Source organism: Sapajus apella, unplaced genomic scaffold (assembly GCF_009761245.1).
Source record: "Sapajus apella isolate SASKATOON/1434 unplaced genomic scaffold, GSC_monkey_1.0 scaffold12, whole genome shotgun sequence".
Taxonomy (NCBI): Eukaryota; Metazoa; Chordata; class Mammalia; order Primates; family Cebidae; genus Sapajus; species Sapajus apella.
The window spans coordinates 24,788,589-24,858,635 of record NW_022436952.1 but is presented as its reverse complement, the minus strand read 5'-3'; the positions used below and the strand labels follow the sequence as shown (position 1 = coordinate 24,858,635).

General features: G+C 46.1%; 4 protein-coding genes across 10 annotated transcripts; 1 reads left to right on the top strand and 3 right to left on the bottom strand.

The window, feature by feature from the left end:
• The first annotated feature begins 6,449 nt into the window (after window positions 1-6,449).
• On the top strand, window positions 6,450-11,979 carry ODF4 (outer dense fiber of sperm tails 4). The gene is made up of 3 exons (XM_032280339.1): window positions 6,450-7,111; window positions 11,267-11,401; window positions 11,590-11,979. The coding sequence occupies exons 1-3, from the start codon at window positions 6,649-6,651 to the stop codon at window positions 11,772-11,774; spliced, it is 783 nt and encodes a 260-aa protein (XP_032136230.1). The 5' UTR covers window positions 6,450-6,648; the 3' UTR covers window positions 11,775-11,979.
• A 17,893-nt stretch (window positions 11,980-29,872) lies between these two features.
• Window positions 29,873-37,702, bottom strand: KRBA2 (KRAB-A domain containing 2). Its single transcript, XM_032279378.1, has 2 exons — window positions 37,585-37,702; window positions 29,873-31,621 (listed from the first exon to the last, which is right to left on the bottom strand). Exons 1-2 carry the CDS (start codon window positions 37,700-37,702, stop codon window positions 30,369-30,371), a joined length of 1,371 nt encoding a protein of 456 aa, XP_032135269.1. The 3' UTR covers window positions 29,873-30,368.
• A 685-nt stretch (window positions 37,703-38,387) lies between these two features.
• On the bottom strand, window positions 38,388-45,780 carry RPL26 (ribosomal protein L26). Of its 7 annotated transcripts, none has more exons than XM_032280332.1 (4): window positions 45,762-45,780; window positions 44,585-44,757; window positions 42,588-42,728; window positions 38,388-38,559 (listed from the first exon to the last, which is right to left on the bottom strand). In XM_032280332.1, exons 2-4 carry the CDS (start codon window positions 44,750-44,752, stop codon window positions 38,431-38,433), a joined length of 438 nt encoding a protein of 145 aa, XP_032136223.1. In that variant the 5' UTR covers window positions 44,753-44,757; window positions 45,762-45,780; the 3' UTR covers window positions 38,388-38,430. The 7 variants fall into 7 exon arrangements, with proteins under 7 accessions (XP_032136223.1, XP_032136226.1, XP_032136227.1 ...); XM_032280335.1 differs by lacking the exon at window positions 45,762-45,780 and adding an exon at window positions 45,592-45,680; XM_032280336.1 differs by lacking the exon at window positions 45,762-45,780 and adding an exon at window positions 45,635-45,653.
• Window positions 45,781-51,277: 5,497 nt separating this feature from the next.
• On the bottom strand, window positions 51,278-54,403 carry RNF222 (ring finger protein 222). The gene has a single exon (XM_032280331.1). It carries the CDS (start codon window positions 54,019-54,021, stop codon window positions 53,359-53,361), a length of 663 nt encoding a protein of 220 aa, XP_032136222.1. The 5' UTR covers window positions 54,022-54,403; the 3' UTR covers window positions 51,278-53,358.
• Window positions 54,404-70,047: the final 15,644 nt, after the last annotated feature.

The following is a 70,047-nucleotide window of genomic DNA, read 5'->3' as shown; positions in this document are numbered from 1 at the left end:
ACAATAGTCCTACCTTAGACCCCTAAAGTGCTGGAATTACAGGCGTGAGTCACCACACCCAGCTCCGAAAACATTTATTTATTATCTGGATTTTTTTTTTTTTTCTGAGACACAGTCTTGCTCTGTTGCCCAGGTTGGAGTACAGTGGCACGATCTCGGCTCACTGCAACCTCCACTTCCCAGGTTCAAGCGTTTCTCCTGCCTCAGTCTCCTGAGTAGTTAGGATTACAGGCGTGAGCCACCACACCTGGCTTTTAAATTTTTTTTTTGTATTTTTTGTAGAGACAGTGTTTCACCATGTTGGCTAGGCTGGTTTCAAACTCCTGACCCCATGATCTGCCTGCCTCAGCCTCTAAAGTGCTGGGATTACAGGCGTGAGCCACTGTGTCTGGCTTATTATCTGGATTTTTTTTTTTTTTTTGAGATGGAATCTCACTGTGTCACTCAGCCTGGAGTGCAGTGGCACGATGTCTGCTCTCTACAACCTCTGCCTCCCAGGTCCAAGTGATGCTCCTGCCTCAGCCTCCAGAGTAGCTGGGACTACAGGCGCTTGCCATCAGGCCCAGCCAAATTTTGTATTTTTAGTAGAGACAGGGTTTCACTATATTGGCCAGGCTGGTCTCAAACTCCTGACCTTGTGATCTGCCCGCTTTGGCCTTCCAAAGTGCTAGGATTACAGGCGTGAGCCAGCGCACCTGGCCTATATGGATTTTTTACAGAAAAAGTTTGTCAGCTCCTGATGTAGGACATGTGTCAGAGATATCCCAACCTAGAAGCAAGGAATCTAGGGAATTTCTCTGTCAACTCTCCCTGTGTTATTAGTGGACAGCTGCCACCCTTCCCTTCAGCTGTCTTCTCCTTCCACCTTCCAGTTTACGTCTTCTAGGCTTTTGCTTGGGCAACATCAAGGCTGATGACAGTTATGTTTATTTTGTGGCTATAATTAAGTCTTCCTTGCTTTGTTCATCTGTTGATTCCAAGAGTTGAAACTCAGCTGTTTACCTTATACATTGTAACTATATAAATATCTTTTTTTGCCGAGTTAGTAATCACTAAGATTACATTTCCTTTCTTGAATTCTTTGTAATTACCTTCTGAAAAAGGTTTGATACATTCACAAGATGATATGAAATCTAAGTTAGTTGTAAATGATTATAATTTAATGAATACCTGGCCAGGCACAGTAGCTTGTGCCTGTAATCCCAGCACTTTGGGAGGCCAAGGTGGGAAGATGGCTTGAGCCCAGGAGTTTGAGACCAGTCTGGGCAATACAGTGAGACCCCATCTCTACTAAAAATTTAAAACAAAAATTAGCCAGGTGTGGTGGTACACTAGCACACCTGTAATTCAGCTACTCCAGAGGCTGAAGTGGGAGGATTGCTTGAGCCCAAGAGTTCAGCTATGATGGTGTCACTGCACTCTAGCCTAGGTGGTGACAGAGTGAGATTTGTTCCCCCCCACCAGAAAAAAGGGCCAGGTGAGGTGGTTCACACCTGTTATCTAGCACATTGGGAGGCTGAGGCAGGTGGGTCCCCTGAGGTCAGGAGTTACAGACCAGCCTGGCCATCAGGGTGAAACCCTGTCTCTACTAAAAATACAAAAAAAAAAAAAAAAAAAAAAAAATTAGCTGAGTGTGGTGGCAAATGCCTGTAATCTCAGCTATTCAGGAGGCTGACACAGGAGAATTGCTTGAACCCAGGAGACAGAGGTTGCAGTGAGCCGAGATTTCGCCACTGCACTCCAGCATGGGCAACAAAGTGAGACTCTTTCTCTCTCTCTCTCTCTCTCTCAAAAAAAAAATAGACTATCCTCCTCGCTTGTAAAAAAAAATAAATAAATAAAAATAATAATAAAAAGAATTTCCATGCACCAATCACCCAACCCAGGAACTAGGCTATTACTAATAATGTGTGCTGGGCACAGTGGCTCACTCCTGTAATCCCAGCACTTTAGGAGGCTGAGGCAGGCGGATCACAAAGTCAGGAGTTCAAGACCAGCCTGACCAACATGTTGAAACCCCATCTTCACTGAAAATACAAAATTAGTCTGGTGTGGTGGTGTGCGCCTTTAATCCCAAATACTCGGGAGGCTGAGGCAGGAGAATCGCTTGAACCCGGGAGGCGGAGGTTGCAGTGAGCCGAGATCGCTCCACTGCACTCCAGCCTGGATGACAGAAAGAACGAGACTCCTCTCAAAAATAAATAAATAATAATAATGCGTATGTGCCTGTGTAACACTCCTCATCCCATTCCTCTGCCTTCCTGAGAAGTAACCATCATATAATATTTTGTGTTTACTGTGCCTCTGCTTTTTAAAAACTACCATACAATCATAAGCTTACGGAAGCTTAAACAATGCTTTGTTTGTTGAGCTTGGTTATGAGCTCTATAAAAATGGCATCTTATGTACAGTGTAGTCTTCTGGAGGTCACATTTTTCAGGAAACATTCTGTTTCCGAGATTCTTCCATGTTGTATGTTGCTGTGAGAACTGCTTATTATTAAAAACCCTTAGAAACTCCAGGAAAAACTGAAAAACTAAAGAGGATTCGAGGGAGGAAGCTCATTCCTGATGACGCTGGCTCTGTGTAAATGACATTCCCAGCAGGCCCGCCTCCTCCTCTCCCAGCATGCTTTCCCCTCTTTCTCCCATCTTCAAGATTCTGTCTTCTGACCCAGTGCCCCAAGTGTGGCTGCTTATTCTAAGGATGACTCTCAGGCCAGGCGCGGTGACTCACGCCTGTAATCCCAGCACTTTGGGAGGCCTAGGTAGGCAGATTACCTGAGGTCAGGAGTTCAAGACCAGTCTGACAAACGTGGAGAAACTCTGTCTACTAAAAATACAAAATTAGCCAGGTGTAGTGGTGCATGCCTGTAATCCTAGCTACTCAGGAGGCTGAGGCAGGAGAATCTCTTGAACCAGAGAGGCAGAGGTTGCGGTGAGCAGAGACTGTGCCATTGCACTCCAGCAGCCTGGGCAACAAGAGCAAAACTCTGTCTCTGTCTCAAAAAAAAAAAAAAAAAAAAGGATGACACTCCTCCTTGGTAGGGCCAGAGAATGTTTGGACTTGGGATGGAGAGGTCTCCCCTCCAGCAGCTGCAGCTGTCGATGCACAGCTTGGAGTGTGAAGGCCACATTTCCCACCATGTGGACCACAGCAGAGGAAGGTGCTGGTCTGCAGAGACAGAGCAAGATGCCCAGGGAGGAACAGAGACCAAAGCCAGAGGAAGCACCCTTACAGGGTTTGAATTTCCACTTCCAGCCGTTCCCGAGGTCCCACTGCACATGTGACATCGGGATTCATGGTTAACTCTCCTTTTGCTTACAAGGAGAGTTAATTTGGATTCTGTTCCATGATTTGCAGATGCCACTGACTGGCAAGAATCGTGCCAGAAATTATCTTCTGCATTTTTGCTCCTTCCCTGTTTGCTAGTGTAAGACTGTAAAAACAATTAAAATGATAATTTAACAATATAACTACCAGTTGCTGGGAATTTACTATGAACAGTGAGTGCTTTTTGTTCATCATCTCATTCAGCACTCTTACCAAGTCCATGAGAAAAATATTGTTCCTGTGTTACAGATGAGTAAACTGAGGCATAAGGCTATGACATCCAGGTTCACAGGGCTATTAAAAGGAAGACCTGGCTGGGCATGGTGGACACACCTGTAATCCCAGCACTTTGGGAGGCCAAGGCATATGGATCATCTGAGGACAGGAGTTTGAGACCCGCCTGACATGGTGAAATATCGTCTGTACTAAATACAAATAATTAGCTGGGCATGGTGGAACATGCCTGTAATCCCAGCTACTTGGGAGAATCGCTTGAACCCCGGAGGCGGAGGTTGTAATGAGCCAACTGAGATCATGCCATTGCACTCCAGCCTGGGCAACAAGAGCAAAACCCCATCTCAAAAAAAAGAGAAAAAAGAGGAAGACCTGCTTTTCATACCTTTGTCTGTTGGACCCCAAAGCCTGTGTTTTGTTTGTTTGTTTCTGAGACAGAGACTCCCTCTGACCTGGGTGATGGAGCATGACTCTGTCTCAAAATAATAATAATAATAATAATCTTCTCAGATGGCATGACACCCCCGGGCCGCATTTTCATCCTACAATCTCCTCTTTCTGGTGCTGAGAGAAAAAAAGAAAGGAAAATGAAAAGTCAAAAGACAAGGGAAGGAACGGTGGTGATTGATTAGCAGTGAGTAGAGAGATGGGAGGGAGGTGAAGGGTTGGGGAAAGCAGTGGGAAGCTTGATGACATCTTTGCAAGACATTTCCAAAGAACACCGGAGGGAGGATATTTTCCTGGGGACAAGCTCCTGCTCCCTCCCCCTGATCCATCAGTGAGCATTTGGGGTTGGGGTTAGGGCAGAGGAAATAGGAAGAGGAGACTGTCCTAGTCCATTTTGTGTTGCTATAACAGAATACCTGAGGCTGAATAATTTATAAAGAGAAAAAGGATTATTTGGCTCACAATTCTGATGGCTGGAAAGTTCAAGATTGGGCACCTGGTGAGAATGTCAGGCTGCTTCCACTTAGGATGGAGGGCGAAGGGGAGCTGGCTTGTACAGAGACCACAAGGTAAGGGAGGAGCTGAAACTGTGCCCCAAAGAGTTAAATCAACCAGCGATTAACAGACATTTTTGAGTTTACAGGATGGCAGCTGAGAAACCGCTTGCTGAAATGCTGAAACTCCCTTTGCTTGTAACAGAACTGGATGAAATCAGTTGGAACCAATGTGGCTGACTGCCATCTGCACAGATCGAGCTTGCTGATGTCACAGCCTGAATTTCCACCTGAGGTTTCATACTAACGCCACAAAGTTGCCCATGCAACCCATGAAGAAGTATGAAGAGATAAGTGCACATGGTCGAGGACTTTCTAGACTTCTCCTTTCTTTCCACCAATCACCTGCTAATCCCAGAATCCACCCCCTGAAACTTTTCTAATAAAAGTTCTGTCTGAAGGCCAGTGAAGGGAGACAGATCCGAGCTGGATTCCTGTATCCTTGTGGGTCAACTCACAATAAAGCTTTTCTTTTCTTAAAACCTAGTGCCCTAGTATTGGAGTATTGGCTGCTATGCGCATCAGGCAGTGAGCCCTCTGGCTTGCTAACAGTATCAGGTTCTTTTAAACAACAAGCTATTGTGGGGAACTAATAGAGTGAGATCTCAGGGAAGGTGTTAATCTGTTTACCAGGCATCTGCCCCCCTGACCCAAACACCACCCACTAGGCCTCTCACCTCCCAACACTACCACACTGGGGAGCAAATGTCAGCATGAGGTTTGGTGAGGACAAATTAACCATCTCAGACCACAGGAGGGCCTCTCACAGACCATTGCTCATACGTAAAGGGAGGCAGAAGCTGGAGGGAGGTAACAGATCCACAGTTCTGAGCTGTGGCCTGAGGAGAAGGATTTCCAGAGTTAGAGCTGATCGGGTGTGGTGGCTCACACCTGTAATCCCAGCACTTTGGGAGGCTGAGGCAGGAGAATCACGAGGTCAAGAGATTAAGATCATTCTGGCCAACATGGTGAAACCCTGTCTCTACTAAAAATACAGAAATTAGCCGGGCATGGTGGTGTGCGCCTGAAGTCCCAGCTACTCGAGAGGCTGAGGCAGGAGAATTGCTTGAACCTGGGTGGTAGAGGTTACAGTGAGCCAAGATTGCACCACTGCACTCCAGTCTGGCCATAGAACGAGACTCTGTCTCAAAAATAATAATAAAGAAAAAAAGAATTAGAGCTGAAGCCATGGGCCAGGCATGGTGGCTCACGCCTATAATCCCAATACTTTGGGAGGCCAAGTGGGGAGGATCTCATGAGGCCGGGAGTTTGAGACCTGCCTGGGCAAAATATCTAGACCCCATCTCTACGAACAATTGAAAAATTAGCCAGGCATGGTGGCACAATCTTATAGTCGCAGCTACTCAGGAGGCTGGAGTGGGAGAATCACTTGAACCTAGGAGTTCAAGGTTGCAGTGAGCCAAGGTTGTCCCACTGCACTCCAGCCTGGGCAACAGAGTAAGATCCTGTCTCTCTTTAAAAACAAAAAAACAAACAAACAAACAAACAAACAAACAAAAAACAAAAGCCAGGCACAGTGGCTCACACCTGTAATCCCAGCACTTTGGGGGGCCGAGGTGGATGGGTCACCTGAGATCAGGAGTTTGAGAGCAGCCTGGCCCACATAATGAAACCCTGTCTCTACTAAAAATACAAAAATTAGCTGGGCATGATGGTGTGTGCCTATAATCCCAAGTACTTGGGAGGCTGAGACATTAAAATTGCTTGAATCTGGGAGGCAGGCAGAGGTTGAGTGAGCCATTGTATTCCAGCCTGGGCAACAAAGCATGACTCAGTCTCAAAAAAAAAAAAAGAAAAAAAAAGCTGAAACCTTGGTTCCCCCCCACCCATCTCACTGTGCCCCAGGAAAATTCCGTGGCAGTTAGGAGAGGGACAACTGCACCGCTGAATGGGTTGGGGCCTTCTCTTGGATCAAGAGTCTCTTATTAGATCAAGGTCTCTTATTAGACTCCCTCATTCTTTCTCAGACCCCAGGCTCCATGGTGGCAGCTGATGAAAATATCTGAAAGATGAGAGACGACTTAGCCTGGAAGGGAACCGGGAGATAGTGGGAGAAGTGATGTTCAAGATGGATGCAGGGGACCCTAGGAATGAGTTCCCGAGGTCAGAAGGAGGAAAAGACCAACATCAGAGACCTGGAAAGGAAAGGAAGAGCAGGAAGGCCGGTTGGGGCAGAGGTGCGCTGGGACGAGATGGGAGACTGCCACCCTCCACCCACTCCCTCAGCAGTAGCACATCCTCAAACCAGCGCCGGAACTCTCTGCTGCCCTTTCAATGGAGAATCACACACAGCTTCCACTGGATGGCCCAGGTGTTGGCTTCCGAGCTCAGCCTGGCTGCCTTTATCCTACTGTTGGTCATGGCCTTCTCCAAGAAATGGCTGTACCTCTCTAGGAGCTCCTTCTACCAGCGCTGGCCTGAAGATGTCAGCAACAGAATCTACACATCAGCCCACATCATGTCCCTGGGACTCCTGTACTCCTGCAAATCCAGGAGCTGTTCCGATTTAGAGAATGGGAAAGGTGAGCCCCTTCCCCCCGCATCCCAGCCCAGGCCTCCAGCCTATCTTGGCCTCTATGTCTGCACCCTGGATGTGTTCTTGTTCCCTCTCTCTGGTCATCTTTATTTTTGGCCTGCAAGACGGTTCCACTGACACTGAGGCCTCCAATGATCATTTCTCGTCCCGTGGCCTGGCTAAATAGATTTGGTTGGTGCAATGGAAAATGTCACTGCTTTTGATAAGACCCAGAGCCAAATCTGTGTTTCTAAGAACGCTGTGAGAGAGCCGGGCATGGTGCTGCACACCCGTAGTCTCAGCTACCCAGGAGGCTGAGGCAAAAGCATTGCTTGAGGCTAGGAGTTTGAGTCCAGCAGCCTGTGCAACTTAGTGAGACATCTGTCTCTAAAAAAAAAAATAATAATAAAATAAAATAAAATAAAAATTGGGCCTGGCGAGGTGGCTCATGCCTGTAATCCCAGCACCCTGGGAGGCTGAGCGGGGCAGATCACCTGAGGTTGGAAGATGGAGACCATACTGGCTAGCACGGTGAAAACCCTTCTCTACTGAAATTACAAAAATTATCTGGGTGTGGTGGCAGCACATGCCTGTAATCCCAGCTACTCAGGAGGCTGAGGCAGGAGAATTGCTTGAACCCGGGAGGCAGAGGTTGCAGTGAGTGGAGATCGTGCCTTTGTACTCCAGCCTGGGCAGCAAGAGCGAAACTCCGTCTGAAAAGAAAAGGAAAAAAAAAAGTTGTGAGGGACATGGACTCTTAGCACAAGGGAATCACTCATTATGGGGGTTTCCTTAGGCTTGCCTTCCCAGAGCTTTGAGAGGACTTCTTGCAATATTCCCTCTCAGGCTCTGATCCCACACGCTTACCTTTCCTTCTGCCTCCAGCCTTGCATTTCTGGACCATTTTCCTTTTGCTACGTTTGGCTTCTGTCTTCCTTCCCTTCCTGAATTCTTGCAGCTGCTTCATTCCTTATTCTTGTTTGTTTGTTTGTTTTGTTGATGTTTTTAGAAACAGGGTCTCACTCTGTCACCCGGGCTGGAGTGCAGTGGTGCAATCATAGCTTACTGCGGCCTCAAACTTCTGGGCTCAAGGGATCCTCCTGCCTTTACTTCCTGAGAAGCTCAGACTATAGGCCCTGGCCACCACACCTGGCTCTTAGCTTCCTGAGTAACTGGGACTACAGGCACATGCCACCATACCTGGCTAATTTTTGTATTTTTAGTAGAGATGGAGTTTCACCATGTTGGCCAGGCTGGTCTTGAACTCCTGACCTCGTGATGCTCCCACCTCAGCCTTCCAAAGTACTGGGATTATAGGCGTGAGCCAACCGCCTAGCCTGTCTGTTATTCTTGTTAGTCTCTGGTTATACTCTTCCCTCACCCCTCAGGAATTGGGCATTCTTTCTCAGCTCCTGGGGAAAACCAGAGTTTTTGACCCTTATTTCCAATTTTTCACTCTCCTTAGCACGAAAAAATCACACAGCTCTTATTTTCTTCCATTATGAAAGTATTGTGTCCTTATAATAAATTTGGGGAAACAAAAGCTATCATTTATTGTACACTTACTCCATTTGTTCAATTCAGTCCTCAGTCCGCCCTAAGAGATAGGGATAATTGTCCCTATTTTACAGATGAGAACACTGGGCCTTAGAGAGATTAAGTACCTTGCTCAGAGTCATAAAGCTATTAGATTGAACCAAATGACATGCTAATATTTGACTGCTTTTCACCTACAAAAGGAACAATTTCATATGGATCAACCTAATATGGCAGATTTGGAATTGCAACGCAGGTGTGTCTGGCTCCAAAACTTATGTAAGTGCCTTGCTCTATGGAGCTACTCAAAGACGGCCAGGTTTTAAATTTTTATTCATTTATTTACTTATTTATCTGAGACAGAGTCTTGCTCTATCACCCAGGCTGGAGTGCAGTGGTGCAGTCTTGACTCATTGCAACCTTTGCCTCCCGGGTTCAAGCGATTCTCCTGCTTCAGCCTCCCAAGTAGCTGGGATTACGGGTGCCTGCCACCACGCCCAGCTAATTTTTTGTATTTTTAGTAGAGACAGGGTTTCGCCATGTTGGCCAGGCTAGTCTTAAACACCTGACCTTGTGATCTGCCCACCTCAGCCTCCCAAAGTGCTGGGATTACAGGTGTGAGCCACCATGCCTTGCCAGGGCTTTTTATTTTTAGTTGAACAAGTTTTGAATGATTTTGACATAGTTGTACTCATCCTTTAAAAACAATTTTACATTATTTAAAGTATGTTCATGTTTTGACTAATGCTAGGGATACATTCTGAGAAACTTATTGTTGGGTGATTTTGTTGCGTGAACATGACAGAGTATACTTACATAAACCTAGATGGTACGTATGTTTTTATTTATATGTATTATTTCATATGGAAAACTATATGTCTCAGCACTGTTACTGAATATCAATCATTTCCCCTACTTTATCTGCAATGCCAGTATCAAGTGCCAGATATCAGGTTTCTATATTTACTCCATTAATCTTACGGGATCACTGTTGTATATGTGGTCCATCATTGGCCAAAATATCATTGCGTGGCACATGTCTATATTTTTGTCATTTAATATATATTATTTAAACTTTTATGTTTATAATATGTAACAAACTTTCCTTATTATAAGATAATATTCAACTTAATAGATTTATCTTTTACTTGACTCTTTTATTTATTTTATTTATTTTCTTTTAGTCTAGTTACAGGTCTAGAAGCAATTTTTTTTTTTTTTTTCCGAGATGGAGTTTTGGTCTGTCACCCAGGCTGTAGTGCAATGGCACTATCTCAGCTCACTGCAACCTCTGTCTCCTGGGTTCAAGTGATTCCCCTGCCTCAGCCTCCTGAGTAGGTGAGATTACAGGCTCCCACCATCACACCCAGCTAATTTTTGTATTTTTAGTAGAGACAGGTTTCCCATATTGGCCAGGCTGGTCTTCAATTCCTGACCTCAGGTGATCCACCTGCCTTGGCCTCCCAGAGTGCTGGCATGAGCCACTGTGCCGGCCGAGCTTCATGTTTATCAGACATTTGTACTCCTCTGGAGAATTGCAGTTGAAATCCTCTGTCCATTTTTTCTGCTGAGATTCATTTGCATGCGGCTGAGTTTATCAAACAATCTCCATTATCAAGAATCTTGGCTTATTTAAGAAGTGAAAGCAGTATTTCATTGTTATTTCAAATGTGCATTTCTCTGGTTATTAATGGACCTGTACATTTTCTTGTATTTGCTCATGTTATTACGTTTCATCTTTTGTAAATCTTTTTTTCACTTAGGCACATAGACATCAAGTTATCTTGTAAATCTTTAGTTGATCTTGTTTGTTTGTCATTTTCCCCAGACAGTTTTAAGATGTGGACAAATCAGCCCATGTTTAAGCTGGCCAAGTTAAGCTTCAAACTGACTCTGGGGCTGGGCCTCGTCCTCACCATCTGGTTGCACCTGCCCTATCTGCCTGCTGTTCAGAAACTGCCCTCCTTCGGGTTGGTCGGGACCATCTTGAGCTTCTATGAAGGTGCCTCCTAGCTCTGGAAAAGTTCCTTTGTTCTCCTAGCCTGCATCTTCCTAGGCCCTTTTCCCTCTTCTTCCATTTTCTTTTGAGACAGTCTTGCTCTGTCGTCCAGGCTGGAGTTCAGTGGTGCGATCTCAGCTCACTGCAACCTCCGCCTTCTGGGTTCAAGCAATTCTCCTGCCTCAGCCTCCCAAGTAGCTGGGATTACAGGCACCTGCCACCATGCCCAGCTAATTTTTTTTTGTATTTTTAGTAGAGACGGGGTTTCACAATGTTGATCAGGCTGGTCTCAAACTCCTGAACTTGTGATTCACCCGACTCAGGCTCCCAAAGTGCTGGGATTACAGGTGTGAGCCACCATGCACAGCCCTCTCCCTTTTCTTTGGGGGTGGTGTGGGTGTTTTGTGGGTGGTGGGAGAACAGAACCAATAATTGAGTTACATCATTTCCTGGTCATAGGAGAGGTAGAAGTGGAGGGGTTGACTCCTGAAACCTCAGGGGCTAGCCACCCTGTGCGTGGTGATGTGGTTTGTGGCAGTAGCATAGCAGATGAGGAAGAACCCCCCTCATCCCCCTACCATGGGACTCTTGCATGACAATGAGACCTCTCTGCTTGCTGTCTCCTAGTCACTTTCATCTTCTCCACCCTCATGCTGTTCCCCATTAACATCTGGATCTTCGAGGTGGAGAGGAATGTATCCATCCCCATTGGCTGGAGCTATTTCATTGGTTGGCTGGTGTTTGTCCTATATGTCACCTGTGGTGAGTGGCCAGAGGGCCCTGGGGGAAGGAAGGGACATGGGTGGGTGAGGGCAGGGAGTGTGGAAGGAAGAGTGTGGCAATCTCCAGGGCTAGATTCTTAGGGTCTTATCTTCCCTTGGGCCTCACCCTGCTTGTCACTTTACCTCCCACTCACAAGTTTCCTCTCCCCCGTCCCTGTCCTTTCCCAGCGATCTTTTGCTACTTCAACCATAAACTTTTCTGGAGTCTGATTCTGAGCCACCCCAGTGGCGCCGTGTCCTGCAGCAGAAGTTTCGGCTCAGTAGAAGAATCTCCAAGTGTGCAGATGATCACAGACACCCCCATCATCCAGGAGGGAGTCTTGGATCCTGAGCAGAAGGATACACACCTGTGACCTTTTCTGAACTCCTGGCACCAAGTTCTGTCCATTCATCTGACCCAGTCTCCTCATCTTCCCCTCAGCCCTTGAATAGGTTGGTCCTCATTATTGCAAGGAGTGAGAAAGGGAGGACGTCGGGCCAGCTTTGCACTCCTCTGCTTTCTCCCTGCCTTGATTGAGCTTGAGTGATGTGGAATAAATTGTCCGTCTCTTCTTTCTCCTATTGGGCTGTTGTTGAGGCAAGCTGGAAGAGGAGGGAGAGGAAGGGAGAAAGAACAAGTTTGTCTTCCAGTTCTTCCTGCCCAGGAGTCTTTTGGCACCCGTTGGCGCCTAAACCTGCCCAACCTCTACTTATACATGAGCATACTTATACATGGGCAAACACCTCCGGAGAGCTAAGCCTCTTTTTACTTCTGTTACCCTTAACCCACCATTTGCTAGTTAGTGGGTGGAGGAGGTACGGCTGATTAGGAGAGAGATATCACTTACCACCTTGTTGGCTTAGGCATAGTGAAGGATTCAAAAGCCAAATGGCCCAAAGGTAAGAGGCAGATTAAACAATGAGCACACAATAGGAGTGTGGTCATCCCAGGTGTGTGTCCTGAGCCGCAGTCCCACCCTCTGTGTCCAGCTCCGATGACTGAGAACGCATAGAGCTTGTGCCCTGGAAACCACCACTACTGCCACCTGCCCTGGCTGCTATAGCTTCCCACCCAAGCCTCCCACACCGTCTGCCACGTAACAGCAGGAATGCAACACGGCAAGAGGCCGGGCTCAGTGGCTTACGCCTGTAATCCCAGAACTTTGGGAGGTTGAGGCGGGAGATCGCTTGAGCCCAGGAGTTTGAGACCAGCCTCGCCAACATGGCGAAACCCCAACTCTCTTAAAAATACAAAAATTAGCCAGGCGTGGTGGCATGAGCCTGTAGTCCTAGCTACTTGAGAGGCTGAGGCAGGAGAATCGCTTGAACTCGGGAGGCGGAGGTTGCAGTGAGCTGAGATTGTGCCACAGCACTCCAGCCTGGGCGATGAGCGAGATGTTATCTCACAAAACAACAACCACAAACAAACAAACAAACAAAAAAACACGGCAAGAAAAGAAAGCATTAGAGTTAGGTCCTAAGACCAAAAGATAAGTTGTACATTTGCGTTTTAAAGCCAACTTGGGCAAGCCGGCAATGCCCATCAGGGCTTGGACATGTTGCCCAGAGAGGCCAGCCTCCCAGGAGAGCATCCATAGCTGAACTTGGTCATGGCCATCCCTCCAGATGAAACCATGATACCAGCCAGCTACAGGAGTGCATGGACAAATTGTGAGTAGATCAGGTATGTTAAAAACATATGGATTAGGTGGGGCTGCATGAGGTGGCTCATGCCTGTAATCCCAGCACTTTGGGAAGCCAAGGTGGGTGGATCACGAGGTCAGGAGTTCAAGACCAGCCTGGCCAACATGGTGAAACTCTGTCTCTACTAAAAATACAAAAATTAGCTGGGTGTGGTGGCACATGCTTGTAGTCTCAGCTACTTGGGTGGCTGAGGCATGAGAGTCACTTGAACCTGGAAGATAGAGGTTGCAGTGAGCCATGATCATGCCACTGCACTCCAGCCTAGATGACAGAGTGAGACTCTGTCTCAAAAATACATGTATATACTGGCCGGGTGCGGTGTAATTACGCCTATAATCCTAGCACTTTGGGAGGCCGAGGTGGGTGGATCACCTGAGGTCAGGAGTTCAAGACCAGCCTGGCCATCATGTTGAAACCCCATCTTTAAGAAAAAAAAAGAAAATATATATATAATAACATATAATATAATTATATATATAATATTAGGTTATAATAACCTAATACATGTATCTATATATTAGGTTGAACTATATATGTTGTGTTAGCAGTTAAATGTTGGCAATTTTATATGGTTCAACCTAATGTATATGACTGACTTCTACATATTTATTTATTTTTTCAGACAGAGTTTTGCTCTTGTTGCCCAGGCTGGAGTGCAATGGTGCGATCTAGACTCACCGAAACCTCTGCCTCCCAGATTCAAGCAATTCTCCTGCCTCAGCCTCCCAGTTAGCTGGGATTACAGGCATGTACCACCAGGACCAGCTAAGTTTGTATTTTTAGTAGAGACAGGGTTTCTCTATGTTGGTCAGGCTGGTCTTGAACTCCCGACCTCAGGTGATCTGCCCGTCTCGACCTCCCAAAGTGCTGAGATTACAGGTGTCAGCCACGGCGCCTGGGCTCATCTTGGCTATTGTGAATAATGCTACAATAAACCTGGGAGTTCAGTTATCTCTTGAGCATACTGATTCTATTTCCTTTGGATATGTACCCCGCAGTGGGATTGCTGGATCTGAATGGTTCTTGCTCAGAGTCTCTCATGAGGTTACAGTCAGGATGTTACCTGGGGCTGCAGTCATCTAAATGTTTGACTGGGGCTGGATTCCCTTATGGCTGTTGGCAGGAAGCCTCTGTTCTTTGCCACCTGTAATTCTGAGAGCCAGTGGCTCTTGATGAGCTGTCTCTTAGCTCACTCTGGGAGAAGTTAGATCTAAATACTCAAGCAGTGTTTAGATCTAACTTCTCCCAGAGTGAGCTAAGAGACACCAACGAAGGGGAAGTCCAATGCCTTTCATGTCCTAGTCTAAGAAGAAATGCACGAATGCACTGTTACTTCCACCATATTCTATTTGTTGAAAGCAAATTATAAAGTCCATCCCACACATAGAGGAGGGGAATTAAGTTTCATTTCTAGCCAGGTGCAGTGGCTCATGCCTGTAATCCCAGCACTTTGGGAGGCCGAGGTGGGTGGGTCACATGATGTCAGGAGTTCGAGACCAGCTTGGCCAAACATGGAGAAACCCCATCTCTACTAAAAAATTACAAAAATTAGTTGGGCATGGTGGCAGGTGCCTGTAATCGCAGCTACTTGGGAGGTCGAGGCAGGAGAATCGCTTGAACCTGGGAGGCGGAGGTTGTAGTGAGCCGAGATAGTGCCTTTGCACTCCAGCCTGGGTGACAAGAGCAAAACTTTGTCTCAAAAAAAAAAAAAAAAAGAATTCCATTTAAAAAACTGCATATACTCATATATGTTGGCACACATCACTTGATGAGAGGAATATCAAGAATTTGTGGATATATTTTAAAACCACCTGGCCAGGTGCGGTGGCTCACACCTATAATCCCAGCATTTTGGGAGGCTGAGGTGGGTGGATCACCTGAGGTCAGGAGTCCGAGACCAGCCTGGCCAACATGGAGAAACCACCTCCAAAACAAACAAACAAACAAACAAACAAAAATCCACCCTTTGCCCTGTGGTGACAAATTATTTACAGTCCTTCCACATGTAAAATATACTCAACTCCCGGTTGGGCGCGGTGGCTCACACCTGTAATCCCAGCACTTTGGGAGGCCGAGGTGGGCAGATCACAAGGTCAAGAGATCGAGGCCATCCTGGCCAACATGGTGAAACCCCGTCGCTACTGAAAAAACACAAAAATTAGCTGAGAGTGGTGGTATGTGCCTGTAGTCCCAGCTACTCAGAAGGCTGAGGCAGGAGAATTGCCTGAACCCGGGAGGCAGAGGTTGTAGTGAGCCAGGATTGCACCACTGCACTCCAGCCTGGTGACAGAGCGAGACTCCGTCTCAAAAAAAACAAAAAACAAAAAACAAAACAACAAAAAAACATATATATATATATATACACATGTATATAGTATATATACTCACCTCCCAAGGCCCCAAGAAGTCTCATCTCATTACAGTATCAACCTGCTCAAAGTTCCAAACCTTGACATATGTTATATGTCCATCATGCCAAATTTACATGCTGAAAGTGACAGTATTTGGAGATAGGGTTTTTTTGTTTGTTTGTTTTGTTGTTGTTGTTTTTGAGACGGGTCTGGCTCTGCCAGCCAGGCTGGCATGTGGTAGTGCTGTCTCAGCTCACTGCAACCTCTGCCTCCCAGACTCAAGTCATCTTCCCACTTCAGCCTCCCGAGTAGCTGGGACTAAGGCTGTGCCACCACACCCTGCTAATCTTGTATTTTTTGTAGAGACAGGGTTTTGCCGTGTTGTCCAGGCTGATCTCAAACTCCTGGGTTCAAGTGATCTGCCAACCTCAGCCTCCCAAAGTGCTGGGATTACAGGTGTGAGCCACCGCACCCAGACAAAAATAAGATCTTTAAAGAGGTGATTAAGTGAAAATGAGGTTGTTAGGGTGGCCCTAATCCAATCCAATCTGACTAGTGTCCTTATAAGAAGAGGCGATTAGGGTGTGCAAAGAGACATCAGGAACGTGTGCACACAGAGGAAAGATCGTGTATCTGAAGTTTGCTGAAAAAAATCAACTCACGAAATTAATAAGAGAAAAGGCATTTAGTTAGTATGTATACATGGAAGCCATCAGAATGAAGACCAACCCCTCAACAAGGTATGGGAACTTACAGGTCATCTTGAGGTTACAGAAGGAATGTGGGGGGCTGGGCATGGTGACTCATACCTGTAATTCCCACACTTTGGGAAGTCGAGGAAGGAGGATTGCTTGAGCCCAGGAGTTCAAGACCAGACTGTTGTTAAAACAGGATGCCCTATTATTCCAACTGGTACCTCACTATCCATTCAGAAGCTCTTTGAGTTCAACAGGTCTCCATGGTACTGTGGTCTTATAATTATGATGCCCTGGCTTTCTTTTTGGAGATGGAGTTTCACTCTTGTTGCCCAGGCTTGAGTGCAATGGCACAATCTTGGCTCACTGCAACCTCTGCCTGCCAGGTTCAAGCGATTCTCCTGCCTCAGCCTCCCGAATAGCTGGCACCCACCACCATGCCCAGCTAATTTTTTGTATTTTTAGTAGAGATGGTGTTTCATTACGTTGGCCAGGCTGGTCTCGAACTGCTGACCTCAGGGAAGGCACCTGCCTAGGCCTCCCAAAGTGCTGGGATTACAGGTGTAAGCCACCACACCTGGCCATTACTTTGCTACTTCTAACTGCCTACAATCAGATACGGGAGCAAATAAATGACTTAAAGGTGGAACTTATAATTAAAAGGGAAGCAGAGAGTAAATTTTGGAAAATTTGCAGCCTGCCCATGTGATAGAGGAGGAAAAAGTGTTTTCAGGAGAGGAATCCAGGTGGTTGTGGAGTAACCACTTGCTAGAGGGATTAGCATGACTTAAAGGGAGCCAGATGGAAACGGGAAAAAGCCTTTCAGAAATCTTCAAGGTCGTTCTCACATCACAGGCCCAGAAGCCTAAGAGGACAAACTAGTTTCAGAAGCAGCCCAGAGTACCGGGATGCCTTGGGATGCTGCTCCCCTGTATCTCAGCTGCTTTAGCTCCAGCTGGGACTCAAAGGGCTTCAGGCACAGTTCAGGCTACTGCTATGGAGGATGCACTGGAGTAAATAAAATTTAATCTTAAAAACAGCTTTAAAAAAATTTATATTGTTGTTAGTTCAAGTTTGTAGTCTCTTGGCTCTAGCCAAGATTAGCCAGTCAGCTCTGAGAGAAACAGAAAGAAGGTAAATAAAAACCAAATGTTGGGCCAAGCCCAGCCATGCGGGAGGCCGAGGCAGGAGGATTCCTTGTGGCTAGTAGTTCAAGACCAGCCTGGACAGCATAGTGAGACACCCAAGTATCTCAAGACTATGAAAAGACAAAGCATGCACTGGGAGAAAATATTTGCAAAAGAACATATCTAATAAAGGACTATTTTCTACAGCATGCAAAAAATTCTTTTTTTTTTTTTTTTTTGTCGCTGGGCTAGAGTGCAGTGGCGAAAACTCAGCTCATTGCAACCTCCACCTCCTGGGTTCAAGCGATTCTCCTGCTTTTTTTTGACTTCATGATCTACCCGCCTTGGCCTCCCGAAGTGTTGGGATTACAGGTGTGAGCGACCGTACCTGGCCGCAAAGAATTCTTAAAACTCAGCTAATTAAAAAATGTACAAAAGGCAGGGCATGGTGGCTCATGCCTGTAATCACAGCACTTTGGGAGGCTGAGGCGGGTAGATCACCTGAGGTCGGAAGTTCAAGACCAGCCTGACCAACATGGAGAAACTCCATCTCTACTAAAAATACAAAATTAGCAGGGCATGGTGGTGCATGCCTGATAATCCCAGCTACATGGGAGGCTTAGACAGGAGAATCACTTGAACCTGGGAGGCGGAGATTGCAGTGAGCTGAAATCGAGCCATTGCACTCCAGCGTGGGCAACAATAGCGAAACTCCATCTCAAAAAAATTAGCAGGATGTTGTGGCAGGCTCCTGTAATCCCAGATACTCGGGAGGCTGAGGCAGGAGAATTGTTTGAACCAGGTGGTGGAGGTTGCAGTGAGCTGAGATTGTGCCACTGCACTCTAGCCTGGAGTCAGAGTGAGACTCCGTCTCAAAAAAAAAAAAAAAAAAGAAAAAGAAAAAGAAAAAAAATGTGCAAAAGATTTAAAAATATGCAAAAAATCTACAGGCATCTCACCAAAGATGATATACACATGGCAAATAAGCAGATGAAAAGATGCTCAACATCATATGTTCTCAAGGGAACTGCAAATTCAAACAATGAGATACGACTGCACCTATTAGAATAGTTAAAATCCAAAATACTGACACCAAAAACTAGTGATGACATGGGACAATAAGAACTCACTTTCATTGTTGTTGGGAAGGCAAATGGCCAGCAACATTGGAAGACAGTGGAAGACAGCTTGGCAATTTCTTTTTCTTTTTTGAGATGGGGTCTCGTTTTGTTGTCCAGGCTGGAGTGCAGTGGCACGATCTTGGCTCACTGTAGCCTCTGTCTACCAGGTTTAAGCAATTCTCTCACCTCAGCCTCCTGAGTATCTGGGATTACAGAGGCGTGCCACCATGCCTGGCTAATTTTTGCATTTTTTTAGTAGAGATGGGGTTTCAGCATGTTGGCCATGCTGGTCTCAAACTCCTGACCTTGGCCTCCCAAAGTGCTGGGATTATAGGCATGAGCCACTGTGCCTGGCCTGGCCTGGTTTGGCAATTTCTTTTCTTTTTTCTTTTTTTGTTTTTTGAGATGGAGTCTCACTCTATTGCCCAGGTTGGAGTGCAATGGCATGATCTTGGCTCACTACAACCCCTGCCCCCCAGGTTCAACTGAGTCTTCTGCCTTGGCCTCCCAAGTAGCTGGGACTACAGGCGTGTGCCACTGTGCCTGGCTAATTTTTGTATTTTTTAGTAGAGGTGAAGTTTCACCATATTAGCCAGGCTGGTCTCGAACTCCTGACCTCATGATTTACCCACCTTGGCCTCCCAAATTGCTGGGATTACAGGTGTGAGCCACCATGCCCAGAGGTAATTTCTTAAAAAACGAAACATACTCTTACCATACAACCTTATGATCATTGTACTCCTAATTACCCAAATGAACCGAAATCTGTTGCCCACACAAAACTGCACACAAATGTTTATAGCAGCTTTATTCATAATTGCCAAAAATTAGGAGTAAGCAAGATATCCTTGCACAGATGAATGCATAAACTGTGGTATATCCATACAATGGAACATTACTCACTGCAAAAAAGAAATGAACTATCAAGTCACAAAAGATGTGGGGGAACCTTAAATACACATTGCTAAGTATAAGAAAAAGTCTGAAAAAGGAACATACTATAACATTCCAGCTTTAAAACATTTTGGAAAAGTCAAAACTATAGAGACAGTAAAAAGATTAGTGGTTTCCAGGAGTTTGGGGAGTGGGAAGGGAGGGATGAATAGCTAGCTAGAGCACAGGGAATTTTTAGGGCAGTGAAACTACTCTGTATAATACTTTAGTGGTAGCTACATGTAATTTTACATTTATCAAAACCCATAGAATGAGCCAGGCATGGTGGCACATACCTATAGTCCCAGTTACTTGGCAGGCTGAGGTGGAAAGATGGTTTAGGCTCAGGAGTTTAAAGCTGAAGTGAGCCATGACTGGGCCACTGCACTTGGCCTGAGCGATAGGGTAAGACCCAAACAAACACCACAGAATGCACAGCACAAAGAGTGAATCCTAATATACACTACAGACTTGCTGAGGCAGGTGGAGGTTGCAGTGAGCAGAGATCATGCCATTGCACTCCAGCCTGGGCAACAAGAATGAAACTTTGTCTCAAAAAAAAAAATGAAGTCCATTAACAAACAATAAAAAACAACCCAAAACCAAGTGCCAAGATTAATTTTCCTTTCTTTCTTTCTCTTTTTTTTTTTTTTTTTTACGCAGACAGAGTCTCCCTCTGTTGCCCAGGCTGGAGTGCAGTGGCACAACATCTGCAACCTCTGCCTCCCAGGCTGAAGTGATTCTCTGCCCCAGCCTCCCGAGTAGCTGGGACTACAGCCGCACCCAACCATGCCTGTCTAAGTTTTGTATTTTTAGTAGAGACAGGGTTTCAGAATATTGGCCAGGCTGGTCTCGAACTCCTGACCTCAAGTGATCCACTGGCCTCGGCCTCTCAAAGTGTTGGGATTACAGGCGTGAACCACCGCACCTGGCCTAATTTTCTACAATGGAGAAAACACAAGGCTTACAATTTTCTGCTTCCACAGAGCATTTGGCAGAAACACACCAGGAATCCCTATTTTGCAGCCAGGGGAAAGGAAGAATTGTTCTCAGTAGGCGACCACTGTTTCGGGTGAAGCCTGGTCAGTGCAATAGAAACTCCTTGGTATTTAGGGCCAGGCATGGTGGCTCACACCTGTAACCCAAGCACTTTGGAGGCCAAGGCGGGCAGATCACCTGAGGTGAGGAGTTCAAGACCAGCCGGACCAACATGGTGAAACCCCATCTTAAAAAAAAAAAAAAAAAGAAAAGAAACTCCTTGGTATTTCTGAGAATTCTGGTTCCATGCCTATTTATAAACTCGTCAGACACCATATTCCAGTAAATGCCGAGAAGATACTTGTGAACAGAAGGGGAAACCACACAAGGCCTGGAGGCTTTCAGGCAGCTTTTGGGATCTGCAACAAAAAATGCCAGACTTGAAGACAAGCGACTCTCACTCACGTGAATACTGCGTTTGCAGGCCAAAGAGCAAACTGCCAAGTTATTGCCCTGTATTTCCACGGTGGAAGCTATGTCTCCTTTTTGGTGGGACCTTGTCAATTCTTCTAACTTTTTTTGGACATAGTGGTAGACTTATGGAAAAGTTGCAAGAATCGTACAAAGAATTCCCACTCTTCATCCAGATTCCCCAAATGTTAACATTTTACTGCATTTGTTTTATATCTCTCTGTCCCTCCCTTCTGTCTCTCCACACACACACACATAGACACACACACACACATTTTCCTGTACTATTTGAGAATAAGTTGCCAATATAATGCTCCTTTATCTCAAGATATTTCAACATCTATTTCCTTAAAACAAGGACATTCTTTTACATAACCATACTGCAATCCTCAAGATCAGGAAATTAACTTTGATGCAATATGATAATATTCAGACAATATTCACATTTTGCCAGCTGTCCCAGCGATGCTCATTATAATAAAAGAAGATCCTGGATCAGACACTGCGTTCAGTTGCCACATCTCTAGCCTACTTTAACTGGAATAGCTCCTCGGTCTTTGTCTTTCTCAACATTGCCTTTTTTTTTTTTTTTTTGGAGATGGAGTTTTGCTCTTGTTGCCCAGGCTGGAGTGCAGTGGCGTGATCTTGGCTTACTGCAACCTCGGCCTCCTGGATTCAAGCAATTCTCCTGCCTCAGCCTCTGGATTAGCTGGGATTACAGGCATACACCACCACGCCTAGCTAATTTTGTATTTTTAGTAGAGTCAGGGTTTCTCTATGTTGGTCAGGCTCGTTTCAAACTCCTGACCACAGGTGACCTGCCCGCCTCGGTCTCCCAAAGTGCTGGGATTACAGGCGTGAGCCACCATGTCTGGCAACACTGCCATTTTTTAAAAGGTACAGGGCAATTATTTTGCAGAATGCCCCTCAATCTGGGTTTGTCTTTTGTCTCTTCTTAATTAGCTTCAAGTAGTGCATTAGTGGTAGAAACGTCACAAAAATGTTCTCAGTGCATCCTATCAGGAGCAGCAGTAGTTGTATGTACACTGGGGAGGTTAACTTTGATTACTGAGTTAAGGTGGCATCTGCCAGGTCTCTGAGAGAGGATCGTGCTGATTACATTTCCCTTGCAAGAAGTCCTGTAATACAAAGTAGGCAGCATGGAGAACGTTCAGCAGTGATCCAAAACTTAGCCTGTGTGACTTCTCGCTGAGCACTCCTTTAGACTTACAAATCTTTGCTCTGTGCCCATTTTTCTGCATTTAGCAGCCTCTTTACTTGTTGGTACCTCCAAAGGCCAGCATGATGCCTGGTTACATACTTGGTGCTTACAAATGTCTAATCAAAGAATGAAACTGACAGGCTAGAGAATGGGGTAGGTAAGGAGAACTGGTCAAGGAAAACCCAGAATGACAGTGGATTTCAGAGAGGCTTTCTTCCTGATAAAGAGAGCCCCTGCATTTAGAGATGAAGAAGGATGGCAGTTTCAGGTGTCTGGAATGGTTCTCTACACCCCATTCAGGGCTGGGAGGCAGCTGTATTATTACGGGTGACCTGGGTTGTGTGTTGAGCAAGATCCTAATGGTCCCTACATTTAAGGCAGCCATTTCCAGGATTCCTGCCATTACATTGGGAGAAAGAGAGGCAAAAAGAGAGTGGATGTCATTCAAAGAACAGTACACTGAACTGTGGGGGTAGAGTGGGGAGGAGGAAAGAGGCAAACATCTGGCTACTGAATGACTCGCCAAAGTTAGGAGTGAGCCATCTGTGCAAGACCCAGAGGAAAGGCTCACAAACCCTCATCGGCTAAATACCCACCCCGTAATGTCGTGGGAAGTGCATAACCATAAAGAGAACTCTTATGCCAAAGTTCCAGGTGTGGAAAAGTTATTCTGAGCAAGGAGCTAGTCAACAGAAAGGATGTAGCAGTTCAGGTTAAACAGAACAATAAGATTTAACAAATTGAGATGTGCGGAAGCAAAAAGCAAAATATCAGGACCAAATTTTAAATGGAAAAGGGAAACCCTAACTAGATCCAAACCAAAATAATAATCATAAATCAACTGTAACTAAGAAAAGTAGACAAAGATAAATATGATTCTACAAGGCCAAGTCTCATATTAAAGCGGAAGGGCAATTTGCTCGGGAAGCTTACATTTCCTGCCTATGTTGTTTGCTTGGAAAACACAGTAGAGTCGACCATCTGGGGTAATTAATTCTAGGGTAAAAGTGTCAGAACCTGGGTAAACAAAGATTAGCACCAAGATAAAAATAAGGAGAACCAGGAACTAAAAAAGAAATTAAATTCAATAAGTTCAAAGGAATAGAATCCTGAACAAAATTCTGAAGATTCCAGGGACAGACTTCTTTTGCCATCAGTCAACTTTTTGAATAAGAGTCCGGGGATAACTCTTGCTCTTTTATATTTCAAAGTATTTCAGGTTTCAAATCAATTTCTGTAAAACTTTCATGAAACAAATGGAAGGAAGAACTGTAAATCACAAACAAACAAACAAAACCTTTCCCCTTAAAATTTAACAACCAAAAGTCATCACACTGAAGAAGGTTAAGGTAACTGCAGAGGTAACTGGCGTATGCAGTGATTGAACCTAACCTTGGCAAACCATACTTTAATGGTCTGTTTGCACTAATGTCCAGAAAGCATGCAAAATAATTTGGAAGCAGGACCATAAGTCTGAGCTTCTCAGTTGCCTCCCTCGCTGCCCTTCCTTCTCCGTACTAATTAATGACATTCCAATGCTTATTCTCAAAAAACCATTGGTAATAGGATCTCAGAAATGTCAGAAGAAAATGTTCCTTCTACCCCTAGAGCTGCAAACAAGCAGATTCTATTCCACAATAGGAGGCAAGGCTAGTTCTGAGACAGTGGTAAATAGAGAACATTCACAAAAGCATTCATCTCTAAGCCTCCCATTTTCTCTCCATCTCGGAAGTGGGGACATGTGCCCAGGCAGGAAGCTCGGGCCGGGGTTCTAGAAGAGGTAGGAAGTACAAAAGTACAAGACGACAGTTTTCACACTACACAGAGCAGAACTGGAAGAGCACTTTAATAGGAGTTGGTTCAATTGTCTGTCACTTTACATGAGGAAGCCAAGTTCCAGAAAGAATAAGTGCCTCTGGCAGTGCCTAGAGTAGCCAACGGCCTGAGTTTCTTCCTGCCACCCCGCACAAAACAAGTACAGCCAAGAAATTCATGTGCCTAGACCTGATGCCTCAATTCCAAAGCTGCAAAGGTAGTTGGGGCCATATTATATTCCAACATGGATGCCAGGTTTAAGTTGTTACCCTGTGAGTAATGTGGAACCCCTGTGGATTCTTTTTTTCCCCTTAAGTGCTGTGTTGCAATCATAGCTCACTGCAGCCTCCACGTCCTGAGCTCAAGAGATCCTCCCACCTCGGTCACCGAAGTAGCTGGGACTACAGTGTGAGCCACCATGCCTAGCTAATTAATGCCATGCCTCACTATGTTACCCAGGCTGGTATCAAATCCTGTGGCTCAAGCAGTCCTTCTGCCTCAGCCTCCCAAAGTGCTTGGATTACAGGCATGAGCCACCACACTTGACCCACTGGAGATTCTTGAGCAGGGGAGGTGGTTACAGGCACTGACCTTGGACTTAACACTTAGGTTTGAACCCTGGGCTAGTTATTATTTTTTGAGCTTCATTTCTTTCTTTATAAGAGAGGAAATTTAAGTCCTTAATACACCTATTTAAACTCATTTCTTCAGCTTCAACTAACTTCGTAGGGCTGTAAGGAATAAATAAGAAAATGAATTTAAAGCTCAGTACTAATAATGTAGGTAAATCAGTATTTAGTAGTGTTAACTATTATTCCAAGCAGAGCTTTACTTCTGGAAGATTCACTAGATGGGTTGTCTTCCAATCAACCAAGGTAACAACGGCTTATCCTGGGGGGAATGGAGAGATGGCAATGGATTTAAGACATTTCAGAGTTAGCCTATCAGTTATGTATTGTTGCTTAACAAACCACCTCTAAACTTAGTGGCTTGAAAAAACAACATTCATTTATTTTGCACATGACTCTGCAATTTGGCCAGGGCTTGTCTCTGTTCTACACAGTATTGAATGGCAGATGAACTGTGGCTAGAAAGTCTACTTTTAAGATGGCTCACTCACATGGTTGGCATGTTGGTTCTGTCTGTTGGCTAAGAGCTTAGCCAGGGATGAGGGCCCAGGGCTTTGGCACCTCTCCATGTGGGCCTTCGCAGGCTGATTGGGCTTCCTCAGAACATGGTGACTGGGTTTCAAGAGTGACCATTCCAAGAGAATGAGGTGGTATTTTTACGACAGCCTCAGACGCCACATATTATCACTCTTTTATACTAGACTAGTCAAGGAAAGAACAAATTTCTGCCTAGGTTCAAGTAGAGGTGATAAAAACGCCATCTCTTGATAGGGAAGTGCAAAGTTCTAAAAGAACATGTGTTACAGATATACTGTTGCATACACATTTGGAAAATGTAATCTGCCACTGGTAGGGATGACATGATTTAGCAAATTGGCTAGCGGCAGTGAGGGAGAATGAGACCCTGAGGTTTCTGGATTGTGTGACCAGTGGGGCCATTAATAAAACTAATGGAAAAGAGAAGGAAGGATATGTTAGGGGAGATTATTGACCCTGAGAAGCCCATAGTATTCAGAAGACTGGAGTCTGGAAGAGGCATAAGGGAGTCTTGCACAATAAAGTCAAGCTGAAACTGAGACTAGAAGAAATGGCCAAGGATGAGAAAGAGAATCGTCACAGATTCTTAGAAAACAAAAATTTTTTTTTGAGAGGGAGTCTCACTCTGTTGCCCAAGCTGGAGTGCAGTGGCATGATCTCAGCTCACTGCAACCTCCGCCTCTTGGATTCAAACCAATTCTTGTGCCTCAGCCTCCCAAGTAGCTAGGATTACAGGCACCCGCCGATATGCCTGACTAATTTTTGTATTTTTAGTAGAGATGGGGTTTTGCCATTTTGGCCAGGTTGGTCTCGAACTCCTGACCTCAGGTGATCCACCCACCTTAGCCTCCTAAAGTGCTGGGATATTAGGCATGAGCCACCACACTCAGACTATTTACTACCTTTTTTTTTTTTTTTGAGATGGAGTCTTGCTCTCTGTTGCCAGGCTGGAGTGGAGTGGTGTGATCTTGGTTCACTGAAACCTTGTGGCTCACTGCAACCTCCACCTTTTGGGTTCAAGCAATTCCCCTGTCTCAGCCTCCCGAGTAGCTGGAACTACAGGTGCACGCCACCATACCTGGCTAATTTTTTGTATTTTAGTAGAGACAGGGTTTCACCATGTTGGCCAGGATGGTCTTGATCTCCTGACCTTGTGATCTGCCCGCCTCGGCCTCCCAAAGTGTTGGGATTACAGGCGTGAGCCACCCCTCCTGGGCCTATTTTCCTTTTAAATGGCATTATTGCCGGGCGCGGTGGCTCAAGCCTGTAATCCCAGCACTTTGGGAGGCCGAGGCGGGTGGATCACGAGGTCAAGAGATCGAGACCATCCTGGTCAACATGGTGAAACCCCATCTCTACTAAAACTACAAAAAATACCTGGGCATGGTGGCGCGTGCCTGTAATCCCAGCTACTCAGGAGGCTGAGGCAGGAGAATTGCCTGAACCCAGGAGGCGGAGGTTGCGGTGAGCCGAGATCGCGCCATTGCACCCCAGCCTGGGTAACAAGAGCGAAACTCCGTCTCAAAAAAAAAAAAAATAAAAATAAATAAATAAATAAATAAATGGCATTATTTTCCATACCAGTTTTTATTTTTATGTAGCCAAATATATTAATATTTTCTCTATTCCAAGATCACAAAACTTTTTCCCCAATATTTTTATTACAGTTTTTAAAATTTTAATGTTTAAGGGTCAGACTTTCATTTTTGTCAAATGGACAGTCAATTGATCCAGCACTATTAACTGAATAATACATCCCTTCCCACTGATTAAAATGCCACTTCTATCATAAATTCCTAGAGATACATACGTCTGTTGCTGGCCTTTTTTGAACAGGGTCACCCATGCTGCAATGCAGTGATACGATCACGGCTCACTTTAACCTTAGCCTCCCAGGTTCAAGTGATCTTCCCACTTCAGCTTCCCAAGTAGCTGGGATTGCAGGTGCATGCCACCATACCCTGCACTGGCCTTTCTTCAGCAATGGGCCACAGAAATGCGTATGTATGTGAGTGGCTGATGGTGGCCACCTGCAGAGTACTGCAGGCACCACGGCTCATTTGCTGCCATGAAGAAATTGTGGGCCCACTGTGGCCACATATGCCGAGTTTTCAAGAGGTGTTAGACATCCAGATTTATATCTCCAACATTTTAAGTGTTGGCAATTAATTAAAAAACAATTTAAAAGGCTGGGCACAGTGGCTCACGCCTGTAATCCCAGCACTTTGGGAGGTCAATGTGGGTGGATCAACTGAGGTCAGGAGTTCGAGACCAACCTGGCCAACATGGCAAAACCCACCTTTATAAAAATACAAAAATTAGCCAGGCATGGTGGCAGGCACCTGTAATCCCAGCTACTTGGGAGGGTGAGGTAAGTGAAATCACTTGAACCCGGGAGGCGGAGACTGCAGTGAGCCAAGATTGCGCCATTGCACTCCAGCCTGGGCGACAAGAGTGAAACTGTCTCAAAAAAAAAAATTTTTTTTTAAACATATGGACAAAATGTATTTGCAAGCTGAGACTAGCTGTGGCACACTGGTTGGTGATCTCTATTCCAGATGCTGAAATATGATAATTAAGGCCAGACTGGGCCCAGAAATCCACCTCTCTTTCCCACTGCCAACATTAAGAAGCAAAAGGGGAAGAGTGATGCGGCAGCTCCTGGAAACCCAGGTTATTTGCAGGCACCTCTGGGAAAGAAAGCAGTGTTATGGCTCGTGTCACCTTTTACCCACACGAGTTGATGACGTGGTTCCCGGTTTGCCAAGTAACTAGGAGGAAGGAGATCAGCACTGGGGAGCGGAAGGTAACATCCTCAGTCAAAGTTGGGCTTCCCAAACCTGCTAGGCTGAATTACAAACAAAGACAATGGGTTGGAAGGAGGATGGAAAGTGGGGTGCTGGTCAAGAACAGAGCAAGATTTTGGCCCCCCAAAACAAGCTGGAAAGTGATGTCACTTCCTATGTGATCATCATGCAGCTTCCCTGGGGTATACCTTCCAACTTAACACTGCTGAATCTGAAAAGAAATGGCAATGAACGGAGGTCTCCCACTCTTACACGGAGAACAGGATCTGCTTGCAGCCAAGATGAATCACATTGTAGAACTTCACTATTCAGAGAAAGCCCCTCTTCACATGCAGAATCTCGCTGGTCTCTCAGGACAATCCTGTGAGGTGGGCAGCATCAGGAATGTTACTGCCCCTTACAGAAGAGGGAACTGGCACTAGTGACAATCAAAATGGGTTTTAGATGGCTCTGGAATGTGCAGGAAGGACACCTTATAAAGAATAAAAGACTGCAGGCCCTTTCTTCTTCCCCATGCCCATTTGTGTTGAATCATTTACTCATTAAATTCACTGAACACCTTCAACGGGCTAGGCACTCTGCCTTAGGCATTGGGAACATAGGCGTACACAGGTCCTGGGCACTGTCCTCTCCTGTGGCTGGTCAGTCATCCTTGCTCTGGACCATGACCCAGACTGGCCTTGCCCTACTCCTCTCTAGGTAGAGCAGTGATCTCAGCCCAACTCTTGCATTTTGTTCTAGAAATCTCGATTGTTTCCCTATTCGTCACTTCTTGAGAGGCACTGACCTGTGCCAGGAACAGGATATGTTTTTAAGTGCTTGAGACACAGACAGGTGGCAGACTCATACCCACATTCCAGCCATACCTTAATTCTGACCTAATTTTAATATGTTTCATGCAGTCACACAATTCTCTGTGTAGGACACTCTGAGCAGGGATGGCACATACTTCTCCTGAAGTGGCAAACAGCCCAGTTGGTGAGGTGGCCAGTCTCTAGGACATCTTGGATGAACCTCTTTTCTTCTCATTACTTTTCCTTCATCTACTTCGTTTTTGTTCTGAGATAGAGCCTTGCTCTGTCGCCTAGGCTGGAGTACAGTGGTGTAATCTTGGCTCACTATAACCTCCACCTCCTAGGTTCAAGGGATCCTCCCACCTCAGCCTCCTGAGTAGTTAGGATTACCATGCCAGGCTAATTTTTTGTATTTTTGTAGAGATAGGGTTTTACCGTGTTGGCCAGGCTGGTCTCAAACCCCTGGACTCAAGTGATCGGCTGCTTAAGCCTCCCAAAGTGTTGGGTTTACAGGCATGAGGCACTGTGCCCAGCCTTCCTTCATCTACTTATTTTCCTGTGATGCCTCATGTTTCAGGGTATGTGTCTGAGGGGTGGGAATATGTACCAGATATATCTAGGGCAGCCCCATCAGCTCTTATTTGCAGGCATTTTCTTCTATTGACTATAATGAGTAGAACTGTGTCTCTCTTTTTTTTGAGATGGAGTCTTGCCCTGTTGCCCAGGCTGGAATGCAACGGCAGGGTCTCAGCTCACTGCAACTTCCACCTCCTGGGTTCAAGTGATTCTCCTGCCTCAGCCTCCTGAGTAGCTGGGATTACAGGTGTGAGCCACCATGCCCGACCAGAACTGTGTCTCTTAAAAAGATAAGTCCAGGTTCAAGTCTCTAGTACCTGTGAATGTGACCTTACTTGGAAAAGGAGTATGTGCTGATCTAATTAAGGTAAGGATCTTGAGATGAGATCATCCTCATTAGAGTGGGCCCTAAATCCAGTGACACAGATTTGGTGTCCAATGATGTCTTTACAAGAGACAGAAAATAATACACATGGTCACAGGGGAGAGGGCCACACAAAGATAGAAGCAGAGACAGGACTTACACTGTCATAAGCCAAAGAACACCAAGGATTGCTGTGGCTATCAGAGAAAGGACAAAGGCATGGAATGGATTCTCCCCCAGAGCCTCCAGGAGAAACCAACCTTACTGACACCTTAACTTCAGACCTCCGGCCTCCAGAACTGTGAGACTCAATTTCTGTTAAGTCACCCAGGTGGCGGTAATTTTTTATTTTTTTGAGACAGAGTCTTGCTCTGTCACCCAGGTTGGAGTGCAGTGGCACAGTCTCGGCTCACTGAAACCTCTGCCTCCTGGGTTCAAGCAATTCTCCTGCCTCAGCCTCCCAGTTAGCTGGGATTATAGGCACATGCCACCATGCCCAGCTAATTTCTATATTTTTAGTAGATACAGGGTTTCACCACATTGGCCAGGCTAGTCTTCAACTCCTGACCTCAAGTGATCTGCCCGATCCGGCCTCCCAAAGTGCAGGGATTACAGGTGTGAGCCGAGTGTCCGGCCAGGCTGTAGTAATTTTTTATGGCAGCCCTAAGAATAAACACACAGACCCAGTCAAGTTTTCCCTTTTTGAGCAAGGACTGCCATGTACAACCTGACCTGAGAGTGGGGCCTTCAATCCTTTCCCCTGGGTCCTCTGGCAACAGTTCTCAGATGACTCTAATGCTTGGAGACACACCTGTGTGTGACGGTCCCCTCAGCAGGCATCTGTTCACCAGCAGAGGAGGCCGGAAGCCCCTTGTGAGGTACTGGGTTCTGTAGCTTCAGGAGTGGGATCAATGTCATCATCCATATCAGATCTGTCTGCTCCAATCTCAGCCCTTTCTTCCTGCCTGGTCCAAAGGCTATTTTCTAGCTGTTCTTCAGCAATTTCTAGCTCTTCTTCTGTTTGTAAAGTAGCCACAGTTTCCCGAGGCAAGTTTGAGGAATATAGCCCAAATTTGGCTTTACAACCAAACATTGCCTCAAATGGACTTTGCTGCAAGGAAACGTCGAAAGCCTGATTCCTCACCATCTGCACGAATCGGAGGCCTTTGGCCCAGTGACATGAGTAGTTACTCTGCATCCAGGTACTTATCATGTTCTTTATATCACGGCTTGCTCCTTCCAGGGAGCCCTGGGCGTGGCCAGGGTGGTGCTTACCAGGCACAATCCTTAGGTCTGGCCACAACTCATTGAGCTCACGAACAACCTGGTTTGTGAACTCAATGCCACTGTCGGAGTCTAACACACTGGGTGTACCAAGAATTGTGAAAATATCTAACAAGACACTGACCACCTCATGGGTCTGTTTGCTTTTTAATGGCCGTAAAATAATAAACTTGGTCAAGTGGTCTTGGTAGTATAAAATGAACTTGAATTCACCATCGGCACTTGACTGCATGTCAAGTATTTCAACTTGGCATGTGGAGTCTATGTCCTTAACAGTCATGGGCTTGGGCGCAAGGCCTCTCTTGGGTAGTGGGTTCTTCTGGTGGCACTGTTTACACAGAGTCAGATATAAGACAATAACTTCTTTGGTGACATTCCCATATTTTCCCTGCAGCTCCTTGAGCATGCGTGTCCGCCCACCATGTCCAATTCTGAGATGTGTGTCATGCAGAATATCAAACAATTCTTCTTTATGCACATAATACCGTATTCGATCTCGTTCTCCATGAGTAGCCTCTATCAGTTTCTCTGTGCCCTGTACAGAGATCACATCGTATTTTGCTGCACGGCGATAATCACGTGATGACTTCTTCCCTTTTTCTTTAGCTTCTTTAACTTCCTTTATTGTTTGAAAGTATTTTTCTTTGGAAAATACCTTGCTGTTGTAACTTTTGCCTTCTACTAACTTTGTTACACTCATAAGAAACTTTTCTCTCATGTTACTTATCTCCATTTCCATTTCACTTGCATTTGAAGCCCCAAGTGGATCATTTCCAGCTCTCTGAGGCATCATGGAGAACTGTAAGAAGGATCCTAAGAAAGGAAGAGAACGAAGTTAAATTCACTGACACACCCACCTGGAAGACTTTCCCTCTAATGTTCCTCAATTCTTTCATCTAATTTTTGAAGATGATTACATGGAAGAATGATAATAGAATATAGTATAAAGCAGCTAGAAAGCCAACTAGAACCATCCAAAACCAGAGCATAGCCATAGAATTTGACATCAGTAAGATCACAAATATGTAGAGGTTTTAGACTTTAGGTGAACAGAAAAAACAATGAAGCCGTTAGCTTATAGCATGAAACCTAATCGACTGGTTATTATTAATTGAATAGGAGAGAGGATAAACAGAAACTTCTAAGGCAGCAGACTAAAATCTTACCCTTAATATCCTTTGAAATAATATAAATGGGAGAACCCTGCTAAAAGGTACCATATAATAACAGCAAACTTTTTTTTTCTTTTTTTTTTTTGAGACGGAGTCTCGCCCTGTTGCCCAGGCTGGAGTGCAATGGTGTAATCTCGGCTCACTGCAACCTCTGCCTCCTGGGTTCAAGTGATTCTCCTGCCTCAGCCTCCTGAGTAGCTGGGATTACAGGCATGTGCCACCACACCCAGCTAATTAATAGCAAACTCTTAAACTGAAATTAATACCAGGGATTGCTTCTGAGCCTTCCCATAATCAACAGAAACAATTTCTTGGCTGGGTGCAGTGGCTCGTGCCTGTAATCCCAGCACTTTGGGAGGCCAAGCTGGGCAGATCACTTGAGGTCAGGATTTTGAGACCAGCCTAGCTAACATGGTAAAACCTTGTCTCTACTAAAAATACAAAAATCAGCCAGGTGTGGTGGCAGGAGCCAGTAATCCCAACTACTTGGGAGGCTGACACAGGAGAATTGCTTGAACCCAGGAGGCAGAGGTTGCAATGAGCTGGGATCATGCCATTGCACTCCAGCCTGGGAGACAAAGTGAGACTGCCTCCAAAAAAAAGACAAAACAACAACAACAAAACAACAACAACACAATTTTTTATTGCTGAAGAATCTGTCCTTATTTTGGGGGAATCAAGAAGAAAGCTGTGGGGATATTTTTAAATGACGGTTTCCCCTTGACAATTGTCTACAGGATTAATAAAGGAAGATCCTCAGTCCTTACCCTGTGGGACCATGTTCTCATAACTGTCCAGCATTGTGTCCCCGTAGTAATCCTTTTGAGAGGTTTCTAAATAATTCCAATCTTTGGTCATATCTTCAAATGCTGTTGCCTCTGGAAACAATGCTGGCCGCTATCATAGGGCCTGGGCTAAGGAGCAGCTTCAGCAGGACTGGAGAAGAGATGAGAGGGCACCAGGAATGAAGGCGTGCAGCATAAAGGACTCTGAAAGTAAGTCAGGTGAATAAATGGAAGAAATAAGAAAGAGGTCTCATATCCAACACAATGAGTACAGCTTCATGGATGAGGGAAAGTTTTGCTTTCCTGGGGGGGTCTATCAGTCTGGCTTGTTTTGATGCTGTCAGAGCTGCCGCCGATGAATTAATATTTCCAGAATAAAGCAGAGTCCAAGTGAACCTGGGCACTCCAAGGTGAGGAGATGCTTTCAGGTACAGGCTTGATGCTCTTTTTTTTTTTTCTCAATTTTTTTTAAATTGCATTTTAGGTTTTGGGGTACATGTGAAGAACATGCAAGATTGTTGCATCACACACGCAGTGTGATGTGCTGCCTTCCTCCCCATCACCTATATCTGGCATTTCTCCCCATGATATCTCTCCCCAACTCCCCACCCCCCTCTGTCCCTCCCCTATTTCCCCCCTACAGACTCCAGTGTGTGATGCTCCCCTCCCTGTGCCCATGTGTTCTCATTGTTCAACACCCACCTATGAGTGAGAACATGTGGTGTTTGATTTTCTGTTCTTGTGTCAGTTTGCTGAGAATGATGGTTTCCAAGTTCATCCATGTCCCTACAAAGGACACGAACTCATCATTTTTGATGGCTGCATGGTATCATGGTGTATATGTGCCACATTTTCCCTGTCCAGTCTATCATCGATGGGAATTTGGGTTGGTTCCAGATCTTTGCTATTGTAAACAGTGCTACAATGAACATTCGTGTGCATGTGTCCTTATAGTAGAACGATTTATAATCCTTTGGATATATACCCAGTAATGGGATTGCTGGGTCAAATGGAATTTCTGTGTCTAGGTCAGGCTTGATGCTCTCAATAGGGTTGGCAGGATCTGTTTCCAATGGAAATACTATGTCTGTGTACACAGAGATATGTCAGGAGATTATCATGCAGAAAAGAGATACCCCAAATGGAGCCCACATGCCACTGTGATCAGATAATTCCTTAGGAAGAGAACTTGGTACTCAGTTGTCTAAACTGGGATTCCTTAGTTAGAACAGCCCTAAGACAGGATGGTGATAAGGCCAAGGGAGTTCACATGAGGACTGCAGGAATTCCTGCAAGCTTAGGAAAACAGGATCCCAAGATCCCAGCTGTCAGATGCAGAGCTGAGGGGCAGGGCAGAATCCTGAGAAGCAGAGAAAGATGAAAACTGTTAAAAGCTCTGAGTGGGAGTCTCGGTTAAGCTGGACCTGCCTCCAAGTCCTGAAGGTCCTCTACTACAAGGGCTTCAAATTCCCTTCCTCAGCATTACCAGTTAACCATGAATACTCCTGATTCTAAGACATTGCTAATTATCAAACCACTGACTTAATGACAACTTTGAGAGGAAAATATATTCAGACACATTCACATTTTAATATGTAAAAAATATGGCCGGGCGCGGTGGCTCAAGCCTGTAATCCCAGCACTTTGGGAGGCCGAGGCGGGTGGATCACGAGGTCAAGAGATCGAGACCATCCTGGTCAACATGGTGAAACCCCGTCTCTACTAAAAATACAAAAAAAAAATTAGCTGGGCATGGTGGCGCATGCCTGTAATCCCAGCTACTCAGGAGGCTGAGGCAGGAGAATTGCCTGAACCTAGGAGGTGGAGGTTGCGGTGAGCCAAGATCGCGCCATTGCACTCCAGCCTGGGTAACAAGAGTGAAACTCTGTCTCAAAAAATAAATAAATAAATAAATAAATAAATGCATTTTTGTTTTCTTTTTTGTATTTTTGATAGAGATGGGGTTTTGCCATGCTGCAGAAAGCCTAGGCTGGTTTCAAACTCCTGGTCTCAACTGATCCACCTGCCTCAGCCTCCCAAAGTGCTAGGATTACAGGCATGAGGCACTGCGCCTTGCAGAATTGAAGAAATTGCACATTTGCAAAATGTTCTTTACTCTAAGCCTGTGTTCAAGATCTTTTGCAAACTGATGTATCAAAGGCTCTGAGGCTGGGCATGCTGGTTCACACCTGTAATCCAGGACTTTGGGAGGGCAAGGCGGGCAAATCACCTGAGGTTAGGAGTTTGAGACCAGCCTGGCCAACATGTTGAAACCCCATCTCTACTAAAAATACAAAAATTAGTCAGGCAAGGTGGTGCATGCCTGTAGTCCCAGCTACTCAGGGAGCTGAGGCAGGAGAATCCTTTTAACCCGGGAGGCAGAGGTTGCAGTGAGACGAGATTGGACCATACCACTCCAGACTGGGCGACAGAGTGAGACTCCATCTCAAAAAAAAAAAAAAAAAAAAAAAGGCTCTAAGAAGTCCTGCAGTAAAGAAACGAATTTCACTTTGTTTCATCTACCAGTACTATTAAATCATTGACACAGGACTTTGTTTCCCAAAGAATATCTATTACCATCCTATGGTCTTACTATTTTTTTTTTTTTTTTAACACTGGGTACACCACCACACCCAGCTAATTTGTATATTTTCAGTAGAGATGAGGTTTTGCCATGTTGGCTAGGCTGGTCTTGACTTCTGGCTTCAAGTGATCTGCCCATCTTGGCCTCCCGAAGTGTTGGGGTTACAGGCATGAGCCAGTGTACCCGGCCAGTCCTATTAGTTCTAACAGACTTGTAACCACAAGGTATTCAATGGAATCCAGGAAGAGCACTTTCCAGATTCCTTTCTGAAACCAACATCTCTCAGAACTTGAGTACTGTGTTGGTTGCTATTTCAGTCCCTCAGGGGACTGCAATGGAAGGAAAAGCCTCATCTTCATTCTATAAAAGAATGAAGGCAACTGTGCATGGTGGCTTACACCTGTAATCCTAACACTTTGGGAGGCCAAGGTGGGAGGATTGCTTGAGGCCAGGAGTTCACGACCAACCTAGTCAACATAATGAGATCCTGTCTCTAAAGAAAAGAAAAAAGAATGAAGGCAACAGGCTAGAACCAATTTATAATCAAAAGATGCAAAATCTCAGTGTTTAGTAAGAGATACAGTCCTTACTATACCATGAAATACTACAGTATAGTCCAAGGGTCACAATTGTCTAATAGACCTATTTTGGTTGGTCCATATAGTGATTTAAAAAAATTTGAATGACTCACCTCTAATTACAGGTTGGGAGATTTCACATAAAAAAAATCTCAATTTCTGGCTTTCTTGAAAAGAAGTTCTGGCTGCACTGGCGGCATGGTTGCCTGGCAATAACTGGCTATAATGGAGAGGCGGCATCCTCCTTTGGATCAAGCTTGTCCAACCTGCGGCCTATTTGCTGCATGCAGCTCAGGATGCCTTTAAATGCAGCCCAACACAAATTCATAAACTTTCTTAAAATATTTTTGCAATTTTTTTTTTTTTTTAGCTCATCAGCTATCTTTAGTGTTGGGGTATTTTATTTCAGGCCCAAGACAATTATTCTTCTTCCAATGTGGCAGGGAAGCCAAAAGATTGGACACCCCTGCTTTAGATGGAGCCTGGACTCTCTTGTTTCCCATAATCTCTAAGGGACCTACTAACCTATTCATCTTATTTGCCCACTCCTGCAGATTTCTAAGCTTTCAGTATCTTTTTTTCTTTTTTTTTGAGATAGGGTCTCACTTTGTCACCCAGGCTGGAGTGCAGTGGCAAGATCACAGCTCACTGCAGCCTCAAACTCCCAGGGTCAAGGCATCTTCCCACCTCAGCCTCCCCAGTAGCTGGGACTACAGACAGGCGTCACCAGGCCAGGCTAATTTTTTTTTTTTTTTTTTTTTTATAGTTACGGGCTCTCATTATGATGCCTAGGCTTCAGTGTCTTTTCCAAAAGCAACATGAAAGAAATGTGACCCTAAATCAATTAGCTTCCTGGTGTGATCTGTGCTGACGGCTAAGTGACAACCGAGTTGGTTAGAGAAAACTGGAAATACTTCCAAAGCCATGTTTACTCCCTTCACCCACCTGTGAGTCTTTGCCTTGGCTGTTTCTGACTTGGAATATCCTCGCATTGATCTTCCAAATCACTGCCAGCTGAAATCAGCCTCCTCCCTGACATATTCAGTAACTTCAGCTGTTTGCCATCTCTCCTTCCTCTCTCAATAACCTGTATCACTCACTGGAGCACTTTGCTTTGCATCTTTAGTCGACCAGTTCAGATGTTTACAACCTAGAAGGTAGGGACGGAGGCTTCTACCTGCCTGTACTCCCTAGGAGGGCTCACGAATACAGAGCCGAGCACAAAAGATGTTCAAAGGACATTTAGTTTAAAATGTCGCTTATTGGCAGGTCTTTAATTAGAGAGATAGCAGCGGTATGGCTGAGTCTACGCTTGGGAACTCACTTTCTGACTCTTACCATTTACGGACTAAAGCAGTTACTTGGGCCTCAGTTTCCTCATCTACAACACGGGGAGATGACCAGTACCCATCACAACCGATTGCTATGAAGATTCAATGATAATGCAGATAAGGCACCTAATACAGGGTCCCCGCACAGTCCACCACATGGGCACGCCCACTTACTCCTGAGGACCGGGCTGGGGCGTCGCCTCCTTTGTGCAGCCTTCCTACCCTGACACCGCAGACCGCTCCCACCGCCTGGATCCACGCGTCCGAGCCCCGCCAGATCAAGGCTGAACGGCTGAGACTGACGGGCAATGGAGAAAAGGTCACACCAGACGAAGCGGCGTCTGGATCCCGCTTCACCATGTCCGCGGGCAGCCACACCTCCGGAACCCTCAGCCGGAAGTCGATCAACGCCACCCGGAAGTCCCGCCCCACCACCGTCCCCATCAGCCGGCGACACGGAGAAAGGGCCGCTACAGGTTTCGCCCAGACAGAACAGCATTGGGAACACCGAATAGCGCGTCCACCTAGACGGCAGCTGTGACTTTGGCCAGGCCAGTGACTCAACTTGGGCCGTTTCCACATTGCTGCAAAGTAACGAGTATGCTGTTTTGATCCTTAAAACGAGGCATGGCGGGAGCACACACACTGCTGCCACCTCACACGTTTTCACTCCATCCTGATAAAACTGCATTTTAGATCAGTATTTCATTATTTCAACTAAAAATTTGTTAGGTTTTGGTCTCAGGGCACTCAACCAGCACTTGCGCAGAAAACAAGGTGAAGGGGGCCCCCATGGGTAGATCAGAGAACTTGAACCTGAGGCCTCTCACTAAGTAATCTAGATGCTATAGGAAGTCACAGAAGCTGCTGCTTCTATTGAAAGCAAGACCTCCTTTTCAATGGCAATACAAACGTTTAGGCAGTAAGGTAAAAAATATAGGCTGTCTGACCATATAGCAGCCTATCCATAGGAGGAAATTTGAAAGACAGGTTCAAGAAAAGGAAGTGTTTCCAACTAGGTTTTCTTACAGGCCGCCTTCTAAATGAGACCCCCCTAGCTATCTACATATCCTGAAATGCTGCTGCCCACTATCAAGAAGTGCCCTAAATCACCACACACAAAACAGACTCCTCATTTCAAGTTTTAATCAAAGCTTGTATATAAGATTACTTTATTCCTGCATCTTCTCAATTGTTTCTTCCTTGTATTTGCCCTTTTCCTTTCCTACTTGGCGAGATTTGGCTTTCCGTTCAAGGATCTTTTTGCGGTCTTTGTCCAGTTTTAGCCTAGTGATAACAACCTGCAGAAAAATGAGAAAAAAACACTCCCAAGCTTTAAATAAACCCCAAGACACACGGGAAAGCCCAACATTTAATACCATTTCCCACACCTGAGGCAGTGGATGCCCAAAGAAATGATTAACTTTTAAAAAATTCTAGAAATTACTCTTTAGTCATCAAACCTGGCTTAAATATTTACTAATATCCTACCAACAAAGGAGAAAAGGCAAGATGGCATAATTCTTATTGTAGCCTCTTCTGTGCTTCATTATGTTTTTTATTGAAAAATACGATTCATTCTGCTTTTGTCATGACAGTCTTACAAACTGTCATACACAAATCTATTTGTTTCTAAAGTAACTTCAGGCTGGGTGTGGTGGCTCAAGTCCCCAATCCCAGCACTTTGGGAGGCAGAGGCAGGCAGACAACTCTGGCCAACAAGGTAAAACCCTGTCTCTACTAAAAATACAAAAATTAGCGGGGCGTGGTGGTGCGTGCCTGTAATCCCAGCTACCTGGGAGGCTGAGGCTGCAGTGAGTTGAGATCATGCCACTGCACTCCAGCCTGGGCCACCAAGTGAGACTCAACAAACAACAAAAAAACAAACAAAATTAGCCACACGTGGTGGTAAATGCCTGTAACCCAGCTACTCAGGAGGCTGAGACGGGAGAATTGCTTGAACCCAGGAAGCAGAGGTTGCAGTGAGCTGGGAATGCACCATTGCACTTCCAGGCTGGGTGACAAAAGCAAAACTCTCTCAAAAACCAACAACAACAAAAACAAACAAAAACCAACACCCTAAAACAGAAAAATTATAAAGTAACTTCAGAATTTTAATATTAGAAATTAAACCTAGCATTCACATGTAATTCCACCTGCAAAATCTTTAGTGAGATGACAATACAGATCTTATTCCAACAGTTCAAACCCTAAAAGACATCTAAATTATGATAAATTTTAGTCTTATGAAGGCCACGAAAGGCTGAAAAGAGGTGCTGGAAATACAGCATGCTGACCAAACAACCTCTGCTGTTGCGGAACTCACATACCACTATAGGAAGACTGAAAACAAAAGTGAATGTACATCCCTTTGATAGAGAAAGAAGGCAAGTGACGAGGCCGAGGGGCTTTCTAGAGTGATCAGGAAAAGCCCTACTAATAAAGCTACATTTGAAGAGACCTAAAGTGGTGAGCCATCTATCTATGTACAAGTATCTGGAAGAGAACAGCAAGTTGAAAGGTCCAAATGCAAGAGATTATAAAGTTTCACAGGTGTGTTTCCTAAACTTGAGTAAGAATTAACTGGAGGGCTTGTTGAAACTGACACCTGGGTCACAAACCCTAATTCTGCCTCACTAGGCCTGGGCTCCTAGAATTTATAATTCTACCAGGATCCTAGGTCCAGCAGACCAGAACATATAGAATGGAAAAAGATGTCAGAAGTGAAGGAAAATCAGTCTTTTTTTTTTTTTGAGATGGAGTTTCACTCTTCTTTCCCAGGCTGGAGTGCAATGGCGCAGTCTCGGCTCTCTGTAACCTCTGCCTCCCAGGTTCAAGCAATTCTCCTGCCCGCAGCCTCCCAAGCAGCTGGGATTACAGGCGCCTGCCACCACGCCCGGCTATTTTTTATATTTTTAGTAGAGATGGGGTTTCACCATGTTGGTCAGGCTGGTTTTGAACTCCTGACCTCAGGTGATCTGCCTGCCTCGGTCTCCCAAAGTGCTGGGATTATAGGCATGAGCCACTGCATCTGGCCAGATCAGTTAAAGTCTTATAGGCCAATGTGATGGCAAAGAGCAGACAGAATTCTAGGTATTGAGACAGTAGTCCACAGATCTTATAAACTGATGTGGGGTACATAATGAATCAGTCAAAATGACATTTTTGGTTGGACATGGCGGTTCACGTCTATAATCCCAACACTTTGGGAGGCTTAGGTTTTGGGCAACATTGCAAGAGCCTGCATTAAAATAAATAAAAATCGGGCCGGGCGCGGTGGCTCAAGCCTGTAATCCCAGCACTTTGGGAGGCCGAGGCGGGTGGATCACGAGGTCAAGAGATTGAGACCATCCTGGTCAACATGGTGAAACCCCGTCTCTACTAAAACTACAAAAAATTAGCTGGGCATGGTGGCGTGTGCCTGTAGTCCCAGCTGCTCAGGAGGCTGAGGCAGGAGAATTGCCTGAACCCAGGAGGCGGAGGTTGCGGTGAGCCGAGATCGCGCCATTGCACTCCAGCCTGGGTAACAAGAGCGAAACTCCGTCTCGAAAAAAAAAAAATAAAAAAAAATAAAATAAATAAAAATCTAATGATATTTTGGCCTGAGCAATTAGGAAGATAGCTGCCATACACTGTGATGGTTTGAATATGCCCAAGTTTGGGATACTTATAAAAGTTGAACTGCACAATTGGCAACTGGATATTGAGTTTAGGGGAAGTACTGAATTTAGGGGAAGAGGAGCTTCCAGACATCTTAAGTCCTAAGACTAGAATGAGATATGAAGATGACTATTGAATCAAAGACTGACCATCACATGCTGCACTAACATGTACAGCACAAAAAGACTAAAAATCTGCTTGGTGACCTAAAACAACTGATCTGGTGATGGGAAGCAAAAATATGACTGGAGTAGGTTAAGGAGTGGGAAAGTCCTTGGTCCTAAGAGATACATACTGAAGTAATTACAGGTGAATGTCATGATCCTTCTTTAGTAAATTCACTGGGAGTGGAGAAACGGGATAAAGAAAATGTGGCAAAATTTTAATAGTGAATTCTAGGTCAGAGATGTACAGGTGTTTTACTATATCAGCCTTTGACTTCTCGGAGGTTAAAAAATTACATTTATTGTATCAACCTAAGATCAACCCCTGCCAACCCCAGTGTTTGAAGAATCAGTGTGCACTCATTACCTTTATACTAAACATAAACACATTTTTAAACCTTGAAGCATATAAAGCAGAGGTCATAATTTTTGCATTAATTACGAGCAATTACAATTTTGGGGAGAATTCACATAAAAATCCAGGGTGAGCATCTGCCGCTACAGGGATCAAACCAGATTTTCTATCTTGGCTTAGACATAATCACTATTCGTGGGATCTTAACCTCCGAGTTTTGGGTTTCGCTTTTTTTTCCTTTCAAACATCTGTAAATGGTTTCATAGTTACTTCTCAGGGTCATAAAGATGACTTACTGCTGAATTCTAATACAGGAGGCCAGGTGCTATGGCTCAACTCATGCTTGTTAATTGCAGCAATTTGGGAGGCTGAGGCGGGTGGATCACTGAGGTCAGGACTTGGAGATCAGCCTGGCCAACCTGGTGAAATCCCACATCTACCAAAAAAAAAAAAAAAAAGAAAGAAAGAAAGAAAAAAGAAAAAATTAGCTGGGCATGGTGGGACACACCTCCTGTAGTCCCAGCTACTCAGGAGGCTCAGGCAGAATTGCCTGAACCTAGGAGGTGGAGGTTGCAGTGAGCCGAGACTGTGCCACTTGCACTCCAGCCTGGGAGACGGAGTGAGACTCCGTCTCCCAAAATAAATATGATAAAAAAAAAAACCTCAACAGGGCCAAAGTGCCATTTCCCTTCCCAGATTTTGGGAGGCCAAAGCAGGCAGATCACCTAAGGTTAGGAGTTCGAGACCAGCCTGGCCAATATGGTGAAACCTCATCTCTACTAAAAAATACAAAAATTAGCCAGGTATGGCGGTGCATGCCTGTAGTCACAGGTACTCGGGAGGCTGAGGCGGGAGAATTGCTTGAACCCAGGAGGCAGAGGTTGCAGTGAGCTGAGATCGCGCCATTGCACTCTCTCAAAAGAGAAAAAGAAGAAGAAAAAAAAGATATACATAATGACAAAGACACTTTGATTTCAGAAACATTTTAAATGATAATAGAATTTTCAATACAAGTGCAGTAGTATTTAAGACATTTTTTCTAGCACATCTAAAATCAAGGAATATTTCTATGGGCATGCTCTGTAAACAATAACGTGTCAACAATAATTGCCATAATTTCCTCTCCTCCAGCATCCTGAAAAACACCTACCTTGCTGGGGTGAATGCCTACATGGACAGTTGTGCCATTAGCCTTTTCCCGCTGCACCCGTTCAATGTAGATTACATATTTCTTCCTGTACACCTGGACTACTTTGCCAATCTGCTGACCTTTATAGTGTCCTCGTACAACCTAAGTGCAAGAATTCAAAAGTAACAAATATTTGAATAAAAGATTAACTTTGTAGATCATGAAAGTGAACTTATGCATACAGCATTCACCCTATCATTATGTTAAAAGGGCCCACTTTGGGTGTAAGAGGGCGACAACAAGGAACTTGTTACTCCATCTCAAAAGCAGCAACAGACCAAGAGTATTTACATCAGAACCCATTTGTGTGTCTTTCAGAGGACAGCAATAAATGCTTAAGGGGACAAACCAATTCTTTCCCAAAGGTTAACTGACAGGAATCCTAGTGGTCCCCAGCTTGTCAGGACAAGTGTTTCTGAACAGACTCTTCTTTCCAGTTTGTGACTTTCTTGCGCTGATATGTACTGAAAACAGAGCAAGTTCAGCACTACTACAGCAGGGACCAACAGCTGTTCTCTACCCACACTGCTCCTTATTTGGGAACCCATTTCATCTTAAATAGGCATGAAAAAATATTGATGAGGTGTAAGTAGCTCTAGAGACTGCCTAAATTCTTTAATCACTAGCTGCACTACAGATTACACTTAAGGATCATTTATAGAAACCTTCATCTAAATAGATTCAACAAATTATTTACCTGTAAGCACAATCATGTGACACTATTCAGTTAGAGCTCCTGAATCTAGATTTGGAGCAATTCTGTTTACTGGTCCTCAACTGCGTCTTCAATGATCAAAACATTGAAACCACCTTTGCAAAAATTCTAAGTGAGAAAATTACAACAGTTAAAGAGATCTGACCTAACTCCATCTTGCTTCTAACCTCCAAGCTGTCCTTGTTCATTCTTAGGTATAGGCCAAACTTTGCGAGGAACTTACGTAGTTTAACTTTGAAACAAAGATGGTACAGTCCTTTCTTGAAACAAACTCCCTTCTTGCCTAGGGACCAGACTTCCTTTGTAGGACTAAAAAATTAGCTGCACTATAAATTATGGTTTAGGCAACTAGAGGCCAAAAGATTCTAAACCTCCCCAGTTGTTCCTAGGGATAACATCACTACTGTAAAGCTTAAGATTGGTAAGATATTTTTTTCAGACTCCGCACTGATGGATCTGCTGGTGCCACGCAGATCAGTAAACTGATCTTGTGGACCAACTCAAACCAAGACAGTGTCAACTCCCCATGCCTTCATCTCTGATGTGACCAATCAGCACTCCCCACCACTCCATAGCCTCCTACCTGCCAAATTATCCTTAAAAAACTCCAGTCCCCAAATTTTCCGGGAGACCTATTTGAGTAATAAACTCCAGTCTCCCATTCTGGCTCTGCAGGAATTAAACTCTTTATTACAATTCACGTCTACATAAATCAGCTACATCTGGACAGCAGGCACAATGAGCTTGGTGGGCAGTTACAACATATTGCTAAAAGGATAATCCCAAAGCAATGCTCTGATTATCTGTCCATCTGTCATCTAATTATTGCCACATCATGACATTTGGGAAAACTGATTTTCGGGCAGGATCCCCAGGAGCTGGAGACCAACCTGGGCAATAAAATGACATCCCTGTGTACAAAACAAAAAAAGGTCCCATCTCTGAGCATCACTTGAGCTCAAGAGTGAGCCATGTTTGCAGTAGGTCATGATTGGGTAAATGCACCCCAGTCTGGGTAAGACTGAGACCCTGTCTTAAAAAACAAAAAACAACAACAACAAAAAGAAAATTGATTGTCATCAAAATTAAAAACTGAAAATCAGCTTACTTATTGTTTTTTTTGGTCCCTAGATCGACTCACCTTGCCACTCTCTGGGAGCAAGAGTCTCAGAATGCAATCCCTCTGCTAAACCAAGTGCGTGAAATATCCATCAAAACAACGAGAACGAGTAGGGATACACACCTGAACTTCATCATCCTTTCGGATGGGCATGGATCGCACGTTGTACTTCTGTCTCAGCTCTTTGGAAAGAGGGGAGGACATAATCTTCCTGCGAATGTGGGAAGGTGCATTGAAATGCCTTTTGCGATTCTTGCTTCGGTCGGAAGTCACAAAGGGATTGAATTTCATTTTGGCTAAATAAAAAGTTAAAAAGACTCTTAATGACCAAGATCTCATCCAGCTTCCAAACAACCGCAATGCATCTTGATAGTGTAGAATGCTCACAGGAACTGTCATGTTGTAAAACTTCATAAAAAACTGCTTGATCGAAGGGCCTATCACCCGAAGCTCGAAACCTTGTATTTTTTTTTATTCGGATGTTTTCCGAATATGTTTATGGGATAAAGACTTTTGCATCAAAAACACTTGTCTTAGTTTTAAGACCTTTCAGTTACACACTCCCAGCTCCTTCAGCAGCACCTGAGGGAATCAACACTGGACTTACATCTCTGCTGAATTACGGCAGAGGAGATCGACAACGCAGTTCTCTTAAATTATAACGTCACGTTTTAGAAGGCACAATCAACGTTCATCCTCTACGGGCTTGAGCGTGAATATATACAGCCTCTCCAAAATGAATAAGGCTCTCCATCCCGAACCTGGAAAATCCTGCACAAGTCTCGGGTCCTAAAAGCCTCCCAGGGGGGCAAGTGTGGTCTGAAAGTTCCGAGAAATTACTTCGAGATCATTTTTTAGGAAACGACACTACCCAGACTAGGCTCTCTTTCTACAGACTCCCTCCCCTCAGCTCGTTTTCGAGTCCCCAGTTCCCTGGTCCTCCATCACTCTCCGGCCCGAGGTCCTTGATTTAAAGGGAACACAAGTAAAAAAAAAAAAAAACCATCCCAGCCTCCCCTCCTGGCTGCTACTTGGCCGACGGGAGAGTCTCGGGGTCCCCGAGGTCGGAAGCCACCAAGCCCAAGAATGGATGGCCGTGGATTACACCCGCTTGCCCGCCGACTGCTTACCAGCTCCCGCTTGGGCGATGGCCGCAAAAGGGAAGAGAATTACACGCTGCTTCCGGTTCTGTAAGTTTACAAAAGATGTCGCGAGATCTATGTCTCTTGGAGCAAGAGGGGTGCGGAGTTTGAGCGGGAGGAGTAAACTGGGAAATAAATGTATGGCTTCTGCCACCTACTGGCTAGGAGGGGAACTGCGAGGGACTGCAAAATCCCTCCTTCAGGTATTAGTGTCTCCCTTCGGAGACCCGGGTGCTGCCGCGGAATCCTTTGGGAAAGGTAGTCCCCGAGCAAGTGGCGAAGGATGCTCAGGGTCCGGCTGTCCCTGGGGGTGATGAAGGAGCGAGCAGCCCCAGGACACCTCCTGGTACCTTCACTCCCAGGTGCCGGGGGGCCCGGCGTTCCCTTAGCCAGGGAAGGGCAGTCCCTGCTTTGGGCCGCCAGGAGGCGCTGGGACGCCGGCCGGCCGCCTGCCTGGGTCCCTGCACTCGCCGTCCCCGCCCGCCCGTGGCGTGGGCGCGGCCAGCGTGCCGGTCCTTTAACGAGCCCCAGCGCGACGCCGGCCACCGCCCCTGCACCTCGGCGTCTGCTGACCGCACCGCGGGGCCCGCCCGAGATTCGGTTCTGGGTGGCGGGGGGCCTTGCGAGGACCGGGGACACCGATCGTCCCCTGCTCCAGCGGAAATAGGTCCGAGGCCGCGTTTCTAAGGCTCTCCCAGTGCTGTGGGAGGTGCTGGTCCAGACCCCGCTTTGAAGGAGCCGGGCGGGAGGAAGCCTCTCGGTGTCGGGAGCTGGGCGGGTTTCTGAATGTTCGGCCTGTTCGCTTCCAGTTCAGGATCAGACGGCAGCGGGGAAGCCATGCGTTCCCTGTAAATGTTTTTTTTTTTTTTCTCCACCTTTCTTTCTTTTCTTTTCTTTTTTCCGAGACTGAGTCTAGCTCTGTCGCCAGGCTGGAGTGCAATGACGCGATCTCGGCTCATTGCAACTTCCGCCTCCCAGGTTCAAGCGATTCTCCTGCCTCAGCCTCCCCAGTAGCTGGGACTACAGGCGCGCGCCACCAGGCCCAGCTATTTTTTTTTTTTTTCTTTTTTTTGGTATTTTTAGTAGAGACGGAGTTTCACCATATTGGCCAGGCTGGTCTTGAACTCCTGACCTTCTGATCCGCCCGCTTCTGCTTCCCAAAGTATTGGGATGGCAGACGTGAGCCACCGAGCCCGGCCTCTTTTTCTTTTTGAGACAGACTCTCGCTCTGTCGCCCAGGCTGGAGAGCACTGGCACCATCTCGGCTCACTCAACCTCCGCCTCCCGGGTTCAAGTGACTATCCTGTCTCAGCCTCCCGAGTAGCTGGGATTACAGGCGTGCACAATCACACCTGGCTAATTTTTGTAGTTCTAGTAGACACGGGGTTTCACCATGTTAGTCAGGCTGGTCTCGAGCTCCTGACCTTGCGATCCGCCCGCCTCGGCCTCCCAAAGTGCTGGGATTACAGCTGTGAGCCACCGCGCCTGGTCCCTGCAAATGGTTTCTGAGGCTGGGCAGTGTTGTGCCCCAGTTCTGAACGGCTTCTGCTGAATGAATGACACGGGTGTCACAGTGATGGAGGACACGCGTTTCACAAGAATACCGAAGATGTAGTGAGCCTGTTGGGTGTGGGAACGCTCTTCTTTACACTTTACCTCATGAATTCTTTTAATCCACAAGATGGCCCTGTTGTTGCTGGTATTGTCCCCAATTTACAGATGGGGCAAGTGAGCCACAGAGAAAGGAGAGGACCTTGGTGCCAGGTTATACAGAACCCATAAGTCACTGTGGAATCCTTGCAAGCTGGCTCCCTGGACTCTTCTGGGCACTGTAGATGGCCCCAGCTTGTGGGAACCATAGCTGGTTCCCAGGACGGCCCAGAGGAGGGAAAGCAAAGAACATCTGTTTTCATGATTTAGAAAGCAAAGAACATGTGTTTTCATGATTTAGAAGTTCTTAAATATGCTGTGAAGGAAGTAGCCCTAGATTTTATTCATAACTGAAAATTTCAGCAAGAATTCCTCTGCTGCGACTCTTTTCAACACATATTTACGAGGCATCTTTTTGTTTTTTTCTGTTTTTTTTACGAGGCATCTTTAATGGGCCAGCCCTGAAACTAGACACTGGAGGTGCAAAATAGGTCAAAGTTTGTGCCTGCAGGAAGTTTACTGTCTAAAAGGAGAGATAGACAGTTGGGTTTGATGGCTCACGCCTGTAATCCCAGCACTTTGGGAGGCTGAGGCAGGCAGATCACAAGGCCAGGAGCTCGAGACCATCCTGGCTAACACAGTGGAACCCCATCTCTACTAAAAATACCAAAAAATTAGCCAGGCATGGTGGCACGCATCTGTAATCCCAGCTACTCAGGAGGTTGAGGCAGGAGAATCTCTTGAACCAGGGAGGCGGAGATTTCAGTGAGCCAAGATTGCGCCACTGCACTCCAGCCTGGGTGACAACAGAGGGAGACTGCCTGAAAAAAAAAAGAGAGAGAGAGAGAGAGACAGGGAATCAACAGCCACGAGGCCACAGGAAACGTGCTCACTGAGCCAGCTGCTCTTGGTGCTTCTGTGATTCGGGAGCGGAAGGGAGCTCTGGAGTCAGGGAAAACTTCCAGGGTGAGGTCAGCATCGACTGGAATTGGAAGAATGTTAACATTTGCTCCATGAGGCAGTGGGAATTGCTTGGAGGAAGGCCTGGAGGTGTGAGGCAGCGTGACTGGTGTTTTCCAGGAACCAGCTCCTTAGGCTGAAGAGAGGCATTCAGAGGGGCGCCCAGGGGCTCTGGGGCTGAGCTGAGTGTGATTTGGGTGCTGGAAGTCGCAGGGAGTTGCCGGAGGTGCCTGCCTTCCTACCTTGCCTGCCTTTCTGGCCTTCCCAGTGTCACTCCTCTTTCTTCCTAGTGTCCTTCCTAGTTTCCCAACTACCCTCCTGTTGGGGTGTCCCCATCATTTTCCTCTCTCCCCACCGAGGCCCTCTCTGTTTCCTCAGCTCCTGTGTCCTCTGCTGCCACCCTACCCTCCCAGCCCTGCCTTCCTTTCTCCTTTTGTTCAATACTGAGTCTCAAAACGAAATCTTTGGCCCCAAAAAGGACATGTATACTGACAAGGAGGTCAAAAAGAGATAACAGCTGAGTGATCTTGTGAGTCTCACAGGGTTCAGTGAGGGGAGAGGTCATGGAACTCTTTCAGAGGGGCACAGAGGTCTCTAATATGCCCACCCAGGTTCCTGGCAGCCCTCCCCAAGGCCCCACTGGCAATGCTATGGATCCTTAAGCTTGCCTGGTAGACTCAGACTGTGCAAGTGTGTATTACAATTGTGAGGCTGGGCACAGTGGGTCATGCCTGTAATCCCAGCACTTTGGGAGGCTGAGGCAGGAGGATCACGAGGTCAGGAGTTCGAGACCAGCCTGACTAACATGGTGAAACGTGTCTCTACTAAAACTACAAAAATTAGCAGGATGTGGTGGCGCATGCCTGTAATCCCAGCTACTCAGGAGGCTGAGGCAGGAGAATTGCTTGAACCCGGGAGTCGGAGGTTGCAGTGAGCAGAGATAATGCCATTGCACTCCAGCCTGGGCAACAGAGCGAGACTCCATCTCAAAAAAAAAAAAAAAAAAGTTATTGTGGTGATGGGAAGTGGCACTGTGTGTGTGTGTGTGTGTGTGTGTGTGTGTGTGTGTGTGTGCCTGTGTTTGTTTTGCAGGGGTTGGGGTGCCTCTAGATAAGGGGAGGAAGAGAAGAGCAACAGAGTTTAACCCCAGGCATCCATCCCTCTGTCTGTCTATGTATCTGTCTATCATTTATCTATATCTATCTGCCTAATGGTATTGTCCTGTAGTGCCGAGACCCCTCAGTGGTTGCTTAAAACCAAAGCTTTTATTTGAAAACAAAACAGAAAAAAAGAGAAGGGGGAATCAAGACAAGCACATTCAATGACAGTGCCCAGAGAAATGCGCAGGGACTCAGAGACACCGAGAACATTCGACCTTTAAACCTTACTCCTTGGGCACCTGGTAAGCATAAGATGTCACACCTCTAACCAGACAAACCAGCCCCATCAGCCAGTAGCTGGCACTCAAACCACAGGACAGGCGGTTTGGCAGCCCTTGAATGTTCTTGGGGCAGCCTCACCACGCAGCAGGTGTGTACACTGAAGATATCTTTAGCTTCTAATAATTTTTCAGTTCAGTTTTTGAATGATATCTTTACTTGGTTAAAACATGAAAAGGTATAAAAGGCAAAGTGAAAACTCTCCTTCCCATTCCATCATTTTCTTATCCCTTTCCATGGTTAGTCAGTTACTCGTTTTTTGTATATCTTCCCAATTTTCTTCCTCCTTCCCTCTCTTCTCTTTTCCTTTTCTTTCTCTCATCAGTATCTCTTTCTGTTGCTCAGGCTGGAGTACATTGGCACAATCATAGCTCACTGCAGCCTCCTGGGTTCAAGTGATTCTCCTCAGCCTCCTGAGTAGCTGGGATTACAGACACATGCCACCACACCCTGCTAATTTTTGTATTTTTAGTAGAGACGGGGTTTTACCATGTTACTAAAAAAAAAAAATTTATAGAGATAAGTTCTCGCTGTGTTGCCCAAGCTGGTCTTGAACTCCTGGCCTCAATTGATCCTCCCACCTTGGCCTCCCAAAGATCTGGGATTACAGGCATGAACTACTGTGCCTGGCATTCCCGATTTTTTGATGCATAGGTAAGCAAATAGGAATGTAAATTCTTATCCTCCTGCACTTTCTTTCTTTTTCTTTTTTTTTAGACGAAGTTTCGCTCTGTCGCCCAGGCTGGAGGGCAGCGGTGTGATCTCAGCTTACTGCAACCTCTGTCTCCTGGGTTCAAGCAATTCTCCTGCCTTGGCCTCCCTAGTAGCTGGGATTACAGGCTCGTGCCACTACACCTGGCTAATTTTTGTATTTTTAGTAGAGACAGGGTTTCACCATGTTGGCCAGGCTGCTCTTGAACTCCTGACCTCAGATGACCCGCCCGCCTCAGTCTCCCAAAAGTGCTGGGATTATAGGCATGAGCCCCCGCGCCTGGCCTATTCCTCGCTCTTTCTACACAAATTGTAGTATCCAGTATTCAGTTTTCCACACCTTGCTTTTCGTCATTTTCCATTGTACCTTGGAGACATTCTGTATAATTTCATTGAGTCCTTTCTTGCTCCATTTTTTTTTTTTTTTTTTTTTTTTTTTTTTTTACAGCTGCGTGATGTGCCCTGGACCTTAAGATAAATGACCAGTACCCTATTGATTAACATTTATGGTTTCTTCAATCCTTTGTTGTTATAAACAACACTGCGATTATATAGCATCATATGTATGCTGCTGCCCATACAGCAAGTATACCTGTAGAATGTTTCTAGAACAGAAATTGCTGGATCAAAGCAGGAATTTTCATAGATAATGTCAGATTTCCCTTGATAGGGATTTTACCAATACGCATTCCCACTAACCATTCCCCTGCCTCCCTCAGCTTCAGTAGCATAGGTGAAAAACGGCATACCAGCAGAATTTTAATTAATTTTAATTTTAATGTCTTTCGCAAGTGTGGTTGAATAGGTGTGTAAGAGCCGTTTGTATTTGTATTTCAAACTTTTTCATCTAAAGTGAATTGTCCTTCAAGTCCAGGCTCAGAGCTTCCCGCATACATGGCAAAGTCTCTGGAATGTTTGAGAAAATATATACCTTTATTTAAAAAATAGCTTTTGGCATTCTCTGAAAAGAAGTTCCAGCTACAGGTCACCACTAAACAATATGATAACTGAGGGTATTTTGAAAGAAACTTTTGGCAAACACGACAAAATCTGAAAAGACCAGAATCTGGTTCCCAGAAATTCATGACACTGTTGAAAACATCCTGACTGAGGTGGAGAGACTCACTGGAGTCTGCACATTTAACATTAGTTTTATTCATATAATAAATATTTCTCCATGGAATTCATCTGCATCCCTCCCCGCACCCCCTCCAATAGCACCTGTGCTCTTCTGTAATCTTTTTAATTTCTATTTTTGAGATGGAGTTTTACTCTGTCACCCAGGCTGGAGTACAATGGCGCGATCTTGGCTCGTCGCAACCTCTGCCACCCAGGTTCAAGCAATTCTCCTTCCTCAGCCTCCCGAGTAGCTGGGATTACAGGCGCGTGCCACCACGCCCAGCTAATTTTTAAAACTTTTAGTAGAGACGGGGTTTCACCATGTTGGCCAGGCTGGTCTCGAACCCCTGACCTGAGGTGATCCACCTGCCTCCACCTCCCAAAGTGTTGGGATTACAGGCATGAGCCACTGCACCCGGCTCTTCTGTAATTTTGGAGTGGGCACAGAGAAACCCATGAGTGCTTTAAAGCAGCCCTCTCTATGTCCCAAATACCCCCTATAGGGGGGCCCAATTCCCCAGTGGTCCCCAAATGACCACCACAGCAGGCATTTAGGAACTAGATAAAACGTAGAGTGCTGTTTCTTCCCCCACAGACAGCAAATTGCCGAGAGGGTTATAGGTTGGGGGCTCCCCCCAACCTATAACCCGCACACCTAGGTGCAGACCACTACTTATTGGAAATTGCTGGAGGCTTTTGTTGTTCTCCATTGTAAGGTGTTAGTTGACTTATGGACCTCAATAAACAGCCTATAGCTATCCCCGAATGACTCAGGCTAGACCCAACCTGAGGCTCTTCACAGTCCAACCTGGGGGCCCCAGGCAAAGAAACCTTGGGGAACAGCGGATAGCACCTGGGCCTCAGCATTCCTTGGTTGAGATGGCAGCGTCCCTGACAAGCACAGCTGTTTTCCTCCCCGGCCTTCCTCACCCAGTCCAGCCTGGCAGTCCACCTTGGAAACTGGCCCAGCTGGTGTGGCCTCTAAATGAGTGGCTGGGTCATGAGGAGGAGGATGAGTTGGGAGGGAGGGGGGGCCCCAGGGGTTCATTTCCTCACATGGTTCTCAGCTGAGTCAAGGCTCGACTGTCAGGCTTCCCCTCCACTTCCTGCCACCCTTGAGAACCCCAGGACTCAAAGTTTGGATCCCTCCTTGGGCCTGGAAGGTTCAGGGAGACCTCTGGCCCTGTTTGTGGGCCACTCTGCTGGCATGACTTCTGACAGCAAACCCCTGGCTCTGCATGTGGCCTCAGCTCTCCAGGAAGTTTTTGATGATTCTCCCAGAAATTCTGGGGCAGCCTCTGAGATCAGCTTCTCCCTCGGGGAAGGCCTTCTAAGCTGGCAGGGTGGGGACAGGGAGGGCTTGGGGATGGAGTGTGGTGGAGGTTGAGGATGAATGCTGAGATTCTGGGCTCTGCTTCTGTCTGTTTCCGAGGGTAAGCCACAGAATCCTGGGTGGTAATTCTGGCCTGGAGGATCCTGCCATCGGCCTGCCCAGCAGGACGTCTGCCAGCAGGACTTCCTTGTACCTGGAGGGGCCCACCTGGCTTTGGGCAGGTCACCTGGCAGGTAAGGTCTGCCGCTCAGGGCTGGTGAGCCCGCAGGAGAGCAGTGACCTCCCATCTTCCCAGCCTAGAGGAAGGGGAACATATCTGCTAAGGATTCATGTGGGGAACACATGTGTGCAGAGTCAGCTCCAGCCTCCCTGTCCAGCTGAAGCCCCAGCGGGGGTTGGGGAAGCCCAAGGCCCTCTCTGTGCCCAGGTCCTCCCTTCTGTCTGCCCATGTGTCCCTCGGAGCTTGGTGGCACCAGGGCTGCCGTGGGGCCTCTTGCCCCCTCCCAGGCCACAGCCAGCCTGATGGCCTCCCTGCGGTGTGGCTCATGCCTGCTTCCTGACCAGAAGCACCCAGGGCAGGATGGCGGCCACCACAGCCACCACGGCGATGAGTGTGATGAGCAGCAGGGCCCGTGATCGGCAGCAGAAGGCTCGGGCAGAGCGGGGTGCGGGGGAGGCCTCTGAGAGCTCCGCCAGGCTGCGGCGGGGCAGCACGCTGTCCTGCTCCCCCAGGGGCATCCCGTGGCGGCTGATGACGAAGACCTGTGACTCCCGGGGCAAGCTGGGCAGCAGGTCCAGGGGGAGCTGGGCACTCTGGCCCGGGCTTCCTGGTGGCCTGGCCTGGCCGTGGGGTGGCCTCCAGGCAGATGAGGAGGCAGCCAGAGGGTTTGTGTGGCCCAGGCTGTCCAGCGGGGGTACGGAGGGCAGGCCCACTGGCACAGTCAGGGTCTGGGAGCTCTTGTCCAGCATGGAGGGCCAGCGGGAGCTCTTCTTGCTGAGGAAGGTGACGTAGCGGCAGATAGGGCAGACCAGGATCCTCTGGACCTGCCCATCCACGCGGGTGGACAGCAGGTACTTGACCAGGCAGTCATGGCAGAACACGTGGCCACAGCTCAACGTCCGGCTTGCGCCCTCCAGGTCCTGGAACTTCTCGTAGCACACGGGGCACTCACTGCCTGAGCTGTCCTTGCTCTCCCCTTCTGACATGGCCCCTGGGAGTTGGCATGCTCAGCTGTGGGCGGGAAGGGTTGTGAACATTGGGGTGTTTTTCCTGTTTCCTACTCCTGTACTAACTCCTACCTACACTTCTGTCTCCACTGCCTCCTTTATCCCTCTCTGTCTTCTGCCCCTCTCCCTTCCTCCAACTGTTGCCTCTTCTGCTGCGCCTCCTCCATGGCCCACCTGACCCAAACCAAGGGACTGAAGACCTAGAGGGGGAGATGAGCAGATGCTTCTGGAAGGGAAAGTCGGGAGACAGAGAACCAGAGAACCCAGTCACACCGGACCCCAGGAGGGTGTGTGGAATTCCTGATGTCTCACTTCAGCCACCACGTACACACATGGTGAGGTCACCACCTCACCTCTTCCTGTTTCAGTGACAGAGGTGAAGACAGGAGGTGAAGACAGGAAGCCCCTGTTCCCAGGGGAAGCAGATGGCTAAGAAGATTCATGCATAGCCTCAGTCCAGTCTCCAATTTGGGCCTGTACCCAGAGTGACCATTTTCCAGAAAAGCCCGTGCTAGTCTCAACCTCTGCCCTCACCTGGTGTTGGTGAGTCCATTGGATTTCCTCCAGCCATGGGATTGCATTCCTCCATGCTAAGTGTGGCTATAAAGCAGTGACTGTTTAAAAAAACAAAGCTCAGAACTTACACGTCCAAATGCCTGCTGGCCCTCCACATAGTCGCGTCAGGGAGTTATGGGCTCATTCCTTCACCTGCCACAGCTGAGTCATTCTCCAAATTCTTCTTATGGGGCTGCCTGAGGCAGTAAGAGAAGCATCTGATTAACCTTGATGGAGGCAGAATTTCATCCTTTGAGACTATGTCTGATATTTTGGAAATGGCCAAGAGTCACTGGGAGCCATGTCTGATAAGTAAGTAAATGAGCGATCAAGTGGCATCATATTGTTTGAAATCACAGCTATGGCCGGGCACGGTGGCTCATGCCTATAATTCCAGCACTTTGGGAGGCTGAGGTGGGAGGATCACCTGAGGTTGGGAGTTTGAGACCAACATAGAGAAACCCTGTCTCTTCTAAAAATACAAAAAAACTGGCTGGGCATGGTGGTACATGCCTGTAATCTCAGTTACTCGGGAGGCTGAGGCAGGAGAATCTCTTGAACCTGGGAGGTGGAGGTTGTGGTGAGCCAAGATCACACCATTGCACTCCAGCCTGGGCATAAGAACAAAACTCCCTCAGAATAAAAAAAAAAAAAAAAAAGCAAAGCTATGGAGTCACTATAAAGAAACAAGATAATAATAATAATTATTATTTTTGAGAGGGAGTCTTGCTCTGTTGCCTGGGCTGGAGTGCAGTGGCATGACCTCAGCTCCCTGCAACCTCCACCTCCTGGGTTCAAGTGATTCTCCTGTCTCAGCCTTCTGAATAGCCAGTATTACAGGTGTGTGCCACCATGCCTGGATAATTTTTGTATTTTTAGTAGAGCTAGGGTTTCACCATGTTGGCCAGGCTGGTCTCGAACTCCTGACTTCCAGTGATCTGCCTGCCTTGGCCTCCCAAAGTGCTGGGATTACAGATGCAAACCACTGTGCCCTGCCACAAGATGAGTTTTAAACAGTCAGTGTGGCCCCAGGCTGGGGGGGGTGGTTCAAATCCTTGATCTATCCACTCCTGTCTGCATGAGCTTGGCCAAGTTGTTTAACCTCTCTGAGCCTCAGTTTCCTGTCCATAAGATGAAATTGATAATAATGGTACAATCTTCCTCACAGAGTTGTCGGGGGAATTAAGTGAGCTTATGTGAGTGAAGAGTCTAGCTCAGAGTAAATGCTCTTACAGTAAATGGCAGTTGTCATTATTAAGACAGGCCAACTCCTGTCCCTTCTTCTCCCAAAGGGGACTTGGAGACCCCTGTCACAGCTCTTGAGGCAGCCACAGCATTTGCCTTCCTTTCCTTCCCTCTCAGCCCAAAATGTTCCTTGTTACATGGATGACTAAAAAATTGCACCCACTTGAAGAGGGCAGCTCACCTCAAGTTAGAATAACCGAACAAGATGACAATGATGAGATAAATGATGGCCAATGGATTAGAATTTAAATGGTTATTCCAATGTTTCTCAGTAGTTATCATTTCATAACACATTTGCAAATGTTTATACCAAACAGCCATTATAATCAGGATGGCCATGATTTTCTTAAGCCCTGCATTTCATAACTCCCCAAAGTATATGATGGCAAGAATTCCATCCTTCTGTCCATTCATCCATCCATCCATCCATCCATCCATCCATCCATCCATCCAATTATTCAACACATATTTATTGAGCACCTGCTATATGCTAGGTACTGAGCTTACGTATTGGGGATAAGGAGTGGTCAAGGAAGTTCCTATAAAACTTCAGAGCCTAGTGGACATTTATAAATTTTCTTGAGAAAGATTTTTTTTTTGAAAGGAGGATTGATGATCAATGGTTTAAGTTGTTTGAATAACTGAGAAGTAGAGATCAAGGCTGACAAGAGAAGAGCAAATAAGAAATATTAGAGGGAAAAAAAGGACTTTAGAGATCACTTAGTTGAAACTCCTCGTTTCAGAGATGAGCAGATCCAGGTCTAGAGTGAGGGAAGTGACTTGCCTGAGGTCACTGGTGAAGGTGACAGACAGGGAGTTAACAGAGAAGATTCTGTAGATGGTAGAACATTGTTAGAATCAGCTGATAGGTTGGGTGAGTAGATATTAGCCAAGTCAGGAAACACAGTCCTGCTTGAGACAAGCAGGGAAGGAGGAGAGCCTCTACCTTTCATCTGAGTTATAGGAAAGTAGAAAGGACCCGGGGAGTATAGAAGATATCCCACGCCCCAAGGATGGCCTCTCTGGGCAATCTTTCCCCTTTCTCGAGCTTCGAGAGAGCCACATCATTCACACCTGGACAATGCTACCTCCTCCCCCACCTTCTTGCCTCCCTTTCTCAGTCTTTCCCTAACCCCTCCCTGCCTCTTTGCCTCTCTCCCTTTCGGAATCTCATTGCATTCTCCATCCTTGAGTTCCTCTTATGGCCTGGTTCTGTCTTGGGTGCTGGGGTGAAGGAGAGGGTAACAGAAGAAATGCAAGAAACATACTCTAGTTTGAGCACAAAAAACGTGCTCCATAACAGCAGTAAGTGCCAAGAGCATCCCCACTGGTGCCTTAGGAGACTGAGGGGAGAGGAGGGCTGGAAAGTCTTCCTAGGTGAAGTGGGACCAGTGTTGAGCTAATCATAAATAATGACAACAGCGACCATTTATTGAATCCTAATTATGTGCTTGGCATTTTTCATCCCTTCCTCATTTGATCCTGACAACAGTCTGGGAGGTAGGTATTATCTCCATTTCATGGATAAGGGAACTGAGGCTCAGAGCTTAAGGAGCTTGTTCAAAGTCACATAGCTAGTTTGGCAGCGCCTCCATGGGGGACATTCCAGACTTTGGTCAAAGGAGTAGAAGAAATAGCACTGATAGAGAAGTGACTACCCTGACGTCCTTCCTCAGAGTGACCCTAAACAAGGATGCCCCTCTGGCCACCTGTGAGGCAGGGGGAAGGCAATGGCTGGACCAAGGGAGCTGACCTCGGGAACCCTAGTACTGAGCCTCCCCACAGAGGTAGCCCATCTCAAGGACAAGGTGAGGGGGACAGGTGTCCTCAGCCCACAGAAACACCCCCGATCTCCAACCCCAGCAAAGGTGCCTGTGAGACAGTGACACTTCTAGGCACCTGGGATTCCCTCCTGGAGCCCCAGTGCAAGCTCCTATAGCTTTAGCTGTGACTACTTCCCCACCCACAGGTGTCTCTTCTCTATCTCGCTTTCTGTTTCTCTCTCTCTCTCTCATTCTCCTGCATCCTTCCAGCGTCAGCCCAGAACATTGCCAAGCTCCTTCCCCACCACAGCCAGGCCCCTAGACTCACTTTGGCTGGGACCAGAGAGAGCAGCATCCACCTTCCCACCTGGGGCCTCCAGCAGATCTGAGCCACCCCGAGGTGCGGGACAGCAGCACGATCTCCTCCTGTTGCTGTTAGTGTGACTGCTGCTGCCGAGGCAATTCCTAATGACAGAGCAGGTTGGGAGGACAGCGCAAGGAAGTGAATGTCACCCAACCCGTTTGAGGCCAGGAGGCTTTGGCGTTGCCCAGGGGGTTGGCAGCTGCTGGAGTCAGGTGATCTTGGTGAGGATGCTAGGAGAGGAACCCCCAGCCTGAGGAGGAGCCCAGGGGTGGGTCCTCAGGGGAGTCAGAGAGTCTCACAATGGAGGCAGTGACCCAGGACCCCTTTGACTGAGGCTCCCCAGGCATGGGTCTCCCTATCAATAGTAAAATGACCCACATAGTCCTCCCCACCCTCCTGGACCCATTTCAGTGATCCCCATCTTCCCCCTTCACCACACCCCTATCTCCACCCCATGCACGGGGTGCAGGGGTCAGTAGTAGATCAGCCTCGGGAAGTCTGTAACACTCAGAGTCATATGTTTGTGGGATCTGCCTGTGTACATTTGTCATTCATGGAACACCCAAAGGGGCTCAGAGCTCCAAAGACCCAGCACCACTAGCATAAAGAATGAGGCTGCGTAAGATCAACGAAGCAGGAATGCGCGGAGGTACAGAAAGAAGTGCCCGACATCACGATAAATAGAAGCAAGTTTCAGAACAGCCTGTGTAATACAATTCTATTTATGAAGATGATACATGATCATATTCATAGAGAAAAATCTGGAAGAAGATTTTAACATCAAACTGTTAATAGCAGTTATTACTGGAGAGACTTTCTAAGTTTTGTATTTCTGTGATGTTTGCATTTTCACCTTGAATGTGTTTCTTTTGTGATCAGAAAAAAAATAATTGGCTGGGTGCAGTGGCTCATGCACTTTAGGAGGCTGAGGCGGGCAGAATGCTTGAGGCCAGGAGTTGGACCAGCCTGGCCAACATGGTGAAACCTCGTCGCTACTAAAAATACAAAAATTAGCTTGGCGTGGTGGTGTGAGCCTGTAGTCCCAGCTACTCGGGAGGCTGATGCACAAGAATTGCTTAAATCCAAGGGGCTGAGGTTGCAGTGAGCCAAGATTGTACCACTGCATTCCAGCCTGGGTGAGTGACCGAGTGAGACTCTGCCTCAAAGAAAAAGGAAAAGAAAAAGAAAAAGAAAAAAGAAAAACAGTCATCAAGAATAATGGAGGAATGAAGTTCAGGAAACTGGGAATCATTTTGGAGGATTCCTTCCCAGTCCTCTCAGGAGGTCCCCAAGAAACCAGTTTTCTTCTGAAAGAAGCAAGTTACTAGATCCAAGGCACAGCCCAGCATGCGTGTGACACAGGGTGACCCCTCTTCTGCCTGATCAGTCATGGCTCTGGCTCAGTGGACACCTTGATGCTGCTAGGGGGACAGTCAGGGCAGTGTGCACGGCCACTCCACCATGGCAGAGATCGATGAGTGCAAGTCGTCTCTCTTGTTCTTTCCCTGGGAGTCCCAGGTGGTCTTAGATTAACAAATGAAAATGCCGTATGTCCAGGTAAATTTGAATTTCAGACAAACAACAAATGCTTTTTAGTATAAATATGTCCAGTACAATATCTGGGACACATTTGCACTAAGGAGTTCTCCTTTTCTATCTGAGACTTAAATTTAACTGGGCATTCTGTCTTTTCATCCAGCAAGTCTAATCCCAGGGGGCTCTGCAAATTTCTCTCCCTCCACTGGCATCTCCCCAGGGCTCATTGCAAAGTTCTAAGCCCCTTCAACAGTGTGGCTCCTGACTCTGCCTAGGGCTTTCTGGAAACTCCTGAAAAGGCGCCAGGTACCCCAGTATCAACCCCTTGTGTGTCCGTCAGAGAGGGGACGGAGCCAGTCCAGGCCATCCTTAGACTTTTGTTACATGATTTATGGGTGATATAAAGATCCTAAGGCTCCAATATCTTTTCCATTGGCCCTATCACGTAGCTTGACTATGAAGATTGCTTTTAATATGTAAATATTTATTATCATTGTCTGTCTTGGTTTCTTGTTCTAAAAGAAGAATTCCAGCCAGGCATGGTGGTACACACCTTTAATCCCAGCACTTTGGGAGGGCGAGGCAGGCTGATCATGAGGTCAGGAGATGAGACCACCCTGCTAACACGATGAAACCCCATCTCTACTAAAAATACAAAAAATCAGCCTGGTGTGGTGGCACACACCTGTAGTCCCAGCTACTCAGGAGGCTGAGGCAGGAGAATTTCTTGAACCTGGGAGGCAGAGGTTGCAGTGAGCTGAAAAGCTGCACTCCAGCCTGGGTGACAGAGCGAGACTCCATCTCAAAAAAAAAAAAAAAGAATTTCACTTAAAAAATTGAACATACTCATATATGTTGGCACGTGCACATACATTTACCTCAGGAGGTAAATGCATCAGCCAGAGACACTTTAACTTGAATTTGTTTATTAGGTTGGCTCTAGCCATCTAGCAAGTTTCTGGGAAAGTGGGCTCTTGGATTTTGGCAGGCAGAAAGAATTAGTTACCAGGAAAGGTCAAGAGCACAGGTATACTAGCCAGGAGGAACTATACTATAGGACTTGATGGTAGGGAGCTCTGGGAAATTAAAGACTGCATGAGCAGTCATGAGTGCTCTATGTGTGTTTATGAGTGTTGGTGACTAAAGAGAAAATGCCATGTATCCTTGGGTCGCTTACTTAATCCTTCCGTGCCCCAGTTGCTTCATCTGTAGAAAACAGGGATAATAGTATCTACTCTATAGGGTTGTTGTGATGATAAAATGAATGAATGCAAGCAGTGTGCCTGGAACAACACCTGGTACTCAGGAAGGGCTCTGTCAGTGTTTATCTATCTATGTGTCTGTCTATGTGTCTTCTGATCAATCAATTCATCTGTCTATCTGGTCTCTCCATTGATCCATCTATCTCAATTGGTCTATGTATCTATTGATCTTTCTAATCTCTATCTGTCCTCTTCATCCATCCATCAATCTATCCCTTGATCCATCCATTCATCTGTCCATCTATCCATCTATCTACCTAATATCTCTTTATCTCTCCATTGATCCATCCATCTATATAATCTCTCCATCAATCAATCATCTCTCTCTTTTTCAATTGATCTATCTCTCCATTGATCTTCTGTCTGCCTAATCTCTCCACTGATCATCTCTGTGTATCTATCTCTCCATTGATCTATCTCTCCATCAATCCATCCATCTATCCAATCTGTCTCCAATCTCTCCATAAATCTATCTATCTATCCATTCAACCTCTTCATCTATCTAATATATATATATATTTCTTTATTTATCTCTCTATCAATTATCGTCAAAATCATCCTTATTACTCTTATGGCAAGAAGAGAAAGCTAAAGGTGAGTAAGAAGATGCAAATACTTCCTTATTCAAGGGGCCTGGCCAATCTTGTCCTGATTTAGTGACTAAGGTGTCTGTTGCAAATACTGCCATGTCATTTTAGAGTGTCCTCCTCTTCTCTGCAGAAAGGACAAATACACGCTGAATCATGGAAGAATAGTTCCAGCTCAGAGGGGAACGAAACCAGGGGTCGCTTCCCTGGGCAGGTCATGCTGTAGAGTTTTGTCTAGTTCTGGGGCCACATTGGGAGTGGTGGTGATGAGGCTCCAAAGCATGTCCTGGGGAAGAGGCTGGGCAGGATGGAGATGGGTCTGGAGATCATTTTGGTCCAGTGAGAGAAGATCTTCCTTAGAGAGATATTTTTGTGAGACTAAGGGGCTTTCAGACAAGGGAAGAATCCCACCCCCACTGGACAATGACTAACGGCAGGTATGGTTTCTGCATGGGATGAGTAGCTGGACCAGGACAGAAGTTCCTAATGCCAGAATCACCTGGAGAACAGATGACAGAAGCAGGTTTCCAGGCCCCACTCATGACTTGCAGGTCTTGGGAGAGGCCCAGGAAAGTACACTCTAAATTTATTTTTAATAATTGGATAGATGGATGGATACATGATAATGTAAGAATAGTGCATGCTAATGGTGGAATCTGGGTGGCAGACGTAGGGATTCTTAAAAAATTCTTTCAACTTTGCTGTATGTTTGGAAATTTTCATAATAAATGTTGGAAAAACAAAGGAACTTCTTGAATAAATAATATATTCAGATGATTCAAAAGTTAGAAAGTGGCCAGGCGCGGCGGCTCATGCCTGTAATCCCAGCACTTTGGGAGGCCGAGGTGGGCAGATCACCTGAAGTCAGGAGTTCAAGACAAGCCTGGCCAACATGGTGAAACCCTGTCTGTACTAAAAATACAAAAAATTAGCCAGGCGTGGTGGCAGGCACCTGTAATTCCAGCAACTTCGGTGGCTGAAGCAGGAGAATCACTTGAACCTGGGAGGCAGATGTTGCAGTGAGCCAAGATGATGCCTCTGCACTCCAGCCTGGGCAACAGAGCAAGATTCATCTCAAAAAAAAAAAAAAAAGTGAGAAAGTGTTAAATGACCTGCAGTGAAGATGATCTCCCTTCCTGTCCCTCACCTGCCCAATTCCTGTGCATCCCTTCAGAAGATAAGGATAAACAAAACAGAGCAAAAACAGCCAGCGCAGAGGCTCTTGGTCTTGTTATATCACTGCTTCCATGAAAAGACACCTGACAATGATCTTTGCCTTGTAGGCAGGCCTAGATTACTGACCAGGGCCCAGACAGGGACACTGAAGGTTGTGTGCTGTTTGGAATAGCACTGTAGCCCTGAGTGCCCAGAGTTGGCAGGCGGGGCCAGCTCCCATCCTGGCTCCAGATGAGGATGGACCCATGCAAGGCAAGCAGTGCAGGGCAAGCTCAGCATGAAGGCAGTGAGGCGATGCCCAAAGGCTGGCGGTGGGGGTACCTCACAGCCATTAGTGTTTGTGTGCACATGACCCCTGACCCTCCTCCCGCCATGCCCCCACCCCTTAGCATCCTGATTGACCTGGTGACTGTGGGCAGATGGGAAGGTCTAACCAGAGAGGGCAGAAGGACCCCAGAAGCGTGGAGTGAGGGTTGGCTGCATCCCTAAGGAAGCCTTCACAGAGGCCAGGGGCGAGATCTGCTGCTTCAGTGACCCCACAGGATGGTGCTGGGGCCTCCCAGGTGAGGCTGTGGTTTCCACCGTGAGACTGGGGAGAACCCTGGGTTGGTGCAGCCCTGAAGGTCTCCCCACCCGTTTGCAGCTGTCAGCTCTGGCCTGGCTTGCTCCAGTCAGCTCAAGGGTTTGCTTTGCCCCAAGGCTCCCCGTTGTTCAACCCTTGTGGGCTCTGCCTTATTATTGCATAGCCCAGGGCTGCTGGTAGCCCAGAGGACACCTTGGGCCTCTGAACAGAACACAAAGAGACCCCTCCCTCTAGGAGGTAGACTGGAAAAAAACACTCCTCCTTCTCAAGCTCTGTCAGGGCACAGGGCTGGGCAGGCAGAATAGGAACGAATTTTCATTTCCAATTCACCTGCCTTGGCTCCCAACCACCCCAAGCCCAACAAGATGCAGTGGCCATCCCGTCCCCTCCCTCTGAAGACTTTCTTGGCTTCCCATTGCTCTCAGGCAAAGCTCATACTCAGGGAGCCCATGCAGCCTGCACTGCTTTCTGGAAACTGTCTCTAGCCAACCCCTCCCCTGGGCTATCATTCTTTTTTTTTTTTTTTTTTTCAGATGGAGTCTCCCTCTGTTGCCGGGCTGGAGTGCAATGGTGTGATCTCAGCTCAGTGCAGCCTCCGCCTTCCCCTGGGCTATTTTTGCCACGCAGTGTGGCCACAGCTCTGGCTTCCAGCTCAGGTGTCTCCAAGGCCCTGGGCTTGTGGGCCTCTGTGATTTTTTTTTTTTTTTTGAGGAGTCTCACTCTGTCGCCCAGGCTGGAGTGCAGTGGCACGATCTTAGGTCACTGCAACCTCCACCTCCCTGGTTCAAGCAATTCTCCTGCCTCAGCCTCCCGAGTAGCTGGGATTACAGGTGCCCAAAACCATGCCTGGCCAATTTTTTTTTTGTATTTTTAGTGGAGATGGGGTTTCACCATGTTGACCAGGATGGTCTCGATCTGACCTCGTGATCTGGCCACCTCGGCCTCCCAAGGTGTTGGGATTACAGGTGTGAGCCACCCAGCCCAGCCTGTGATATTTTTTTTCATGCTTTTTTGGCGGTTGTTTTCTGGCTGGAATGCCTTTCTGCCTCATCATATCTCTCCTGGCGTATCCTCTACATCTTTTTTTTTTGTTTGTATTTTTGAGACAGGTTCTCACTCTGTTGCCCAGGCTGGAATGCAGTGGCGCGATCTTGATTGACTGCAACCTCTGCCTTCCAGGTTCAAGCAATTCTTCCTGCCTCAGCCTCCTGAGTAGCTGGGATTATAGGCATGTGCTACCACACCTGGCTAATTTTTATGTTTTTAGTAGAGACAGGGTTTTATCATGTTGGCCAGGCTGATCTTGAACTTCTGACCTCAAGTGATCTACCTGCCTCAGCCTCCCAAAGTGCTGGGATTACAGGCATGAGCCACCACCTGTGGCCTTCCTGTGGCCTTCCTCTACATCTTTTAAGACCTTGAAGGAGGGGGATCCTATTTCATGCATCTCTGTAGACCCTGGCACAAAGACCTGGTATTACTAGAGCTAAAAAATGTTTAAGTAAAAAAAAAAATCTGCCTTCTCAAGCCTAACTCATCTGTGTTGGGCCAGAAGTGGGGTGAAGAGGAAGTTTGGGCAACAGAGTCATTCTACTTTCTACTATTTATTTATTTTTTTTTGAGATAGAGTCTTGCTCTGTTACCCAGGCTGGAGTGCAGTGGCGCAATCTCGGCTCACTGCAACCTCTGCCCCTTGTGTTCAAGTGATTCTCCTGCCTCAGCCTCCCAAGTAGCTGGGATTACAGGTGACTGCCACTGCGCCTGGCTAATTTTTGTATTTTTAGTAGAGACGGGGTTTTGCCATCTTGGCCAGGCTGGTCTTGAACTCCTGAGTTTGTGATCCACCCACCTCGGCCTCCCAAAGTGCTGGGATTATAGGTGTGAGCTGCCACACCTGGCCTACTTTCTCTTCTTTTTAAAAAATTTTTAATTTAATTTTTAAATGTAAATTTTTAATTTTTAAGTGTAAATTTTAAATTTTTAGGTTTGTTACATAGGTAAACGTATGCCATGGTGGTTTGCTGCACCTATGAACCCATCGCCTGGGTATTAAGCCCCGCATGCATTAGCTATTTATCCTGATGCTCTCCCTCTCTCTACTTTCTATTCTAAACTCCTTTGGGATCCACACCAAAATTCCTTCCTCAAAAGACATAAAGAAGTAAGAAGCTTCAGGCTAGCTGGAGATGGGGGAAAGGGTCCATAATTGGGTTAGAGCCTTACTTTAGCCACTGTATGCCAATGTCTAGGAAAAAGCATCGTTCTGGGCAGGTGCTCTGGGAAGTGAGTATGGGGAATAAGAGGGATGGCAGCTGGGGAAGGGAGAGGGCCTTGTAAGGCAGCTGGGCCTGCTGAAGGAGGAAAAGAATCCCAGGCGAGAACCTAATTCAGTGATTGGTCTTGGTAGCTGTTGCCATTTCTAAGTGCTGCATGTATTATAGTGTATTTGATTTTGAAAAAAAATTGAGCCATGTTTTAAACTTAAATTCCTGCTCAGCTTCATCCTATTTATGCCTTAAAAATGTATACCTTAAAAAAGCATCCATCCCTGAATAATACCTTAGATATAAACAGCTATACCTTAAAAAGACCTGAAATATAAACATCTGTACCTTTAAAATATCCGTACCTTTAAAAATCATCCATTTCTTTTCTTTTCTTTTTTTTTTTCAATAACCTGATCTCGGCTCACTGTAACCTCCGCCTCCTGGGTTTAAATGATTCTTGTGCCTCAGCCTCCCGAGTAGCTGGGATTACAGGCACACGCCACCACGCCCAGCTAATTCTTTTGTATTTTTTGGTAGAGACAGAGCTTCACCATGTTGGCTAGGCTGGTCTTGAACTCCTGACCTCAAGTGATCCACCCCCGCCTCCCAGTCTCCCACAGTGCTAGGATTACAGGCTTGAGCCACCATGCCTGGCAAAATCATCTTAAAAATATCTTTAAAATGGCCCGGCACTGTGACTCACACTTGTAATCCTGGCACTTTGGGAGGCTGGGGTGAGTGGACAGCTTGAGCTCAGGAGTTCAAGACCAGCCTGGGCAACATGGTGAAGCCCCATCTCTACTAAAATACAAAATTTAGCTAGGTGTAGTGGGGGTCGTTTGTAATCCCAGCTACTTCGGAGGCTGAGGCACAAGAATTTTGTTTGAACCTGGGAGGTGGAGGCTGCAGAGATCATGCCACTGACTCTAGCCTGGGAAAAATTGCAAAACAAAACGCAACCCTTAAACATAAGCATTCTTACCTTTAGCAGCCTTAAATATAAGTATCTGTACCTTAAAAATATAATTAATCAAGCCTAAAATCACAATCAATTCCCGAAATGCTACAAACTTTAATTAATTAATACAAACTTTCAAGTATAAAAAGGTTAACTTGTGTACAGTCTCAAGTGTCATGCATACAGACGCTGGCACGAGTGGGTGAGGGCTGGTGCCTACGCAGGGGACAGAAACTTGGAATCCCAGAGCTAGAAACAGGCGACTCTAGAACTTTATGTGGCTGAGCCCAAGACCTGGGTTAAATGCTTGACTAGAGAGCCCTTTGGGTGGGAAGCTCTTGCAGTGGATCAAACAAAAGAATCCAGAGAAAAGTAGCTTGGACTCTTTCAACAGGATGAAACTAGCAAGGAAGGATGGTGACCCCAGGGTGCGGGCCCGGGAGGAGGCAGAGACAGCAGGGCGGGGAGCCAGGCGAGCAGGAAGGGTCTGAGTCATGGCCCAAGCCTGTGCCAGCCTGGGCAGTATAGGGCTGTGCTCCTGGCACCCACCGCACTAAGTGTGCTGGCTGCCCTTGGATTCCCTCTTACTGTGGTTAAGTGACCCACTCCAGGGGCAGAGACGCTTCAGGACTGGTGGGGGAGGGAAGCCACCAAGATATCAGGGAGGTTTGTTCTCAGGGACACGGTCGGTCGAAGGGAAACCTCTCCCCACTCCCGGGGTGATGGCAGCAGCTGGAGAAACAGTGCTGGCCGCCTTGGAGGATTTTCTGAGTTGGCAGTCTTCATCCTAGGGCTTAACTCCTCCCCGACAGCTGAGAGGCCTCAATTCTTGAGACAGGTAATGCCAGGGTCAGGGACAGAGTAAGAACGATCTTATTTTCTGATGATAAAAATAGCACTACTATTGAAAAAAAAGTGAAAAATTTTAGCACACACACACACACAATATAAACTCTATACCACTTCTACAGAAAACTGCCATTAATATTTTGATGTTTATTACAGCATATATATGTAATATATATATAGCCATATAATATATAATTACATTAAAATGTATGGTTATACATAGGATATATAATTATTTTTAGGATAAATGTGGTCACATTGTATGAATGCTTTTAGAACCTGTTTTTTAAATTGTTGTCTTTTAATCCCAATAAACATTCTTTTAGATCCTCTTTTTTAAATAGATGTAGTAATTTGCTTAATTAATCTCATGTTGACTCATATTTAGGTTGTTTCCAGTTGTTTCCTATTATAAAAAAGGTTGACTGGGCGAGGTAGTGGCTCACGCCTGTAATTCCAGAACTTCGGGAGGCCGACGTGGGCAGATCACCTGAGATCAGGAGGTCGAAATCAGCCTTGACCAACATGGGGAAACCCTATCTCTACTAAAAATACAAAAATTAGCTGGGTGTTGTAGCATCTGCCTATAATCCCAGCAACTCAGGGGACTGAGGCAGGAGAATCACTTGAACCCGGATGGTGGAGGTTCAACTGAGCTGAGATCACACCATTGCACTCCAGCCTGGGCAACAAGAGTGAAACTCCATTTCAAAAAAAAAAAAAGTCTGCAATAAGCGTTTTTACTGCAAAATCTTGGTGGTATTTCCTTAAAATAAATTACTAGAAATGGAATTGATAGCTCAAAGGATAATATTAAAGTCTTGTGATAAATATTGTAAATTTACCTTTTAGGAAGGTTGTGCCAGTTTGGACTTCCTTCAGCAGTACAAGAAATTGTCTTTTGTATTCAAACCCACCCACCTTACCTGAATGTTATTATAACTTTATCTTTACCAAAAGAAAAAATATCTGAAAGCCATCCATCTCTCTCTGTCATCATGGTCAGTATCCTAGCTTAAGGCATTACCATCAGCTTGTCTGGAATTCTGCAAGAACCTTTAACTTCCCTTTCTGCTCTACTCTCTTCCCCTCATGGTCTATTTTCTCCAAAATGGTCAGAGTTCTCATGTGAAAAAAATATGCACCCATTGCCTTTTGCTTTGGTCATGACAGAGTGGCTTGGATCCGATTAGGATTCTTTTAGAGGACAATGTAAAAATTAGATTTCTCTCTCTGTCTCTCTCTCTCTGTCTCTCTCTCTCTCTCTCTCTCACACACACACACACACACACACACACACACACACACACAGAGCTATTTTAAGGCATTAGAAAGCAGTCAGCATGTACGGAATTAAATGATGAGAGTCCTGGAGAGAAGGGACACTTTGAGGTCAGTGGATATTCTCCACTGCTTTTGACTCTCAAGAAATTTGCCAATTTGCTTGGGAGGCATTGAGGCTGGGCAGAAATGGGTAACCTAAAGCTTGGGCAGTGTCACAGGGCTCAAAAATTGGAATCCAAGGCAAACAGAATTTAAGGAACTAAGATCCTGGGGGAAAGGGAATGAGATAGGTGAGCCCCAAATTCCCATGTAGTTTTTTATTTTCTCAGAAAATTTGCCAAATTATATTCTCTGCATGTGCTGGGGCGAAGGGGAGTGGCAGAAGCAAATCAGAAAACTGCTCTTAAGCTGAGACTAGCTTTTGGCCTTTGCAGGGAGGTGAGAATTTAAAAATTGGAATTCAGGGTCCGATAAGAAAGAAGAATCTGGTTAACACCCTAGGGTTTCAGAGAGAGTCCTATCAGACCATGACCTAGGAATCAGGGCAATCCAGAAACAGACCAGCTCACACAAAGCCTGTAACATCTCCATTCCTGATTGGAGTAAATGATTTGACTCGACTCTAACTGGCTGGGGAAAAAAAAAAGAAATTTACATTTTTTCTGGAGAAGAACATCATTCAGTGCCTCTACAATTTTTCTTTTAGCTCCAACCTGTTAAGTAAGAATGCAATTTTTCATTCTACCCCCATCCAGTATTTCACAAAAATTAGCAGCCTTGCCAGGAGACAAGGCCAAATAAACAAAAAGCAAGCAAAAAATTGATGATAGAAGCAGATCTAAAGGAGAACAAATTATTGGTATTATCATATTTGAACTCTAATACACTGATGAAAGTATATAGGGGCTGGGTACAGTGGCTCACACCTGTAATCCCAGCACTTTGGGAGGCCGAGGAGGGAGGATCACTTGAGGACAGGAGTTCAAGACCAGCCTGGCCAACAGCAAAACCCCGACTCTACTAAAAATACAAAAAATTAGCTGGGCATGGTGGTACATGCCTGTAATCCCAGCCGCTTGGGAGGCTGAGACATGAGAATTGCTTGAATCCGGGAGGCAGAGATTGCAGTGAGCTAAGATTGTGCCATTGTACTCCAACCAACTGGGCAATACAGTGAGTTTAATGTCTTTCATTAATATTGTAATATTAATGAAATATTAATATTTAATATTTTTCATTAATTTAGTTCCAGAATTACCATTTAATTTTCTTAAAAACTAATTTCTAGCTATTTACTTTTTTTTGTCTCAAAAAAAAATATTTTCGAAGTAGTAGAGAGTCGTGTGCAGAAAAAGGGGTCCACACCCATTAGGGTCACTGAGGCAAGGAGGTGGGCTGTGTGCAACAGGTGTCGTGCACAACACTTCTTATCTGGGAGCTGGAGACTTCAAAGGATTTCTAATAGAAGGATGCTCTAAGCTTAATGCAATGGGAGCTGACAGACTTGTGCTCTTCTCTTAAGATATTTATGAGAGGATGATTTGAGCTAGCACAGAAGCGAGAAAAGACTGACAGG

Excerpts from the sequence above, each read along its gene's own strand:
- KRBA2 (XM_032279378.1), bottom strand. The coding sequence starts at position 37,702 with ATGGGGACGGTGGTGGGGCGGGACTTCCGGGTGGCGTTGATCGACTTC. Across the intron at positions 31,622-37,584 it reads TCCAGACGCCGCTTCGTCTG|GATCCTTCTTACAGTTCTCC; the intron begins GTGTGACCTTTT and ends TTCCTTTCTTAG.
- ODF4 (XM_032280339.1), top strand. The coding sequence starts at position 6,649 with ATGTTCAAGATGGATGCAGGGGACCCTAGGAATGAGTTCCCGAGGTCA. Across the intron at positions 7,112-11,266 it reads CGATTTAGAGAATGGGAAAG|TCACTTTCATCTTCTCCACC; the intron begins GTGAGCCCCTTC and ends GCTGTCTCCTAG. Across the intron at positions 11,402-11,589 it reads TGTCCTATATGTCACCTGTG|CGATCTTTTGCTACTTCAAC; the intron begins GTGAGTGGCCAG and ends GTCCTTTCCCAG.
- RNF222 (XM_032280331.1), bottom strand. The coding sequence starts at position 54,021 with ATGTCAGAAGGGGAGAGCAAGGACAGCTCAGGCAGTGAGTGCCCCGTG.
- RPL26 (XM_032280332.1), bottom strand. The coding sequence starts at position 44,752 with ATGAAATTCAATCCCTTTGTGACTTCCGACCGAAGCAAGAATCGCAAA. Across the intron at positions 42,729-44,584 it reads GAAAGGATGATGAAGTTCAG|GTTGTACGAGGACACTATAA; the intron begins GTGTGTATCCCT and ends TCTTGCACTTAG. Across the intron at positions 38,560-42,587 it reads TAGGCATTCACCCCAGCAAG|GTTGTTATCACTAGGCTAAA; the intron begins GTAGGTGTTTTT and ends ATTTTTCTGCAG.